Source organism: Teleopsis dalmanni, chromosome 2 (assembly GCF_002237135.1).
Source record: "Teleopsis dalmanni isolate 2A chromosome 2, ASM223713v2, whole genome shotgun sequence".
Lineage (NCBI taxonomy): Eukaryota > Metazoa > Arthropoda > Insecta > Diptera > Diopsidae > Teleopsis > Teleopsis dalmanni.
Window position 1 is genome coordinate 163,965,960 of NC_051847.1, and position 72,089 is coordinate 164,038,048.

At 28.1% G+C, this 72,089-nt stretch overlaps 1 protein-coding gene across 1 annotated transcript; it reads right to left on the bottom strand.

The window, feature by feature from the left end:
• Positions 1-16,567: 16,567 nt before the first annotated feature.
• On the bottom strand, positions 16,568-55,247 carry LOC119676081 (neuroendocrine convertase 2). The gene is made up of 13 exons (XM_038087308.1): positions 55,098-55,247; positions 29,827-29,934; positions 24,123-24,396; positions 24,027-24,064; positions 19,529-19,605; positions 19,281-19,369; positions 18,599-18,774; positions 18,475-18,514; positions 18,125-18,398; positions 17,451-17,684; positions 17,221-17,385; positions 17,040-17,157; positions 16,568-16,970 (listed from the first exon to the last, which is right to left on the bottom strand). Exons 1-13 carry the CDS (start codon positions 55,245-55,247, stop codon positions 16,809-16,811), a joined length of 1,905 nt encoding a protein of 634 aa, XP_037943236.1. The 3' UTR covers positions 16,568-16,808.
• Positions 55,248-72,089: the final 16,842 nt, after the last annotated feature.

A 72,089-nucleotide genomic window follows, 5' to 3' on the forward strand; every position in this document is an offset into this window, starting at 1 on the left:
AAAAAATTATGAAAAAAAAATAATTTGCATAAAATAAAATTGTCTGAGCATTAAAATCACGGTTGGATTGACTAATAACCTACATAATATGTATATGAGCAAATTTAAATAAAATAACAAATCAAGCAAAAAACTTCAAACGTATCGGAATTTAATTAATTAGCAAGCAGTAAAATTTTAATAGATACAAAAGCTAACATGCAAATGTTGGCTGTCAGAGCAGCCAAAAATAAAAAAATACAAAAAAAAACAATGAACTCACGTTCATGTTTCAGATACCAAAGCAAAATGATTTCCATTGCCAAGATGAAAAAAAACATGGTTAATTATCGAACAATTGCCAATATCTGGACAAAATTTTAATTAGTTTCGATGTTAAAATGTTTGAATTTTGTAAATGATGAGAAAATGCATACATAGTTCCAGAATTTAACAAACATGTATATATAAGAGCATATACATATTATATGTAACTCTTTTTAAGCTTTAATTTTAAATTAACTATAGAGTACAAAATATTGTAAGACATAACAACGACTTCTATACATTCAATGCCATTTGATAATTAATTATATGTTAATTTATATATGAGACTGTTTTACTGATACTGCCTTCACGCTGAGAAAAACTTTAAGTAAATAAGTTTGGAATTTTTTTATTTTTATCGCAATAGCAAATAAAGTTCATTTAACTAACTTAGTGCTAATTTAGTGCTGTAGTTCTTCATATGAAACAAAGTCTTAGGGATTGCACCTTCTGGTATTTAATTAAACACTTTGTAATTCACATTTTATATCATATTAAACATTATGAACACTATTACTCAATGTTAGATATTAGTGCTTTAAATATTATTCAAACTTATTGCAGCCTCAGCGTAATTTTATGTTCACATATCTAGGTATGTACATTTGGGAAGAGACTATAGTGTTCGCGAGGAGCATTTGATCCATATTTGTGTACAATAACTATAATAACATAATATGTTAAATAATATGAAACTGTTAGAGCAGTTTAAACGACTTCAATCAGCTCAAAATATTCGATGTAGAGAGTATTCAAGCTACTCAAGCAACAAAATGTTTAAACAGTTTGAAGAACAACTCAGATTACAAGTACATAAACATACAAATGATATATATTTATTTATGGTTTGGGTATAAAGTTATTATGAAAATTAATTATTGGATAATGTAAAGATGATTACACTCATAGATGTAAGTAACTGTTAAATAGTCAGGTATTACAGATTATTACCAAGAACCGAATTGATTCCGTCTTCAGTGCTTTAAGTTTATTTTAAATTGTGGTTGAGTTCTGACAACAGTATGTTATATAAAGTTATCGAAATTTGAGAGAACTTATACTCTCCGAGCAAATTCCTCCAGCTTTATTATCGTTATTTTACTTTTTTTTACTACCACATTACTCGCTAGAAACCTTTAGATATAAACAGACATGTAATAAATCTTTCTTTGTTACCGATGAACAGTTTGAGAAACTGTTAAAAAAATAATTCCCAAAACATCGATTTCTTTTGGAGGCTACAGGCGGGTATTCACAGGTAAGATGCTTAATTGTTTATTTTTTCTATAACTTTTTACAACTTTATAGAAATCTTATACCATTTGCGATTGGTAAATCTGGAGCAACTTTTTCAATCGAGGTTCTATTGTAGTGAAATTATCACCTTCGATTGGTAAATGTTAAGTGAAATGTAAAACACTCGAACTTGATTTTTGACATTATAGATATCTAGTCAGATATTTTCACTACTGCAAGATTACCTTGAAATTAATAGCTGTTTTATATGACATATAAAGAGTAATTTGTTTCGCTAATCTTTTTTGTTTAAGCAAAATACAAATTAGATTACTTAATGTTCGATAAGTCAACAAAATTTGATAAATCGAGAGTAAATCTAAATTGAATCCAGATTAAGCAACTAAAGACACCATTAGTTTGAATTATTTTACATAAGTTGCTTAAAATAAATATATAAGTATCTAAGTTTAATTATGTGTCAATAAAACTGTTGTGTTGTTTATTGACACTGACTCTCACACTAAAGGTTTTATAAAATTAACATCTGCTATATAATTTCTATAAATCAAATATAAATTGCTTACTTATTTTCTTTAGACCTTCTCATTGACAGTTCTGAACTTAAACAAAGAACTTTTGCCCCAATGTCGACTTGAAAAAAGTTTCGCTACATTTTATACACATTTTTACTGCCACTTTCGCCGAAAGTACCTTGACCCTCTTCTAACGAAAGTAAACAACAACAAATCATAATACTAATAATGGCCCACATATGTACCTCTGCTGGGTAATACATACCCGTATACCCACATTAACACTTAAAATAAAAAGAAATAACGTTTTTTATGAAGCAACAAATTGTTTTATTGTTGCCGTGTGATATTTGCTGTACGCTTTCATGTTTTACATTTACGGACAATTATGTGTTTGTATTTGTATTTATATTAGTGCAAGTGTCGTGTCAAGACAGCCAGGTGAGGTATGGAAAGGTGAAGTTAACTGCATGTCTCCCATTGTATATCATTCATCAAGCTTAAAAATTGCGAGTTATTCTGACAGAGACCACATTATCCTCCCTCTCCAACCTCACTCACAGTTTAAACAACAAACACAGAGAGACAGCAAGTGTTTCGTTTGTTCATTAGTCAACCTGCCATTTTATCACTGCTAGTATATATGTCTGTCTGTTTGTCTGTTCATCTGGTATTTATCTGTTGGTCTATTTGTCTTTACTTTGTTGGCTTCAAAGAGCAACATACCTATATATACTTTTCGTATGTGTTGAATAAGTTATGAAATAATTAAGCGTTTCCTAGGGAATTTTGTGAATTTGGTTTTTTATTTTTCAATTTTACGAAAAGAAACAGTGCCCAGTGTCTACTGCCTCGCCGTGGGTGGTAAGTAAGCAACGTGAGCCCAATTTTGAGGTGATTTGAATTTATTGTTTCGAAGTGACAATCACAAATTTTGGGCAGCCACAAGCTCATAATTGGACTCTGACATTCAAATCTGGCGTAAATTGATATTTATTTACTTTTCCCTTCACTGTTTTACCACAAACGTGTCAAAAATAATTTCAATATTGTCGACATATGTTTGCTTAGGAAAAGTTCACATGTAATTAAAATCATTTTTAATATCAAAATTATTTGTTGTGCTCATACATAAAAATATTTTCATAAGATATTCAATGAAATGTTGTGATTGTTAGCTGAACTTATGAAATGTTCATGTGGGGAATGAACCACATGAATAAATAATTATATATTCACTTTAATACTTCAACTAAATATTCACCAATTCACAATAATAATGTTTATCATTTATTGTTTTTATTTGATATATAAGTCATATAATATAACAACTAGAGAAATATTATAATTTGCATAGTAAATTAAAATTATTTATTTTGTCCTAAATGACGTATGAATCACGTCGAAGGACTTACAATTAAGTTTTTCCATAAAAAAATATTTTATATTAAATAACTTCTTATTCTAATAACAGTGATCTTTAATATTTATTGTTTTTATCTGATATAATAATCACAAAATATAACAACCAGAGAAATATTATAATTTTTGTAGTTTATAAAAATTGTTTTTTCTTGTCTCACATGGCGTATGAGTCATTTCACAGGACTTGCAATCAGATTTTTGAATATATACAAATTTCGTATAAAATAACTACTTATTCTAGTAATAATAATCATTCTTATTTATTTTGTTATTTAATATAAAAGTCTTAAAATATAACAACTAGCGAAATATTATAAATCTTGAATGTTTTTTACACACCTTTTTATCATTTTTAATTATATTTCACATGGCGTATGAGTTATTTCACGGGCCTCAATTAAATTATTCAAAATAAAAAATTTTTTAAAAAATTACTTTTAATTCTAATAATCATAAAATTGAATTTATTAATGAAATGTGTTTTTGAAATAGTTTTAGATAATATTCATGGTCATTGAAGTGTGAAATTAAATTCCCATCAATATTAATTAGTTGTAAATACGAATTAAATTAATTATAACAATTATATTACTAAACCTATTATAATGTAATAATTTGAATATATCGAAAAATTACATTTAAATTACATTATAATTTTAACTACCTTAGGTAAGAATGACTAGTAATGATAATTATTTCATTATAATTTGTAATCAAATCACACTTCATTAACAGTCAATTGATAACAATCAAAATATATTATAGTAAATCATAAAAAATTGCTTCAAAAATGACAATTAACATTATGTGAATATGGGTTTCCTAATAACTCATTTACATATTCATATATTTAAATACAAACCACTCCATTACATATCCTTAAACCTTACAATACACATATACCATTGGCTGACCAAGCTTATTTCTATCTTCCCATAAACTAAATCATTCTATTAAATGATGGTCAAGCCAATATAAGCCAATCCACAAAAGTTTTAATTGAAAAACTAAATTCATAAATATTAATGACACTAAGACCGCCAAAGCCAATAATGCAACTTTAGTCCGCCAACAAAAAGTCAGCACAACCAAAGCTGTTCATCAAAGTGTCAAAGACTCAGCATGAGCTGGCGGGCAAGACATTAAAACCTGTTGACGTTTTAGAACGCAACGTTGACGTTACAAACCACGTCACTGACTTAGACAAACCCCATTCACAATATATGAAGTAAACATTACAGAAAGGACAAACCCAATTTGAAATTTAGTAATAAATTAAGAACATGTAACATGTTTTATTAGAGAGATTAGTTACCTTCGAAGTTCAAATTTCAATATTAATTTATTCTAGTGCAGAACACAACACGCCAACGTCCCCTGCTTTGTTAAATGAACTTCGAAATTTTTCAAAATAGAGAAATTAATTAAATTTAGTAATTTCTTTTTTTTTTTTGTTTTCTTTCAAACATGCAACAAAGTATTTATTTTCTTTTTTTGTATTGAATCGAATGCAAATATGTAAAATTTTTAGTAGTTAATTTTTTTCTGTTAAAAAGCAGAATATAATCAAACTTAGAATAATGAAAAAGAAGAATGTAGAACAATAAAAGTAACATATAAAGAAAGAAAGAAGTTATCACAATACAATAATTTCAATCTGGTTCTTCCAAATTATTCGGAATAATAAATAAAATACCCTGTGTTTTCCACATTCTCAAGATAAGTTGATATGCCAAATTTGTCCACATTAACATAAACCGCTTGCGTTGTGAGACTCGCGATTTTAGTACCCTAACGTTCTCCTTCTTAACAGCTAAGAAATTTCGTTAGTTTCCTCTCAGGATCTTTTTTTCACAAAACTTAAATTTTCTTTATATATGGTATTATTTATTTATTACTGTATATTTTTATAATTTCTTGAGCTTTTGTAATTTCATTTGCGAACAATACACACAAAGACTTTGAACGAACGAAATTAACTAGCAGATTAAGAAATTGTATGTAGACATCCTTTCAGAGCCTTTATTACCCATTCTTTCACTTAATTGATTCTCTGTTACATCGCAGTGTTCTGGAACTTGCATTAGACGCAGTCTTTACTGTTTAACAATACTGCTTAATCCTCTATATACTTATATCTCGAAACTAATGTAAGCTTTAGTCTTAATTCTTTTGTAATACTGTTTAGCATTATCAAGAATAACCTGATCATTCCTGCAAACTCCAATGTACTTCTCATGCCGTTACATGATGATAATCAATTAAGTCACTTTAAACATGACGGAGACTATTTTTTAAAAGACTATTGCTATACTTTGTATGGAAAAAAAATCTTGGTTATATCGTTGAATTAGCATAGAGATCCAATACCATTGGATATTAAAAATTAGCTTAAGTGGAGTTTAGATAGACCTTGATCTTATAGTTATTAACACTTTCACTTAGAAATATATATTACCAATTGAGATGCCATTAAAATTGCCTGTGAGAAACACTGAATATTTTTTTTCGTTTGTTACTCTTGTTGAACCATTTAGTATCTCAATAAAATTCCATCCATTTTTACATCCATTTTCGTTATATCTGCCAAGCTAGGGAAGAAGCGGTCACCGTAACATGGTAGTCGCTTTGTTTCTCATAAGTACGGCGTTAGACGATTGAAGTGTAACCTATTCAAGGGACCACATCTTTTTTGAGTGAAATTATATTTTATTGATTTAAATTATAAAAATTGAAAGTGAAATAATCAAAATTTCAGAATTCATTTACTCTAGCACGATGTGGCCACTTTTTGCCTTAACTATGGTCTTCAAACAGTTAAAAAATTAGTAACATGCTTCACGAATGGCTTTCTTCGCTGCATCCATACTGACATATTTTTTAGTCTTAACCTTGATCTATTGAGTTCAAGAACTTCAGGTTTGTTGAAACCGAAAAGACTTTTCCTTTTATTTGTGTTGTATCTAAGCGGTAAGAACTTACCGAACTCTAATAATATTTATGTGAATTGCAGATTTGTTGAACCCTAAAAGGTTTTCATCTAATTCCATTCTAATATAAGGTAAAGTCTCAGAGAATTCAAGTCTTCGAGTTAAGTATACAAATCATTTATCGTTGCTAGAGCGAACTCTTCCATGGTGCGAAGTAGATCACATATAGCTGTGTATGTGCCAAGATGTCGGCATTATTTATGTGCACTTAATATTAGTTTCAACTAATAATGCCTGTGTCAGAAAAAAATTAATAATATAATTTTTAACATTGAGGAAACACTTTGAAAAGTGTTAAAAGATTTTATATAAGTGTATGCGTACATATTATGATATGTCCAGTAACATATAGAAGAATAATCGTGATATCTGTTATAAATTTAATTATATTGTCAAAACTAGTTTTTGTTAAGCTTTGAGTCTGTTAAAATTAATTTAAAACACTTGTAAAATAAGGTTTTTAAAATTATGTTGTTGAGGAACATAATAAAGAAATTTGTCTATAAGTATTTAAATGGTTCCTCTAGCACTCTAGTGCTTAAAGTTGAACCCAAAACTAAAAATGCGTCCGAAGTAAAAGTTTATTTTAATATCTACACTAATAACAGTTATCGTTATTTATTAAAAAAAAAATTTCTACAATAACGACTCTAAATACTACAGCTGTTTTAAAAAATTTTAAATGAAGGAGATCCATATTCTTTAAGAAAAATCGTTGCGTGGTATTAATAAAACAATCCAGGCTTTAACACCTATACTGATGTTAATGATTAATGCACAATTTAAGCTGTCCTTGTTTTATTCTACCTGTCCATAATAATATACAATATTAATACAGGCTCATCAGGGAGGTATGCAGATCTGAGGTCAATTATTGCTTAGTCTGATGAAGTGATAAACAATAATCTAGTCAAGGTGTAAAGAGGGATTTTGAAAATACCTCGAGTTAAAAAAGTGTATAAGTGCTTAAGTACACTAGCTCAAAACAGGTATTACACATTTCCGTTATATTTTTACTTTAAGTACTTAATATGAGGAAATGAGATATATTATTAAATTAAAATATTTTAAAGCAAAAATCCAATTAAATAACTTTCCAAAACACTTACATATCAAGCATTAGAAATGTCTTTTCATTTACAATTTTTGTAGAGAATTAAGTAAATTTAATAGAAACAAAGCGATGTTTTGCTAATATTTTCATTTTCTATAGAAATAAATTAGCAAAATGCATAAATATTTTAAATAATTTTCAATTTTCATTTTTCTTGTGTTTAAAATTTTCTCAAAGTTATTTTTTTCGAATTTTTGATAATTTAAGTTTTATTTATGATCAAACGCATATTTAGGCAAACTATATATGCATTATTAAAAAATCCTTTCTACCTCACGATATTCAAAATTTGCTTAAAATATTTTTTGGTTATACTTGTGGTTGTACAACAACAAAAACAAAGTTTTTTGTATTAATTTTTCACTTTAATTATGAATTTCATAATTATATAAATATATATAACTACTGTAAAAATAATCATATTCTATTTACCTGAAAAAATTTAATTAAAATTTAATTCCTTTAATGATTGCATAGACACGAATCAGTATTTTACTTTCGTTAAAATATTATTTTTGCTTTTAAGATAAATTCAACTACAAAATTGCGACAAAAGTGGAAAAATAAAATAAAACGAATTTTAATTAGAATTTAACTTAATTAATATTGTCCCTGTAGTTGGTAAAATTTTGCAACTGAAGCCCTAAACTGCCACGTGTAGCTGAGAAACAACTGTTTAAATATCTACTTTCAGGTCGATCTACATTCAGAGTAGTGTAGTGGTTTCTAAACAATAATACCCTAAGTAAATGAAAAAAATGTATACATTGTCTGCAATTAATATTTTCAGCAGTTTCAAAACTTCACTGATGTCAAATGTAATAATTTTTCCATCCCAAACAAATTATTTTCGGTGTGTTTTGAAATATTTTTAATGAGTTCCCCATCGGTATTCTCTTAAAGGCTGAACAAATTAATTTTCGTGGCATTACTTCTTAATAATTTTATCGATTTCTAAGAGCTCTCGAAACGGCGGCCAAGTAACCGCCTAACAAGAAAACCAATAATGAAAACAAAATAACAACAATAGTTATATTAACAATACCTTAAGGCCTTGTCAACAGTACAGGGAGCCGAGGACGTCCATGAAAATACTGCGTAAAACAATTAGCATGACAATTTATCATCCGCATAAGCATACATAATGATTTATGGACGCTTCGTTTGCTACTTGTTGTTATTCTTTTCAGTATTATTCAGTGCCGTTGTTGTTGTTCTTCATCTTCTCATTGTTGTTGTTGCTTTTGCTTTTGTTGTGGTTGTAGTTGCTGTGCTAGCGTTAGCCTTAGTATTAATGTTAGTGTTAGTAATAGCGTCCTCAGTTGCTTGTTGTTTTGCATTCGCTCCCTTGTTTCCGTTTAGACGTGTTCACGTCCTCTTCCGCACTGTGAACATGAGTGTTTTTCGTGTGTTGCCACTACAAGGAACTCACATTTTGCGTTGTTATCGCTTTTCGTTCTCGTTGCTAGTTAATTGCTGCGTTTTAGTAAGGACTGCTATATTTCATGGAGTCAATATTTAGTTCCTCACACACCAAGGATCCAAATTTAATATTATTAAAATCGTGCGATGCATACAAATTTTATTTTCGCAGTTACTCCAACCAAACTAAGACAACTCAATTTATTTCAATAATTTAATTTAAACCTGAAAAAGGTAGATAACACATATGTACACGTTCGAACTTAAATACATCCTTTAAATGTCGTAGTCACTGGTAATCTTTCAGTCACTTAATAAAAATATTTTAAGACAAAATGTTGATTTTTCATATAATAATTTTTTCCGTATTTTTTTTAAATATCAAGTTTTCCATATGAAAATAGAGCAGGAGATACGATTAAGAAGAAACAGAACTGTTCACTAAAAAAACTGGTCATTCAATTACTCCTTACTTCCATTTTTTCCAACCAAATGTTTATTTTTATAAGCGTTCATCAATCAGGGAATGATAAAAATGAATGGTATATAGTCCTAGATTGAAACTCTATGCATGAGTAATTAAGTCAAAAGTTGCACTAAACCATTGCAATAGATGTTTTTGAATCTATGACATCAAAATATTTTTGTGCTAATTTTTAAAATAATTAGACTCAAATAAAGTAAATAATTGACTTTAGTAAACTAATCTAAACTAACGTGTTAAACTAGACTAGATTATTAAAGTATTAAATTTGGTAAAAGAATCAAGACATTATTGATATTACAAATAATAAAATAAATAAACTAAACCGATCCCCTAATATATACTCCTTTATTCTTTATGTATCCAATTTGATTATTGAAATCTAGTTAGCTAAATAAGAGTTTAACATATTTTCAGTGTTTTGGAATTTCTCCATGTACATAAGTTAGAAACAAGTACAAATAATTCAATAACTTACAAATAATTAAATTTTAATTAGTTAATTCAATTAGTTTATAATTAACCCAAACTACAAAAATAAGGTAAAATACATCTTTTTTTAAATTCATTAATTCATTCATTAAATGATATTAACAACCCATTGGGTTTAAGCTTGAAATCTTATATCCTTCACTGTAAGTTTATCTTACGTGACGAGTTCCAAACACTTCCAAGTTAACATGATCCACATATAATAAAGCTAGAACTCATCAAAAAAATCCACGTGAACACTACAAGGCTAACTGCAGTTCTTTCTGATCATTGATATACAGCAACTCGCGTAGAGAAACTGTGCATTCTTCATAATCCTCCTGTAGAAACCTGCAGGAAAAGGAAACCATAAAACACTTTCTCTATTAATGCCCACCTTTGCCGTCCAAAAGAAACAGGTTTTTGAGAAAATACTTCTTTTACAGTTTATCAGATTGATTGTATCTTCTATCTCAGAGGTTCTTGTGAGGAATGTGGTAGTAAAACGGCAAAAAATCTCTATTTAGGATGCATAAAAGAACACTATGTAGAACACACACTTAAAATTCTAGAACTCGCTGTAGGCACTTTGAGTTGATTTTCCACCGGGAGACAGATAACTATAGAGAGGTGCCACATAAAGACTGTGTGATAATTTGGATTGAAGACGATAAGAATTGCGCTCGCGCTTTTCAAGTTAAATGTAATCACCTTCCTTGCCTTGTAAACTCATTTTTAAGTGCTCAAGGATCTTTTTTTTATTGACTTTGTATATTTTTTTTAAGCAATTGCTCGTAAAAATAATACGCAAACGTAATTTTACATAGTTCCATCGGATTTCTTTAGTTTTATCATAAAATAGTAACATGGGGCCTATATTGATGTACCTCATTTCAGGTAGTGTATTCTTGCCTAATAAAATATATCTATATCTAAATACAATTTTTTGGGTGATTCAAAACTCAAACTTCCCATAATATATAATACTATAAACTACGTTACTTCATGTACGTAAATTTTCCGAAAACTTCGAGAATCTGTATGCAAACTTAGAATCGTTTCTTCTTGATTATAATGATCAAGAATTTATATATATAATTTCTTGATTATAATCATCAAAAATATTCCAGTGACATTATTCTATACTCGCTGCATGTTTCTCCCACATATTTAAAATTTAAAAAATTACAGCAATTAATTTAGCTCTATAAGTCTTTTAATTTAGTCATTTCCAGTCTAACAAATCTGAGTTCAGATTGAGGTTGGTTTCCAACTATTCAACAAACATCTCACTTTTCGCTATATTCACCATCTTCATTTTCAAAAATTACTCTCAAATTGAGAAATCATTTTTACAAAATCATTTTGAGGATAGAATATATTATTTTTTAACCTTTTGTATTTTGATTTAAAAATTTAAAAATTGATTTAAATAGATGCTAATTGAAGTGCTTAAAACTATTTTTTTTACACAAAACTCTTTGTGTATCAAATATATTCATGTCGCTCTTGAAATACATATTACAAACACATTAATCAAACGAGAGGTCGCAGCTGAAAACACAACCAATCTAATCGTTTTAGATGAGATATAGTATTTCTAACTACATATAAACTTACTTCTGTTGGCATTAAGGCCGTTTTGAAGCAATATATGCATTGCTGCAGCCTGCAAGCTTTTTGGGGTAAAATGTTTAGTAGTGTGTAGCGTATAAGATACTTTTTATACTAAAAATGTTTTCTTAGAATAGCCCTAGTAGATACTGTTTTGAAATAAGCAATGCAGTTAATCAATACTTTCAATGTGTTTTGAACATTTTCAAATCTTTTTGTACAATTATTAATATCTAGACTTATAAAAATATTTTACAGAAAACATTTATATTTCCAGAACTTGATTTACAATTTAAAATAATAGCTTAATAGACGATGTTACAGTCATCATCTTTCAATTTTAGTTTATACTTGTTATATCCCTGCCTATTCCCATTAATGCTTCCGATTGTGGAACAATACATATTACAATAAAAAATACCGATAATTTCGTTATTTAGACCTTATGTAGACATTATTTAGTCATTAAGCTACTAAAATGTTATAGCATTATAATTTCAGTTATCTAAGGTTGCCATTGCCAATTTGAAAATGCTTTAAGTTACTCAGTTTCTTGTCTATATATCAGTAAAATATTAACATATCGGTATCGTAAACACATAGTAGGCCCCAAAGCTTTGTTGTTTATTCACATCTCAAAGAAAAGCGCTATTAAGATTGCTTCGAATTAATTTTAAACTTGATTAAAGTTTTAAGCTTTAACAAAGTAATGCTGTTAAAGCTTTTAAAGCTATAAAAGCTTTTTAAGTTAAGGATGTTATAGGATGTTTCCAAATTTCGTTATATCCTTTACAATTTAGCAAGGACAAATGCAACAATTTGGTATCCACAAATTTTAAATTTTAGCTTAATAAGCTAAAGCTCTCAGCACAGAAAATGTAAACTGACAGCTGAAAGCTTTTGTGTTCTTATTGGAAGATAATGTTAAGAAATTTTTAATTTTATTATTATTTAATACTTCTAAATATGAATGCTTAAAAGATATGTTCAGTTAAAAACAGAAATTGCTAAATATTTAATATACACACCACAAAGAACTTTGAAAAATATTTTAAATACTTAGTCCTATCCAGAACGTAGATGAAACCTACAACAGTATCCTTAGATATAAACTTCTTGACATCACAGTACCAGATATTAACTATTTATTCCAACCGTTTATTTAAAAAGGATCTAAACACATCCAAATATAGATCTCTTAATTTTAATTTCAAGATAATATAGTGCTACAAATATTCTCATATATCATTTAAAATGTCTATTGTTACAATCTGCAGGATATGAATAAATGGAAGACTTACTTGAAATAGAAATGCCGAACGATTATGAAAAAGATTTTGTTTCAAAAACAATTTAAAATTAAACATTAAAGTGGGGTTTCAAAAAAATTACTATTATTTGTTTTCTGCCACAGAATGGATGTGAAGTCAGTTTCTTAGCTATGACAGTTCTTCATTTGTTTTTCAACTATGTCACTCTGTATTATATCAAGCATTTGATTTCGCTTATTTTCAATCTAGAATATTCTGTATTAACTTAAGAGAGATCTAGTTCCCATCTTCCTTTAATATAAATTTATTGAAGTTTATGGTACAAGTAACTTTGGTGAAGACCCATAGAAGTGTAAACTTTTAATGTTTTAACTATTCAAATTCTTTAAGGTTAAGGTAATAATGAGAACACCAGTATTATGCTTTATGCAGATAACAACTACATTCAGTAATTGAATGTGCTTTTATAATTATTACAAAATAAATCTGTTTTGAAACCTTCAATTTTTCTTCTATATCTAATTTATCGCCTTCAAAGTTTTTCCCACTCAATGATATATACTTAGGTTAATGACTTTTTCTATAATGAAAGCATTTTCTTCATCGATTTCTAACAGTTTTGCGCGGCGGAAATTGCTAATGACTGTACATTAAATACTCAAAAAAATTATGGTATAGTTAATATTTAGAAATAATATTTATTCGAATATAAAAGAATTTTTAAAAGTTAGAAAGGTTCGAATAGAAATGAAAAGACAACAGCAAAAGTTTTAGTTAATTTATTGAAATTTTGCTGACCATAAAATGCTGTTTCGACCACTCATCAACACTCAGCCAAGTACTAATCATCAGTGGTCTTAGGAAATATTCCAATTTTTTAAGGAGTTCATAGCCTGTATATAATTTAGAAGGGATAATTTATCCTATATCTCCACAAGTACCTAGGGCTGCACAAACTTTCCATGCGCAAATTACAAGCTTTTTGTCACTTTTTTATTTTTTTTTTAAGTGTCACTAACTAAAGCACTTGCCGTGCTTTAAATTAAAAATTGATACTTTATCAGACTGTTTATCGGTGACGACGAAAGACCTATTAAATTACCTAAATTCGGCGGGATAGATTTAATCTTTACTCTTCTATGCTGGGGTTCTTGCGAGGAATGTGGTAGCAAAGCGGTGAAAAAAGTTAATATATTTTTTGTAAAAAACTATTCCTATTACAAACCCAGGCAAAAACTTCTACTGATATTGTTTATTTGCATCACAGACAACTTGAAATATATATGTTCAATAGACATAATTATATTGACATGTGTAAAAAATGTCTGGGTTACATTGTACTGACACTAATTCAAAATCATAACATATGAATATAAACAAAATTCACTAGAATTATAAATCAAATAAAAATTTAAAAATTGGATGATCTGGAAGTAATAGTACTTATCAAAAAAGAACAATCAGAATAGTTCATAAAAAACCAATAATAATAAAGTCGGTCGAAATATAATGAAATAGCGACATACTTTAAGAGTCTTAGCTTCTTCGTGATTTTCAAGATAAATAAAGAGATACTCTTATTTTTTATATAGTATTAATTGAGAAAATATTGATTGTTTTGTTTTTAAAATTTATTTACAAAACTAAATACAGAATTTAACAAAACTTCAATAAAAATGTATAATTATTTTTTGTGATGGAATTAAAAAAAATAAAAGAAAATAATTTCTATGCTTGCAAATATATATTTATGTATCTAATGTATCTACAACACCAAAGATAATATATATGTTTATATAGTTACTTGTATATATTTTATATTTTCACACTTCTTATAGTATATATATATATATATGTATATATATGTATATGCATTTGATTATTATATTATATTCATATTTACTTTTTAATAGTGTCTGTATGTTTATTTTGTGTGACTTTGTTTTATTTTTACAATACCTTTAATTATTCTTTTCTCATAAATATATTTAATTAATTTCATCACCATCCATAAACTTTAACAATAATATATATATATATAAAACAAAGACTAAATAAATATATTTATTTGTGTGTTATATTGAACTTGTACTTTAAATTATATACTTATTTGCTGTACTCATTTATTTGACTATTTATTTTATTGTTATTAAAAATCTTTATTTAGGTGTTTTTTTTTATTATTAATGTTTGGCCCCCGAAAGAAACAAGAATAACTAATTTTTGAAAAAAATTACCAAAATAAATATCTAAATTAGATTTAAAAATTAGTTTAAATTTGAAAGTACACATTTACAACTTATTTAACTTATTTTGTAAAAATAAATTTAATTTTTAACATATAAATATATTTTAAAGTTATTAAAGTTTAATATATTTTCTAACATTTTATGTTGAATTCACACTTATTTTATATTAAATATTTTGTGTATTTTCATATTTTATATGTGATAATCTCTTTTATTAATTTTTTTTTGCTTTTATGTATTTAGGTTACACAATCCCATTTAGTGTACATTTTATAATTAATTTAATTTTCTTAACTTATTTTTTATATAATTATATTTAAGTAGGTATGTATGCTAAGGAATCAGCTTTCTCTACTATATGACTCAGATTATAAATAAACATTAGTTTAATATACTTTTAGTGCTTAATAAAAGTATATTTTAATCTAGTTGATGAAGATAGTTTACAGATAATAATATGCAGCTTAAATAAGAGCTTGTTAACAACATATAATAATAAAATAATTATAGATTCAATCACATATTGCATATCTTTATATGTACATATATGTATGTATATATATATATATGAATGCATCAATATTATTTAAAACATGGTAGGTATATAATTATGAACATATGTAAATATTTTACAGAGCTGGATAAGTTATTCATGATTACGAATTAAAATAATCATTTTTGTATATAACTTTAGTAAATAAAATATTTACATATGTTATGTACTCATCAAAAATAAAATTTTTTTATAATAAAAGTAAATAATAATTGTTATAAAAAAAATTATTTTTAAAAGTTGATCAATTTTCGAATTTGTTTTAAAAACACTTTTAAAACTTTAAATATATTTTGCTTAAAAATGCAAATTTTTTTATTGGTGTAATCTGTTTCCACTATAATTTTTATTAAAACCGGTAAGATTTGAAAAAAAAAACAGCGTTTTGATATAAAAAAATTTCTTCATATAATTTTTTGTTTATAAATTCTTATATACATAAATAAAATAAAATATAATTCAAAAATAATAAAAACTAATTGGTATTTATAGAGAAAATTAAAAAAAAAAATATTTGGTAATAAAAATGTTAATAATTTCTTACCAATTAAAAACTAAAATAATTAAAACTAAATTAAGTTCATTATTAAATAAAAACATTTAATTAACTTAGTTTAGTTTTATACGTAATTTAATTTTAATTATAAAACTCAAAACCACAACTCCTAAATAAGAAAATAAAATTTATTTAATTTAGTTTATTAATTCAATTTAATTTAATTTAATTTAATTTAATTTAATTTAATATAATTTAATTTAATCTGGTTTAATTTAAATTAATTTAGTTGAATTTTATTTAATTTTAAATTAAATTTAATTTTAATTACAAAATTCGAAATCAAATACGTCTAAATAAAAAAATACATTATTTAGTAAACTCAATGAAAAAAAACAATTCTAACTCAATATAATATATTTTTTTAAATAATTTTGTACTTTGAGCTGTAAAGGTAACTCAACTAACCAATATCTTAAAATAATAAATAAAACCAAAAATCTTAAAAATCTCAGTTGAAATTCACTTTCTACTTCGTCCAGTGGCACTTCTTGTTCTCAACGCATATTCCAGTCTCTACAGCCGATGTCAATTTTGATATACATTTTTTTATAGGATGGAGTTGGATTGATTTTTGCATTTTACTTCATTTTTTTGTCCTCATGTGCCTTTTTTACAATCGCCAACTTTGAATGTGGAGAAGAAGGTGAGAGAGTGCGATATGGAGCTTCTTTGGTGCCGTGAAGTACAAGTGACCATTCAATAAGCCAGCCAGAACGAGGTTGCGGTGAATTAAAACGTGCCTGAAAAAAAAAAATATTGAATTAATTTTGAGATATACATAACACGTAACAAAACTATATAATATTTACTTCAAGCTTCCAAGTTCCATGTGGATATTCTCCCCAGGAGTGTGTTGTCATAAACGGCCACTTTGTAAAGCCATCACGATGATCATCATCATTAGCACGACGTGATAGTATCATTGATCTGATTGAAAAAAACAATTAATTTTGTTTGTAAGTATTTGCAACAGAGGAAATGAGTATGTACCTGGTACCCATGGGAGAGGTTAAGAATAATTCTAAATCACCACGTCTAGATGCGTTTGCTGTTATCACTGCTTGTACATGTTCCAAATAGTTGACCTCAGTTTCTGTACCTTTGCACGCATCAGTTTTAATTTCTAAAAATAATGAACGTCCTGACAAAATGGCACTGCAGAAGAGAGCCGGGTATATTAGATATATATATTTTTTTTTTAATTTGAAATATATACATACCGTGGATCAGATATTTCACCAGCTTCACAATGATAACGTGCAGGTACTGTATGCCATTGCTTAGCTAAGGTTACCATAGCACCAGCATCCAATACACCGAAACCAAAAAGATGATTGAACTCTAAGCCAACACCATTCATTGTCCAGTGGAACCGATTTTTGGCATCAAACAATGAATTTCGTTTTGATGTCAGAACTGTCAAGTGTTGAATATCGCGCCATGTTAATTGGGAACTGCACAAAGAAGATATTTCATAAATAATATTATTAGTAAAAATTAATAATAAAAATATTATGGATGTAAAATTTAAAGAACAATAAACAGTATTTATTAAGATATATGAAACTAAGTAGTTGTTTCATATTCAGAAATGCCGACATTTTGTGAAATGTGAGATATATTATATATCGTATAAACTCCAGTAAATATATATTATATATGATCGAATTTTCGCATATATATGTAAAACATTTTAATGGCTTATTTTTACTACATGGTATGTAAGTCTGTAAACAGATCATTGTATACCTAAATTGCTTGATAACTCTAGCTTAGTATAATATCAATTAATTATCATTCAAATTATAAGTTAAATAAATATATAATAAAGTATTAAATACTTAGTAAAATTTATATTTACATTTTAGTAGTAAAATATTTTAGTTTTACTCACTTTGCTTCCAAAGCTAAAGCAAAGACGCCTGCTGCTTCTGGTGCCGCCGCACTCGTACCAGAATGAGTGGTTGTACATTTACCATACAAATCTGTTGTCGCCACACCAGTATTGGGATCCTTTGCACCATTGCTGAACGTACTTGCTAATGTTGAACTACAACTTTCATCATAATGTGCGTTCTGTCCATCATTTATGGCGCTGTTAATAGAAATTGTCCACATGGAAGCTGCATAACCATCACAATTGCAATCATCCTCCTCACCGCCGTCACCTTATGTAGAAAAATTTTCATATGATTTTTCTTATTCAACATCAGAAAGCTTATCTATTTCACACTTTGCACTTACCACTTGCCCATACATAAATGTTGCCTAAACCATTACGTCCCTACGGGTGGTTCGTATTAAAACAAGAAAAGAGAAAAAATTAAGTAAAATAATCAGCATAATCCACAACTAATATTCCACATACCTCATTCACACCCTGAACAATGGCTCGCATTGTAGCATTTCGTGGCCCATCTACAGTTTTACCATCGTCAGTTGGTCCCCAGGAAGCACTGTAAATATGGATTTTATGTGGCTCATGACCCATGGAATTGGCCTCAATTAAATCGGTCATATAAGGTTGGTCCAACATGCGTATACCTAAAATGTGTGTCAATATTAGTTCATAGCAAGAAAGATTGGAGATTAAATTAAATTGAATGAGAAAAAAAATTTTTTATTAAGCGAATTATAAATCGCATTTTATCATTTTTAATTTATGGCAAATCATGAGTGGCTAATAAAAAAATCCTTAATGCAAGGCACTTAACGATAAAGTTTACTAAGCACAAAACTGCATATGCGAGGATTTTCTCTTGGTGACTCATAAATGGATTTTATAAATCTAATTACCATAAAAGACTTCATATTAAAAATATATTCTTTTTTTCATCTCTTCTATTTTCTTCAAAATAAATACTGAATTTTGACTACATGTTCATATAAGTTATACGGCAAAAAATATGTAAGAAATAATTTTGATTTTATTTTTACATTGGACTCTTTTCAAAACAAAACAAAAATATTTCACATCATTTAAATAAATAAAAAAAATTTTTAGCCAATAAATAAAAATATTTGATGTATTTTCATTCAATTCAAATTACCTGCAACTTTGCTGTCATAAGCAACGCCAACGCCACAAATTCCATTATCTCTAGCCGCAGCTACTTCACCCGCACAACGCGTTCCATGACTACAAAGGAGAAAAGAAAGAAAGTTTGAAGTACAGGAATTCTACCAAAATAACTGGCAAGGGATTTGGAATTTCTTTTTAAACACGAAAACCCTTTCAACAGCGAATTATTTCAAGAACGAGAAGGATTAACGCCATTCTTTACAAGTGTTGGCTTACCTATTGAACCAGTCGTCGGTGTATCGTGGGTAAGGGAATGGATCGTTGCTGCTGAAGTCATAGCTGGCCTCGGCATTCTTTAAATAGAAATTACATTGAAAAATTAAATACGCAGAAAATATAAAATTTTTCTTTCATATTAAAATACCATAATAATTTTTAATTTAAAAAAATTGAAAAAATAGACCTAATAAAGAAATTAAAAGAAAAATTGTTTTAAAAAGTCTCCATACTCTAGTTATTAAAAATTCTCTAATAAAAGTATTTCGTATATGAACCATAATCATTTATAGCAGGTAGTGATAACCAAATCGTATCAACAAAATTTTTTTATACGCTATTTTATATCAGTTGCTTGACAGCCCAACTTAAATATATAATAAATACTACCACCAAAAACTAAAAAAACATGGACGTACTAAAAAAAAACATGGACGTAAAATATTTAATATTTTAATTATCATACCTATATGCTATACACAATCAGTTCATTGTGTTTAATTGCCTGCTTTGCTTCCATAGTAATTAATAGATTATTTAGTGCTATTTAACCAGTACTTTGTAGCTATATAAAAGCATTAAAAGTGTCGGCAAGGAGTTATAGAGGAAGTGTGGGAAAAAAGAAGTACGATATTTTTAATTTATCTACAACTTTTAGTTAAGGTTAAAATAAACGTTTAAAAATAGTATAAACAGTTAAGAGAAACATAGAAGGCGTTGAAGACAATTATGCTCTCGACGATCCTCAATATCTAATAGCTTACATCAACAAATGAACAAAACATGAAGGAAATCAAATATTTGGTTTTAAAAAATCATAGATTGATAATATTAAGAGATCTGGTTGATACTGTGTTTATATCATTTGAGCAAAGTCTTGACCATTCTGAAATGGTCTCCGCTCCAACCTAACCTAACCTAACCTTTCTAAACTTCTGATGAAATAGTATAAATAAAGATTTTACGATTTATGAACAATCTTTCTTAACACGATGTTATAATCATGGTAGATGTCTTCGCTAAATTCTAAACATTTGATACCCAAACACGACCAGTAATTTTAAATTATTCCAATATTGTGACATAAGAACCCTATCTAATTACTATCTTCAAACGGGCTATAATCGGACTAGTTCTAAAACAAGCAATCTCACAAAATTTATCAATATGCTTTGATTAGAAAATATAGAGCAACAAAAAAAAGAAGGACCTATTCTTACATTATGTTATCCAATATAAAAAGAGATGAAAGAAACTGCATATTTTTGGAGCATATGTTCCTTAAGTAAGGTAAGGTATATCGGCGATCCGAAGAATATCCTATCGTGTTACCGTATAGTGGAAAAGCTCAGTATTTTAAATCAACTGCGAAGCTTAAAATGCTATTTAGTGAGAAGTCTTGTAGTTGTTCGATATCCTCAAAGAAGGAGGCCCCTTAAGTATTAAGTAGCCGACGTGCATGAGTTGGGCAAAAACAAAAAAGATTAGAGGCACTTTCTTCATCATCTCTACAGCTATGACAAGTACAATTAAGGGGAAAATTCAATATTCTAGCATGGTTTTATGATCTTCAAAGGGTTAAAGGAATTGATCATGTACTTATAGTTTAAGTTAAGTTATATCAAATGCAATGGATCTATTGATTAGAACGAATATTTAAAATTTTAATATTTACATTCAATATGAAGTCTTAGTTGACCACATATTTTACAAACTAAACATTTCCGAATTGAATTAGGTTTTGATTGCATTAATAAATAATAGCATGTAGTTGGTGTTTATAAAAAATCTATAAAATACAAGTGAAAATTTAATTCATCGAAATAATTCAAAATGGAATCACTTGCATATTTTATATGCTTTCAGGTATTTACTTTTCATTCAGACAAACAAACCGAATTGTATTCACCCTGCTAAAAGGATCAATAGGGTATTTGTTATTGAATTTACGTAAATTGTGGCATACTTTTCGGCTCTTGCTGACATTAAAGCTTTTAAGTGTTTTCCAGCTGCAAATACAAACAAACATGAAAATGGAATAAAATAAGAAAAGTTACGACTTCCTGATACAATTTCACTTGTAACCATTTTGGCCGCTCGTTGGCTTATAATGGAAAACTCGTGTTCAACAATTTCGTATTGAACTGATTTGTGGGCTGTGAAACCACGTTGTTGTTGTTTGGCTCTGCGTTTTTATCGGGGCATTGGTTGCGGTAACATTTTTATCTGACACTTTCTACCGACTTTTTTTGGAAAATTTTTCATTTTTTATTAATAATTATTTTTTTTTACAACGTTATTGTTCATCAATTTCAGTTAAAGTTGGTTTTTATTATTTTTATAGCAAAATTGATGGAAAGGCAATTAGAAAGAGAGAGAGAGAGAAAGATACCGACATAATGGAATTTTTATATTTCACCATTTTAGCTAAAATATTTTAATTAATTTTTTATTAAAGGGTTAAAAGTGAAAGGGTATATAACCTAAAAGTTAGCGATACAGATAATAAAATAATTTTAACCTTTTCAAAAACGGATAATAAAAAGAATTCCTTTGGTTTCGTTGTGAAGATGTTAGATATATCAAAAATGAAACAATCTTTTATTTAAATTTTGTGGTAAAAAATAAACATTCTGTGTTTTTACTATAAACAAAAAGTGCATTGTTTATTTTTATAAAAAAATTCTTCAGAAATTTTTAAAATAATTTAAATACCAGCAAGTTCAGATTTTCGTTATGGAATTTCAAATATTTTTTGTAATTGATGTCAATAGCTTTGATGAAATAATATCTGACAACATTGTCAGCAAATTTTAATAAAGTGATTTGGTATTTTCAATGGAATGAAGATAAATGTTTTGAAAATGTGTAAAGAATTTTTAAGTTATTTAATTAATTTGCTGTCATGAACAGTGACAATGTTTATTATACTGCAAATCAAAATTTCTATGTGGGCACGGGTAATAAAGTTTGAATGTCAAACGCAATAGTAAACAAGCTGAAGCTGAAGAACATTTATAATACTCCATTCCAATGTTTCTTATTTTCAACTTTTGAAAGAGATTGTAATTTATCTTGTTGAGGAACTAAATAATGGGCCTATTATGTGAAGTAATTACGAGTAATAGCGTATGCTGCGACAATAATTAATGAATTGTACATTCCAAGAGCTATTAAGAATGAAGAAGAGTACTGCTTTGAAATATCATTTCAACCGAATACCACTTAAATACCAACAAAACCATCAAGAGAATTAATTTATAATAAAGACAGTATTAAGTAAGGACAATATTTTATTTGATAGTAATTTTTTCAGTTTTTGAATTCAACCACAAACTTGAAAAACTTAAAAAAATGAATATCTTAATTAACTACATCAAAACTGTTACTTATAGCAAATCTAAAAAAAAAATTTTTTAATTTGTTAGCATGACATATATATAGCCTTTCTACAGCACTAATTTTTACGATATAATACTAATAAATATATATCGGAAACCAAACGCATCAATTAAAAGTACAAATAAAAATATTTGAATTGAAACACCGGATAGACGACCCAATGCCACCAAGTTCACAGAGGAAAAGGAGTACTGCATTAAGTAGAGATATATAAAAACTGATATGATTGGTGTACTGAAGAAGACGCCAATGTCCAAAAGATTGCAACACGAGAACATCATACCATTCCCTTATGATCCGAAAATAAGAATCCTGATAGAAAAGCAACGCTCACAATGAAAATTAGACGATTAATTTGGTGTTTTCTGAACCACTGAAGATATTGAAATAAAATTATAAGAATATAATCTTTTAGGTGGTTTTTCTTTTGATGTATTTTGAGTTCAATTGGCCTGCCGGAACCCCTCAAAAGCTTTGTCCAAACATGGGCAACTTACACATTTTTTTAAATACCCCAAAAAGGTATATCAATACCCCACTTCAACACCTACCCTTTATATAAATTTTCATGAGAAATATTCTATTATTGTTTAAAAAACTTTTGACTTTAATTTTGTTATGATTATTTATCACGTATAAAACAATACAACATTATACAGACTTTATGCAAATGAGCGTGATCCGCATATTCTTCATATTGTGGCTAGTTGGACATATTAGAACTAGCCGGACGCATTGACAAAGTCAAGTATCTGCCCCATACCAATGTTGGATATATTACCGAGTGTAATTAAGAATTAGGTGACCCAAAACTACTTTCTTTAAATATAAAGCTTAATAATAAACAAACTTCATGTTTTGTTACTTATATTTTCATTATTTAAAAATTTATTAAACAAAAAAAAAATAACAATATAATTGGTAAATGCTCACAAATTTAAATCACTTTAGTTTGCGGATAATTCTAATAGTCGAAACGTTTTTATATCTTAAAAACAAATATTAAAGTATTTTATTTGTAAGAATTCTAATTTGTGAGCATCCACTGTAAAATAATCTATTCAAATGTAATCAAAACTCTTGGTTCCCAACTTACATAATTAAATTTCAAATCCGGATGCATATAATCCACACCTAAAACAACATAGTACAATATACATTTAAGTCAAAGCACTAACAAAATTTAATGTACCATCATCCATTATTGCTGTAGTCACATTCTTCCCAGTTATGCCTTGATCCCATGCCGCCTGTACGTTCAAATCTAAACGAACTTTACCTCCATTTTGACCAGTATTTTTCAAATACCATTGTAATGGAAAGTATGGATCTGTGGGCTCCACACCAACTTCAATAGACTGCTCACCAAAAGTCTTTTCCAAATCTAAACCATGTATGGCTGGCACAGCCGGACGTAATCCACGTTTTACACGCTTAAATCCTGGTTGTTGAACAGCAAAATGTACCTAAAAAATTAATAAAAAAAAATATAATTATTATAATTTATGAGTAGCTTATTATAATAGTAAAAAAATTTTATTTATATAAAATAAATTTTGAAAAATATTTTTAAATATTTTAGAAAGTTAAAGAGTACACAAATATCTTTTCAATAAATGTTTTCATTTCTTTTTTGTTTTTTTTTTATAAAAACATTTTTCTTTATATATTAAATATTTTAATAATAAATGTTTTTATTCGATTTTGTTTCAGACTTCAACTCAAAAAGTTTACCTAGAGAAGTACACTAGAAAAGTTAACGTACTTTTTAAATCAAATTTCTTTCACACACACAAATAAATCAATTTCACAATACTTCTAAACTTTTGTAACATAAAGGACGCATAACAAAAGCAGGGATCAGACAATGGATGATATTAAAAGTTAGCAAACCCACATACGTGGTCACATATATAAACAAATAAATATGTGTATATATTTTCAAAATAAGCGTTACTATTGTATTCCTTTTTAAGGAAAAGAAAATCAATTTTTCTACAGAGTAGCGATTCATATTTTATTATTCGAAGAAATTATTTCACCATTTGTCTGTTTGGCTTTATTTAGTTGTTTTAATTTTAGAATCTATTTTTATGTAAACAATTCATATCTTATTATGTTCTAAATATTTCAGAAAATAATTGTTCAGTTTCAATTAACCATTTATCAATTTTCTATATAAAAATATACAGCACATATAAGAATCCTAAGCTCCAATTAAAAATAAAATTCTATTTATGAAGCAAAAAATATTATTTAGTAATTGCAGTAAAGGATGAAGTAAGACATAATGTTGTCACACGTAATGAAAAGAGTTTTAAGGACCCACATTACCGTACTCTATAAATGTCCAATCCATACACACACCCGTACAAGCAAACAAAAATAATTGCCTTAAGATATAATTTGAGCATAGAAGTCCACATATCTCACAGATACTCGTTTGTTTACATTGCAACGTGCGTACATTCAATCTCAGTTTAAAAATAGCTTATCAAAATTCGAAGTGAAACTGTGGCATGGGAAATTGGCAATCTGTCATTATATTACTGTTTTGCTTCCGCTGGCATTTCAATTTCAAATAAATTTTATTGCTTGCGGTTGTCTACACATTAGCATAAAAATTTTAAATGAAAATATGATTGAAAACCCCACAACAGAGCATATATGACATCCAATAATATCACCCATTGCAACCTCAACGATTTTGATTTAATTGCTTAAACTTTCAATTTTATGTAAAAAACTCAATAAATATTGACATATTGCAAAGCAATTTTCAATTATATTTACTCTTCCAAAGTTCACAACTATTTCATGAATCCATTCCGTACAGTACAAATAACATACAGAGTACTTGTACGAGCATGTACAGTACGTGTACAGTACGAAAACTTAGACAAACACATAAAAACTTGAATTTTATAGGTTTATTTTTCTTCCTGTTTTTTTTTTTCTTGTATTTCCATTTTGTTCATTAAGTTTTTCTATATGCAAGAAATATAAAATAATTTAACAAGTCTTAAGTTCTGTCTAAAAGTAACTCATCGGAATACTCTATCGGTGTTCAAAATATACTTTAAAATTGCATCGTCTTTTGAGGTCTTTTCATAGAATTTTAATATTCCGAAACAACAATTAAGTGCGTAATCCATGTGTGGTTAGATTGGATTAGATATTTGGATGAGCCTCCACCAATACGCAAGACCTGAGAAATCACCGTAATTATAAAAGTTCCATACATCTACTATACGCACAGAGTTCTTTTGAATAAAAGTGACTTCTCCATTCAAGTAGCAGAGAATCAACCACACAAGGTTAACTAGGTGTCACATTCCTAAATATAGAGATATTAGGGTTCGTTTTATATGTTTTTGACACGTAAAATTTTTACATGTAAATAGAGGCTTTATAGATTTATGAATATATTGCAATAGTAAACTAAACTGCATCACTAAATTTAATTGTTCTAAAATTGGTTTCAATATAGAAATAATTTTTTAACTTAATTACAACAATTTCTCAAAATAACAATAACGCATAAGCAAAAGGATTACAAGTGGATACCATATCCAAACTAAAATCGATCTATCGATTTTTAGCACATAGCATAACTATTCCATACATAAGTGCCGATTTTATAAAGAAATCTATCACACATATTATCCAACGGTCAGTTTTTTGAATTGTGGTGTTTAATACGATACATGTAAAGTCTTCCCTAAGAAGTATAGAATTCGAAATTAGAAGAAAAGGCAAATAGTTCCGATTTTCTTTATTTTTGAGGAAGTACTCTTTAGTCCACCAGTTCAAAAACAACAAGAAACAGTGAATGCATCGCACGTTGGTGGATTAGTTTTGGGTATGAGTAACACAGAATGTCATAGTTTTTTATTAAGAAAACATTTATAGATCAAATAATAATAAATTGTTTATTTCAATAAAAATATTCAACTGAATAAAAATTGAAATCATAAATACATAAATTATTTATTAACCCTTCTCGGAAGTAAGCTTTTACACAACGATTCAACAGAAAACTAATTATTAATATTACTGTTGAAGAGATACTATATACCGCTATTCAGTTGCTATATAGGATAGTATAACTGAATCAACCCCATTTATTACAACCGATTATTAGGATTTTAATGAACTTGAGCACCTTTGACGGTTTTATGTCGGTTTATATGTTATCAAAACCAATGAATGAGCCTACCAGATGAATAAGTCTGCTGCTGTATTCACAATGTTTAGACGCTTTACCATTTATTTCACAAAAACGCCACCACAAAAACATGGCACCTCAATCTTCACCGCACTGTCAAAAATACAGTCAAAGTTTTTATATCCCCTATGCTCAAAGTAAAGAGTCTATTATAGTATGTCTTATATGGGTTAATAAATCCTTTGACCTGTCTTTGACCTTTACGGTTGGGAAAGTTCAATAAGAGATAAACAACTTAATGAAAATATAATATTATATCATCATATACAATACATCTGTATCTACGTTATTTAGGATTATAATATTTATAACTTGTATTACCTATATTTACACGCACTTATATACACGCAACATCTCTTATCTGACCTCATCTTCGTTTTGAATGGATTTGCTATGTGACATGTTATAGGTATATATCCACAATTTTGTGGTACTGGATGTTTTTAGCAACAACAATCTGAGCAAATCGTCGAAACAATATTTTATTCAATACAAGTTTTTATAAAATTAAAACTAAAAAATGTTTCTTTCTTATAAATAAACAATTCAAACAATTCAAAACTATATTTAATTTTTGTGGGATTTCCCACAAAACCAATTATGACGCTTATAAATGTCCTAAAGAAATAATGGCTGAATTAAATATCTTATCATGAACTATAAACTGGGTAAGAAAGTACAAAGCCCGAAAAACACCCTACGTCGAGGCCCACCTGCCTCAATACGGTATAAAATGTGTCGTTTAAGGAGATGGAAATAGTTGTACGTACCTAAGCCAAATTTGGCAAGCTACTAAAAGAGCGAGAATAAGAAAGATTGTAGAGGATCTACATTTCTCAGAAAGTACAAAACATTAAAAAAATATGTATGAAGCCGAGTACCCGGATTCATTTTATATTTTGCTCTACAGATATATATTATGTTTCCTAAACTGTTTGAATGCCTCTTTGTGTCAGTATTTAAAGTAATCTAATCTTACCGAAATTTATTGAAATGCTAGATATCAGTAGCATGTATCAGTTCACTAAATAGTTTTAAAAATCTTTTGTCAAGTATAGAATGAAATTAATTGAGCTTGAGAAATTCACCGAATATATGTTGTCATTCAGTAATTAATTTTTTGCACTATATTTGTAAACATTATTTAAATAATTGATGAACTTTTTCTAACGGATTCATCACATCGATTATTATCTTAATATAAATGAAGTCACATCATTTCCTAAAAGTAAAACAGAGATTTTAAAAAAATGATGACATTTAATTGGTTTCCGATACATTTATACAAGTGATGACAGTAGCTGCTCAAGTGTAATAATTCGCCTATTTTAGATTAAATTCTTCAAATACTGGATAAATATATATGTCATATGTGCAAAGTAAATATTTTGTGAAAGTGTGAACACATGATTAATCTGACAATCAAATTAGAATGAATCGTCTTGTGAATCGATTTTTTTGCTTTTTAATTTCAGATGTCGGTTTAGAATTTTTGACAGTTAAAATTACAAACAAAACTCTAGTGTGAATGTAATATAAGATAACTGGCGAATCGAAATAAGCAGTAATATATAGTTATATCGGTTCCATGAAGATGTATTTATCATATATCTGCATATAACTTCTTTGAAATCAAATACTTCTATTTTCTGTCTCTATGTATTTATCAAAAACCAGAATATGGATTGCCTATCTAAATCAATGCATTAAACATTTTATGGTAGCGAAAAGTAATAAACAAAATAGTATCACTTATCACTTTTATACTTAATTATATTAAATATTCAATTAAAAATTCTAAAACCAATTTATAAAGAGGTTTTTTCGAACAGTAGTAAACTACAACAACGAAAATTCATTTTATATTATTTTAATTAATTGAATTTTTAGCCCACCATACAGCTGTATTAAGTATTACCAAATCATCAGTGGTCTTGGAAACCACTGTCTTAGTCTTCATAAAACCAATTTGTTTAAATATTAAAGAGTGGTACTAGTGAAGTTGTATTCAACCCCAAATAAATTTAGTTTTCTGCCACATAGTTTAGAAATTATGTATCGACAAATAAGTCAATTGATTTTTCTGAAGGTCACAATTATAAATATTTAGTTTTTTGGTATGATCCAGCATTTCCTTTGTATTACTACCCTTCTATATTCAAAATATATTTCTTACCAAAAAACAACAAATTTATATTTAATTATTAAAAAAATATTTTTCTCTTATTAATTAGTTTATATATCACAGTATTTTTTTCTGTGAAATATCTATTTATTTCAAGTAATTACTATATTATTTTATTTTAATTGAATTATCATTATTTATTATTACTAAATTCGGACTATATATAAGGACTATAAACTAATTAAATAAAAATTCGATTATTCCAAAGACCACTGATGAAGAGTACTTGGCAATACTCAAAACAACGTTGTATGGTCAGCCAAACTTCAATAAAATTAAAATAAATTTTTGTGTTTATCCTTTATTTCTTTCTTTGCTATTCAAAACCCCTCTAAATTCGTTAATAAAATATTAAATAAATTTTTAAAAAAATTGTATTTAATTCATCATCCTCATAATCTCATGATCACCATATAAAATTTTATGAACTTCTGATGATGTTTCTTATATCAATACACATCTTGGCTTCAATTTTCAACTCACCAATGGATGACTTTTCAAAATTCTGGTATGTGCTATACTCCTCCTTGAACGAGCATGTGGCAAAGTCCTGTGCTTGAAGTGATACTCATGTCCGTTACCGCCAACGACCTGGAAAATAGTTAAAAGCGAAATTATAATTAAATCTGTTTTAAAAGCCATTACTAAATATGATTAAAATATTTATGAAAATGAATGTGAAAGAAAAAGTATTCCAAAAATTATTGTAACTACCAATTAGGAATGGTTGAACTGTTTTCGTCGTTCCTACACCAAAACTTTCATATTCAACATTTATTAAATAACTTTTAGAGATTTTTAAAGGACTTCCGGACAACATATTCACTATAATCAATTTGTAACTGTAATTATGTGCATGAAAGCTGAATTCGGGCTTTGATTAGTAACTCTAATTCCCATATCAAATAATATTTTCATCAGCACCATTTGCTCTGGGAAATTGAATCTTATAAATTACGCTTTAAATTACGCCACTGAAAACAGAACTGAAAATTGGTATTTTCCAACTCAGCAGATTCGCATTTCCAAAAACAGCAAAAAGCAGAAAAAACAGAGGGAAAGGAAAAAGCGCATCGAATTACGTCCTGTGAACTTTAAACTTTGCCTGAATTTATTCGTACAATTAAGAATCGCTTGCAGCACTTACTGTCGTCTCCCATCTGCGTGCCTGCCTTCTAGCATTTCCCTCCGAACGCTTGATATGGCTTAACCATTTGATCCCTCACGAATGCCAAATTTCTGCGGTATCTACTGAATGCTGAATGCAGATACCAAGAGCAGCTGTTGGGTTCTAACTCGTGTTCCATTGTTTGCCTTCTTGATTGTTTGTCTGTTTATTTGGGAAAAATAAAATTAAATAATAGGAAAGGCAAGGCATGACAAAAACAACAACAACAGCAAAAATAGAAAATTAACCACAAACCATTCAAATTGCAAATACAGCACGCGTTCCACATTATCGAGTGCGTAACTGAAAAACTGGCTTACATTAATGAGCAAATTACGACGTCTGCCAAATTTGCGTGCGCACGGGGCGCTACTACCGATTTACAAGTAAATTACGATTGCAGCAATTATAAATTTGATTACCAAATTTAATTAACCACAAACGAATACTTCTTACTAAAAGTTTCTAACTGTGGTAATTCAAGCCACACCACATTTTTCACAAATTGTTCCTAAAAATCATGGATTTCATGATTTCCATGAATTTCATTTGAGGATTTGGATTTTTCTCAGAAAAATACTGGAAAATTTGTAGTTCTGTACAATCTAATATCAGCGTAAATTTATGTGCTTTAATCATTTGATTTTCATCTCAGAATATGAAACAATATTTCACATCCTTGGGAAACTATCATCACTTCCTACGGTTCAACTAAAATCAAAATTATGTTTTTTAAATATTTAAACTTAAAGTTCGCAATAAGAAGTAATATTGCGAACTTCAATCATTCAAACAATTGCTGTGTGGTGTGTATTCATCACATTCCTTCAATTGAATCTGCAAAGACTAACAACTAACCACTTCATAAATTGCGAGTCAAACACCTTAGCATCACTCATACATGCAGTCAATGCTCATCTCAAGTCAAATACATTTGTGAACATTATCTCTAGACTCAAGTAAATAGTGGATTTAACTTCACGGGTACTGAGCATCGATAACAAATAGTGGTCGCAGCAAATTTACGAGTTTCAACTATCACAAGCAAAGGAAGCAGATGAAGTAATATTGCGAACTTCAATCATTCAAACAATTGCTGTGTGGTGTGTATTCATCACATTCCTTCAATTGAATCTGCAAAGACTAACAACTAACCACTTCATAAATTGCGAGTCAAACACCTTAGCATCACTCATACATGCAGTCAATGCTCATCTCAAGTCAAATACATTTGTGAACATTACCTCTAGACTCAAGTAAGTACTGGATTTAACTCCACGGGTACTGAGCATCGATAACAAATAGTGGTCTCAGCAAATTTACGAGTTTCAACTATCACAAGCAAAGGAAGCAGATTTCTTTAAAAATTAAAAATTGTCATGTTACGGCTTCTTAAGATATAATTAGTTACATTTATAAGATATAAGTTTCTGTTATTGGTTTTGGAACTTAATCAACTTATTCAAAAATCTGTAGAACCAACAAATATTTCTAAGACGCTGAAAATATCATCAATAATTTTTTGGTCAGCCAAAAAACTAAATTAATTAAAATTTTGTTGTTGTAATTCAATACTGCGTACACTTCTATACTTCTATACTACTACTACTCTACTAACCCCTTCTAATAGTAGTTTTTTTTCGTTATATTTGAACTTAATTATTTAATTTTGAGATAAAAATTATTTTTTATACAATTTTTTGCTCTGTATTTCTTCTGACTTTGATATATCATTCATTCTGTTAAAGAAGAAATTGATTCTTTGATATCAGTGTTAAAATCATTAATCATTACTAAAGATCATTTAAAGGTCAATTAAAACATAAAAAAAGAATTTGATGCATGATGTTCTGTCACAGTTTATCACAGTTTTTACTTATAGTTAGTAAGGTAGTTGTGGTGCAGGGAGGAACAAGTTCTCCTCAATTATCAAAAAAGCCGTTTTGAATCCACAAAACCTTGTAATAGTGGGTAGTAGAAACAAGGTCCAGCTAGAACCAGCCAGAGGCATTTATAAAGGCAAGAATCTGGCCAATACAAATGCTAGAGATATCGCCAAGTGTGTTGAAGAAAGGGGCCCACAGAAACTTAAACCTAGTTCTGGTCAAACCCGGACACAGACACATCAGGTGTTCTGGTGTCCTTTCTTTAAGAGCTGGTAGGCACGCATTGCAGGAGACACCAAGTATAGCTTCATGCCATTCTATTGTCCAGTGCCCTGTAAAGACAGATAATAACCTAGATACCACTGATTTACTTCTATGAATCACTTATATCACTTAAAATGGTAAAACGTTTTTCCTAGAAGTGTATATGCAGTCACTATAGGCACAATACTTGACAGCATGTTTATAGAATTCCAGTCTTTATTCATATGTCCAACTAGTTATATAACACTCAATCATCTCTCAAAAATTACGATGAAAATACTTAGGAATTTAAAAGGTTTCCCAGTTAAATGATGAGTATTCGACTTATTTAAGAGCTCTCAGTTTTTCACAGTTGCGGTCATTGATTAGTAATCACCTTTCTGATAAATGAGATTTTTTTTTTCTAATATTCTATATTCTTAAAACTTTATTAAAATTTCCATAAAAACTTTCTTCAAGTTCACACAAATAACCTAAGTAATACACTACTACCCATACATAACTCTACATAGACACCTAAAGAGCTTATGCTTTCTTTAGATAATAACTTAAGTTTTGAAAAGTTCAAGTAAATTCAAGTAAAGTAGTTTGATTTTAACAGAAAAACATAAGTTCTTGAATTGACAACATAATTTTAATATTTTACTCTTTACAATTGTTGACTTATCTGGTGTGCACTCAATAAAAATAAATTAACAATGACTTCTGACATCGGAAGATTGACATTTCAATTATTTTTCATGATATTTACTGATTTACAATGACGAATTCAAAAAGAAATAAAAAAAATTGTTTTATAACTTTTAATATAAAAAGAAAGACAGATGACAGAAGAGACCTTCAGTTTTTTATTAAACAAATACTCCACGTTGATAAGCAAAACAAACCAATAAAAATGAATATTTAAAGATGTTATATATTAATTTTTTCATAAACAATTTACATTATCATTCACATACATGTTCTTCAAAATCATGAAATAAAAACTTAATATATAAAAGAAAATATATCATTGCTTAATAAAAACAGCGCCACTGATATACCTCTTCATTCAAGGCATTCAATAATTTGTTTTTTTAAATATTTTAAAACATATTGCTTCATTTTGATACATTTATTTGTAACATTGAATATCAAATCGAAAGGCACTCCTCTATTGGAACCCGAATTTTCCAATCAATTCCATTCAACACTCAGCACTCATCATACGTATGTGCCTTCAGCACATTTGCATTCTAGAATAATCCACAGTAAAAGTACTCGGAAATTTGCATAAATACACAAAGTACGTGTAAGCCCGATCAGTTCTGTTGACTTGAATTTCCTTAGGCTCCATTAAATCAATTCTCTTGCCCTTCGTATTATTTTCTTATATTTTTAATATTTTTCAAGCGTTTCGTATTCACAAAGTGTAAGTGGCACTCGTTATTCACTTTAATTTTGCACGTTTTGGAGAAGAAAATATTTTTAACTCTTGTCAAGCTGTTCAGTGAATGTAAATAAAACTTCTTTACATTGTGATATGAGGTTTCACATTGAATTTATTCATCGCCAGAAATTTACATCAAATTTAATATGAAAATTTATTCTTTTAAATATTCGGTCTGCTTAATGTCATTAGATTTATGCATGCGAATCTTGAGAGGTTCTGGTGATTCCTGCAAAGTTAAATTTGTGGCTTGTCACTTTCAATGGAGATTAGAAAGTAATTTCGTAGGCGTCTTATGGAAGATATTATTTTTAACTTCATTATATTTACTTGAGTGGTTACATAACTTTACAACAACAATATTAACGTATGGAATGAAACTGTAGGACAAACCACACAAGAACAATTAAAATGACTTTAATTAATAATAGCATTGTTTGCAGCGCAATATTGTAAAGCTCAAAGCCTTTTTATAAATAAAACTCGAATGCCCTTCTAGCCATCCGGTATCTAACAAAGCAAATAATTCAATTCTGATAATCAATTCGCTACTGATTTACTGACAAAATTTAATTAAAGCACAACAATGAGTCCTTTTCTATCCTTGATACCGTAAAGATAAATTAACGAGAGTATAAAGGGTTTGGGAGTTGATAACTAAATGCAGCATATTTACTTTCCTAAATTTACTTAAGTAAAGTAAATTCAATTACTTTATTTAACTTTACAGAGAGAGAGAGAATTTAAAATTAAGTAATTTTTATTACAACATTTTATGACTTAATATTAGATTTAGAACAAGAAAATTAAACGATGTGAATATTAATTAACATATTGAATTCTATTTTAAATTATAATAAAATATATATTTCTTTTTATACAAATAAAATGTAATTAACAATATAAAGCAAGTGAATTTGTTAATGAACTAAAACATAAAAGTCAAGTACGGTTTTGGATTAGTTGGGTAATGAACGCTGACTCTGAGCTTCCCGTACTCTCGCCTAGTACGAGTTCAACCCTTGGTACTTGTGGTCTCAAAAAATTATTTACGATTAATTAAATATAAGAAATAATTCCACGACCACTGATAATGAGTATCTGATAACACTCAAAACAGCCAAAAATGCATTTAATTAAAAAATATAAAATAATTTTTGTTGTTGTAGTTCACTATTTTTCGAAACCTCGCTACCTTTCTCGATCTGTCTCGTGATTTGGTTGCCCAATCAAACGTTTTTAAAGTAATCTAATGTAGTAGTGTTGGTAGATATTTATACTTTTAAATCATATAAATCAGCTGTTAATTTCCGGGTAATCTTGCTGGTCTGGCAAAATATCGGGAGTATTATAAAATAATGCAGAGTGTTATACATTTCGTAAGAGATTTACTAATTGCAATAAAAGTGAAACTTGTTTGAAAAGTTACCCCAGACTTACCAACTTAAAAAGGCATAAATACAATTTTCTTTGTTGCAATTATTTATTCATATTGTTAGGTCAGGTTATCCAGATGGGATTCACTTACACCTATTGACTTATTATGTTACCCTATAATGAAGAAACTCAAAATTTAAAACCACCTACAATCTTTGACGATGTTTAAAATTATGTTTAGTGGAATGTGTTGTAGTTAATCAATATTAAAGAAGGAATCTGTAAAGTATTGATTCGTCGCCTTGCATGAACTGGACAAAGACGTCCAGCGCATGCGAATGTCAATGTCTTTCCCATAACTGCGACAGGTATAATTAAAGGGGAAATTCAATCTTTTAGGCTGGTTACCTAATCTACAATGACATGTAAGTAAACATACCACTAGACTAATATCTGTACGGGTTATCTCAAAGAGATAATAGGATTTTTTTTTGTGGAAAGTGCCCAAATCACATAGAGATGCTCACATATCGTTGAGTACGCCTATCGTTTATTAAATAGTTTTAGTTTCTGTTCTCGTTTACATAAGGGGTATAATTGAAATTGACATAGAAATAAATATCGCAATTTATATATAATATATATAATGTATATAATATATATAATATATATAATATACATAATATATGTACATTTTATGCAGGGTAAATCAGGGTAAATTTAAAAAAATTTCCACAATAATTTTCCATACGAATGTACTTAGAATTTTCACATTTTTTGAAACTATTTAAATGTAAAAATATATCTAATATCAAATTATATTATATATACTTCACGGTATATATTAAACACCGTGTAATCCAGTGTTTCATAGTTACTGGTCTGCCGCCTGCTGCATTTCCGCTGTATTAACGCCACCGTTCCGTAAACTCTCACTTTTTTTTTGTATTTTTACGATATTACTTTTTGTGAAAAGAAAATAATATTAGTCCTTAGAAAGCACTTTGAATATTTTTTCGGTTCATAGAATATTTTGAATCAAGAAGGTCTGATGTAATCAACTAAGTTTGTTCATTGTTACGCTTCATCTACCTTAATTCACAAAAATTATTTATGAAAAATTTTGAACAAATAGCGAAGTTTGTATGTAAATTGTCAATATATAGAGAGATCATTAAATATAATTTAAGGAAACTAAAATATCTCAATATTTTTCTTAATAAAATATGAATATATATTCTTAATAAAAAAATTCTTAATGTATTCCTATCTTAAAAGATATGATACAATTTATGATACAATTTATTATATTTCTGTCATAACCTAATACCTAATAGAACCTAGACTATTTAGTATGACAAAATAAAATATTCAAATAAAAATACAAGTATTTAAGAGTATGAAGTGCAAAGTTCATAACACTAGAAATTATTTGGTAAAAGAATTAAACTTTATTCTTAAATTTAATTTATTTTCTCGTTATAGAAAATGTCAACACATACGAATATAATAGATTTTATTTTTCAATTTTCCATATTTGACTTCACAGAACTTTTTATAAAAATTTCATACAAATTTATGTACTCAGTACGTGTCAAAAATATTTCATAAAATAAGGTCAGCAAATATCATGAAAACTTTTAGCAAAATTCTCAAAATGTATATTATATATGATAAATATATTTGCTATTCAAGTTTTAAGAACTTTTATGTTGTAAAAGTGAAATATAAAATATTTACCAGAAAACATTGCTTAATAACTTTGCTTAAAAATAGAACTTAATAGAGCTTAATTTTTCCCACAAACATATTATATGATATAAATGGTGTTGAAATGAATAAAATAGTCAAACTTTACATATACCTATGTATCTATATTGGCTTATTGAAATTTTACCATTTAATACAAATATTGTATTATATAATTCTAAATTAAAATAACTAAGATGCATTCAACTCATGTCAAATCCTTAAATTATATAATAAAGTTTTTTATGTATTAACTATTAACATAAATATAAATAGAGAAGCTTCGAACAGTAGCGAATTGGAACAACAAAATTTTTTTTATTTTTTTTTTCATGTTGAAATATTGCCAAATACTCATATTCAGTGGTACTCTGTATGGCCACCTAAAAATTCATTTAATTAAAAATAAAATAAAAATGTTGTTTCAATTCACTACTGTTCGAAGCCACTCTATTAAATACATTAGTTTATATTCAGGAAAATAGTCGCTGCCATCATAACTGACATTTAAATCAAATTAAACGTAAATATAAATACATATGGTAAATGTAAAATGATCAATTTAGATTATTATTATGGATACTAAATTATATATAACTCTAATATACGTAAATCAATTTATTATAAGTTTACTATATAAAAATTAATAAAAAAACTATCATTTTAAAGAACGCTTTCTGCAATGCTATATTTCAATATCATTCAGTTGTCGTGAACTAAATCATAAATATGTATTAATAAGATAAGATATAAGATTGTGAATTTTTAGATATACGAGTAAACCACCATCTAGCATATCTTTTTATAGCTCATCATCATTTGTCATGTCTTGCTGTGTTTTCATCCCCGAGTTAGTGCTTAATACACTTGTACTATCCTATGTTATAAAGATAAGGTTATTCTCTAGTAGATACAGAGAGATCATCATTTGCCTTGTCTTGCTGTGTTTTAATCCCCCAGTTACTGCTTAATACACTTGTACTGTCCTATGTTATAAAGATAAGGTTATTCTCTAGTAGACACAGATATAGTTTTGATAAAGTGAACTAGAAAGAATGCTGTTTTTATGATATTACTCTTTGAAGTCAAATGGCTCTGGTGATAAAATAATTAATGGATATATTAAAAAGTTTGATTCTGCTTTTTAGTGTGTATTCACAGTATCGAAGAACTATCCAATCAACCTAAGTAGATCACTGACATTACAAATTCCAATATAAAATAATCATGAAAAATGATATCAAATACTCATGATCACGTTGAATACCCTGATTGTGAAAAGAACTAAGTGGTATGCTCGGACATCTTATTGAAACTAAAGTTCTTACATGTTATTTGGAGAACAGCTTTCTCTATTAATAATGGAATATTGAGTGCATAAATTGCTCAACGTTATCTGTTACTCTAAACTTCCAGCTGCTATAACCGTCTATCGGCATTAACTCTGCAAATATTTACTTCAAAGTGATCTGATTAAGCCAGTGACTGCATAGAGTGAGATTATACGATCATAGAAATCAATTCACTGGATTTTTACGACTGTATCATACCCTTATCACGCTTAGACATCTTACATCGTATTTGTTAGCAGAACATACTTTTTTATCTTATATTTAACATTTTTAAAATGTTTTGTTTATTTTGTTGATACTGTTATATGTTACTTTAAAACGTACCTAACATAGCCAATGTTGGTTATACTATTGTAACATATATTAAATTATTTTATATTATATCTGTTTGATTACTTTGAAAGTCAGTGCCAAATATTTCAACTGTCTTTATTTATAAATCTTTTTTTATGGCACGTCATTTCTCTCCGATGTCCTTTAACAATTTATAGACTTAATCCCATAAAAAAATAATTCCATCTGTAAGTGCTTTATTGCACATTAAATTAAAATTCAGTACAAAGATATAAAAAAAAATGAAGCAAACAAATTGATGTAGTACATATTTGTCATTTTGAATTAGATTTAACATCAAATCGTTTTGATTAATCATTTTATTTTGCTGACGAAGGCAACATATGGTGTTTAATAAAATTCTCAATCAATGCAAATGTTTTTATTTCCATTTCATGCAAGTCAAATGTCAATTTATATTAAAATGCCACAATTTAATCAGTATTAAATCTTTTAGAACGAACGCAATCGTAAATAAAATATTTGCGATACATAAAGTTTAACGATTTCACAGCAGTGCTGAAAGGTTCTAATACGAGTACCAAGTACCACAGATACAAGCATTCACACCAAATCCTATATTTGCTTCGGAATGGACTTGACGTTCACACTTCGGCTTGTGTCAGCTAAAACGCAAACACATGAACTTTCTGTCATCGTACAGGGACGTGTTACCCGCACCCTTGGTTAAGCCAGCTGTCGATAATGTAATGAACTCATACTTGTGACCTTTTGCACGAGAACAAAAGATACATGTGACATGCAGATTGACTATTACTTTAGTTTAAACAAAATATGTAATCTACAGAAAAATCTATTATAAATTAGATACTGCATAAATTGTGACATTTAAAACTGTGATATGCAAGTAACGTGTGTTAAAGTAATAAAAATCTTGTATGTTATGTCCATGACATGTTAAAATGCAATCTCGCACTTTTTATGAAAAATTAATTATTGAATTTTGTCCATGTATAGTAGTTTAGATTTTAATCAAATTATCAATTTGAAGTTTTTTGTACATATAATATATATCACAACATAAAATTATATAAATGTGGCAGGGCACGAGTTCAACGCTTGGTACTTGCAGTCTCAAAAAATTACTTTTCAACAATTAAATATAAAAAATAACTCTAAGCCCACTGATAATTAATACCGTTCGAAATACCTTTCTATTGAAAAGTATAGTTTATATTAAGAATTTTGGTATTTTCGTGAAAACGGACATTAAAAATCAGTGTACCCCAAGGCAGTGTACTTGGTCCTTTGTTATATTTAATATACACACATGATTTGCCAACGAGCTCAGCGACGTTTACAGCGACGTTCGCTGATGATACAGCTGTTCTAGCGATTGGAGATGATGAACTAACAGCAGCCAGGCGTCTGCAGTCTTCTGTCAATGACATTATCACTTGGGCTGAAAAGTGGGAAATAGAACTTAACCACTATAAATCTGTTCACGTCAACTTTGCAAACCGAAATATCAGATTTATGCCCCTCTACATTGATGGAATACAAATTCCACATTCTAATACGGCTAAGTACCTCGGTATGACATTGGATGCAAAGCTGATTAATCAAATGGCTTATTGGAAAGAAGTCAAAACTGTCACTTTATAACAAAGAGCTTGTTTACAAACAAATATTAAAACCAATTTGGACATATGGTATTCAGCTCTGGGGATGCGCTAGCAGCACACATGTTGAAACCGTACAAAAATTCCAAAACGTTATATTAAGGTGTGTGGCAAATGCACCATGGTACGTAAGGAACTCTGATCTGCATCGTGATCTAGGGATAAATACGGTGGTGGAAGAAATACAGCGAAATGCAAGAATGCACCTGCAGCGACTGTACTCTCATCCGAATGATGAAGCTAACGAACTGGCGTCAATAGAGCCAACACGTCGCCTTAAGCGTCTAAAACCTTGTGATCTTTGGTCGCAACCTGTCCGAAATGCGTGATAATTGAACTTGCGTGATTTTTGATTAAATTCTTTATAATTGTGGATTAAAATTGTTTGTTAGCTTATTATTATTATTGTTAGCTAGTTACTCTTATAAAAATTTATTTAATCAAATAAAATAAATTTATATATATAAAAAAACAAAAATAATTAAAAATCAATTTAATATAAACCTGTGAAAACAATTTTATTTTTATGCATTTCTCAACTAAGATATATCTATCTCAGTGGAAAAAGGAAAGTGAGAAAAACTTCAAAATATTAATCTTATTTATATATAGTTAACAATAAGTTTCTTATCCATGTTCTGATTCAATACCTTCTGCTCAAAAAGTACTCGGATTCTGTAAATAAAACACACAAATTTAAATTTTATTCCAAATTTATTGTATCTTCTTCAAAATATGCTCCTTCTGAAGCGATACACATATGCCAACGGTTAACCCAATCTCCCGTGAAGGTATGGCTTTTAGTTCCTTCAGCGAATTCTCTTTTACCGATTCAATCGACTCAAAACGCTTACAACGAAGAGGCAATTTGAGTTTCGTGAACAGAAAAAAGTCGCACGGATCTATATCTGGCGAATATGGTGCCTGAGCGATGACAGTGGTGCCGTGTTTCGTCAAAAAATCGAGTACAACAAAAATTTTCCATTGTAAATATAGCTAAATGCACTTGAGGTAATCTCACATTAACAGCTGCTGTAAACAAACTAATTGACAGAAGGCGCTCAACTTTGTACCATATGTCAAGAAAGGGTGTACACTCTCTTCAAAAAGGTCTACTACTTAAGAAGTAGTTAACAAACAACAAAATCCGGATAATTTTTGAGCAGAAGGTACTCGTACCAAATACTGCGACCAAACTTGTGGTTGTTGGTGGTATATAAATGTATCTCAATTTCAGCTTATACTTTTAGTTTAACAACTCGCTCAACACTTTGAATTATACAACTTTTAAGAAGGATTCCAAAGTAAATATGACTTCTAGAAAACAACATGTTGCAATGAGTCTACCTATTGATAAGTACATGCGTCGGAAAAATAAATCCTTTATTGACGTATGATTAAAACTTGGCGAAATTTGAACTTTTGAATCAAAACGGTTGTATTTGACATAACTGTCCTTTGTGATAATAGTGCAAACCCTCTGATTGAGTTGCACTTCATAAAATCAAAAAAAATCCTTACTAAGTTCACACCGTGACATGTGCACTTATAGAAACAAAACTGTTGTATTTGAACTGACAGTCCTTCGGGGTGTCAATGCAAGCAAATTTATTGACTTCTACGTCCAAAAATCGTAAAACATTTACACTAACCCTTCATAAACAAATATATTTTTTAATAAAGGTAAAAGTCAAACAGAATCAAATGAAGTGAATATAGGTAGTGGTCGACAGATGAACTTACAATAAATATTTATTTAACTTATAAAAGTAATAATATATATAATATATAGCTATAAATATAATATAAAATATATTTCGTGTATTTTATGTATTAAAGAAGTGAAAAAAAGTTCTTTCACATTATTTTTTATTAACCATTGAAAGTCCGTATAATTTAAAAAGGACACTAAGTAACTACCTAATAATCCCAAATTCTGTACTCCAAGCAAAACGAAAAAAATTACTATATGCACTGTATTGCCAACAGCTGGTAAAATATTATTACTCTAAATACGAGTATAAGAACCCAAAACAATTATTATTATTTGAAAGTTCGAGGCCTTCTTATTGTATTTGTGGCATTTTGATATTGTGAATGACAGGGCAAGTGTGAACTGTTGAGAACAGCAAACAGATTTCAATTTTCGTAAATTGCGCAAATTATTAATGTACAGAGGCGATAAATTGTACTTTTATTAAGTGGCAAACTGTCAATATTTGATTGACATTTTACATTTACTGGTGATTAAGGAGGAGTTAGGCGACAGTCGATTCTTGATGATTTCATGGACTATAAAGCAATAATTTCGTGCTTGAATTCATGTTAGCTGCCTGAAATATCAAACTAAATACGAATATTTCTCGTGAAATACAACTTCAATTAAAAAAGCTGTCCAAGTTTAAGTGTTTCTTTGTTTTGCTCTTCAAAAAAAATTAATGTCATCGTTTGCCAAATGATCGCAATGACATTCCTTTTTAATGTTTTTGTGTATGATACTTTAACATTTAAAAATTGAAACAAAAAAGATGTTAATGTAGAAGAAAAGCTGTTTCCATAAAAACAAACAAAAAACTTTTAAAAAAATACTAAAAAATGTGCTGAAACCACTTCTGAAATGAGATAAACTTAAAATGTGCTTGTTTTTAATAGTCATTAAATATAATATTTAAAGGAAATTCATTTTTACTGACTAACATTTTCATTCTAGCTTAAACAGCTAAGTGACTTAATAATAATAAAACTTAATAATATGACATAAACCTCTCAAAAAATATTTGTAGAATTTGTATAAAATTGTTACTCATACGCTATGAGAGACCATTATTAGTTCTATTATATTCTAATAATTATATTAAATATTTGTTTAAAATTTAAAGCAAAAACGTAATATACAAAATATTTTTGTATGAAAGAATATACAATCAATGAAGCGTCAAGTGAGAAAATTTTCAATGAAATTAGTGTTCTCTATCATATATAGTTTAATATTTTTTAAATAGCTTCAAATTTGGCAGGACACGAGTTCGATACCTGGTACTTGCAGTTTAAAAAAAAATTATTTACGAATAATTAAATACAAGAATTATTTCCAAATACCCACTGATGATGGGTATTGGGCAATACTTGAAACGGCTGTATGGTCATCCAAATATTTAATTAATTAAAATAATATAAAATAAATTTTTGTTTCTGTAGTTCACTATTTTTCGAAACCTCTTTATTAAATATTAAATTTAACAATTACTTAAAAGAAATATGTGTTTTTGCTTCGTTTACTTTCATTACTACCTAACTGCTTACAAGAAAGTTTATATTCGAGCCGAAGTGTACTAACTTGTGTTACCCTGGCTGTTTTTTCGATTACATTTCGATATTTATATTTATTCGATATATGCATTTATTTTATATTTCGATTATATACATATATCCTGGACTAAGAGGCTGCTGTGAGTATTAGAGAATTGGTATGACTGCCATATTTTAGTGACTCTTGGTAAGGTAACTACTTGCTGTGACTTTTAAATCACTTTTTAGAACTTTTTAAAAAAACGTGTAGATAGTAACTCCACAACTAGCAGAGACAAATCTCTTCACCCGGCTTTCAATGGCTATGTCGTGCTAAGATTTCTTGTTTGCTATTTATTTGCTGTATGGTCTATTGATATTTTATGGTGACTACCTATCGCAGTCAGTATATTGAACAATAAAAAAACAAAAAATATATATATTAAATTATGTGTATGGCTTAGTTTAAATTTTAATCCTTAAATTAGTCAAATTAATGCATAATTATAACTGATAGAACATAATTATAGTTTCTTCTTAAGACTCTATTTATTTTTTAATTAATTATTCTCCCCTTTAGTTTATATATCAACGAAAAGTTATATTAATTATTATTAAAAATAATAATTATGGTATACAGAAAAAAACTATAATTCTGTTTTGCAAGTACTTTTTAACATTATTAAATTTTGTTTAAATTAAATTTTAATTAAATAAAATGTTTTTATTTTAAACTTTTTCCCATAAATCAATTTATTTCTGACTTTTCACTAATGTGTCGTTTTAGTTCGAATTTATTAAATCAGGTCTTGAATTACTTATCGAAAGGTCAAATTTACATTTCTTTATATATTGCGAAATATATAATTTTATTTACTTAAAAGTTTATAGATTTGATACCCAACTGAATAAATCACGCAAGAGTAAAACTTTTAGTTACATTTCATATAAACTTTAGATTTCTAGGAAGTAACACAAATTTAGAAAAGAAATTTTCCAAAAGGCATTAAATACAACAAAAAAAATATTGAAGTTTTAACAAAATTGATATATTAAATATATATAAAAAAAAAAAACTAAAAATTATTATGAATGAAGAAAACAAATATATCGACCAAAATATTTCATCACAGCAAAAAAAAATAATTTCATAAAATATTTGAGTTTTAAAAAATATTCAATTGAAATTTAATATAATTTATGCTTAATAAAAACTTGAGCAAGTTTCTATAATAAGTATAATTTAATAAACAAAACATATAATTATTTTGATAACATATTTGAATGCAGTATGAGAAAATTCTAAGATGGATTAACAAAACAAAACAAAATACATTCTTAATCACTTTAATAAAAAAATAAATAAAAGTAAGTGATTCCTATCTATCTGTATATTACAAGTAGTGAAATCTTTAGTTTTGTCCAAGGATTTCATATAGAATCTTTATCAAAATCATAATTATTGGTAAGAGTATCTAGTATAAATTAAGCCCTGCACTTATAAAAATAGAAAATTTAATATAAATTTTTCATATCAAATCTAAACTGATTTCTAGATTTTTAAACATTATATAAAGCAATTATTAATTAGAATAATACCGCCACATATCACAGTCTTTCTAAAACAATAAGTTATACAAATTTAATTTTCAAAATGATGAAATAAAAATTCTTTATTTTGGAAATTATCTGCAATTCAATATAACTTCATACACTCGAGATACAATTAGTAATTAGAGGGATTCTGGTAAGTCTAGCATGTGTACTAGTTACAGACGCTAAGATCTGATAGACCCAACACCAATACAAAAGCAAGCAATTATAAATGCACAAAATAATTATATTAACATTTAAAAGTTCATTTAATATTAAAAAATTCATATCTATTTATAGTAATAATATTGTTCCTAATATAAAATGAAAAGGTGCTAGGAAAGTGCATTTATGTATTTACTTCACACTTTTACCAAATTAAAATTTTAAAAAAATTAAAATAATTATTATCAATACGCAAAAAAGTGCACTTCATACAAGGATATGTCTCAATAAATAATTATAATATTGCGACCGATGAGTATTGCGAAGACACCTATAAAATAATACTATAAACACAGATATAAATTCAAGAAAGTTAAGTAAAGTAAATGTATTTACTCACATATTCGCTTTTAATCTACTTGCAGATACTAGTCTATATATATTAACCAACTTATTGATATTATAAAATGATTTTTTCGACATTTTTTGAATTTAGGGAGATGAAGTTATAATTTTAACACTATACTGTAACCAGGCCATCAGATAACTTTTATATACCTTAAAAAGTGATTTTTCCTCGTTTTGTTACCATTTGCGCGCAAGAGCCTCTAAGAAAAAAGAATTTAGACTAAATCCATATTGCCGAATTTACATATTTTAATAGGTCTCTTGTATTTACCGATGAATAGTCTAATATACTGTCAAAGAAGTATCTTCTTAAAAACCTATTTCTTCTGGACACCAAAGCTGAGCATTCACAGAAAAAGTGTTTTATGGTTTCTTTTACCAGCAATTTTCACAACCTCTGCAGAAGGGATTATAGAGAATACGCAGTTTCTCTATTTGGGTTTCTTTACACCAATGACGAAAAAGAACTGCAGTAAGCTTTTCAGTAATCATACGATATCTTTTGATAAGTTCTCAAAATCTAGTTTTATTATAGGTCAGACATGTTAACCGGGAAGTGGCACATGACATGGAAGTGCCTTTCATTTGTTATAGAAAAATTGAAGAAAACAGAGATAAGTACTTCTGTTAATGGGTAATAAAGGGTAATATAAACTGGTACCGCTAGGGAAGCGTCTGTTTTCTCGTTCCCTTCGGTATTTCTAAGTTCAAAAACGAAAAATAAATTTCTCGACATTTTTAAAATAAATTTTTGTGTTGATAATATTTATCATATTTGATCTATTTGACTGAAGCATTATTTTAATTTTTATTAGCAAATAGAAATTACTGGAGTTCTGTTCTGAATAACACTTTAAGTAAGGGAACAAGTCTTTATATGATTCATATAATTTGACTATTATTATTATTATGACTTATGACTTTATATTGATTAAAAAGGGGCTTCTTCTTTCTATGTACATTATCTACTAAGGAATTTTTTGTTCAATGGAGAAGTAAGCATAAACTTTAATGTAAATATTCAATAAATATTCAACCAATTGCATCCTATAGTACAGATGTGGTTAATTAAGCTTATTGATTGTCAAAGCATGTACTTGACCATTACTTATTTACTTATTTCATGTAAATATCTTTCAAAATCAAATTATTCGTATTTTTAAATAACCAAGCACCATGTTTTAACAGCTTTTACATGAACATATGCTTTTATCAAATTTATTCACACGTTTCTTTGAATATCATAATGATATCAGCTTTCGATTGCAAAGTCAATGTACTGACATTTAAATCAATTTTATGGGTTTTTTTGATACTTTTCGCAATAATGGCTTCATTCTGGTGACCACTTCGGTGAGTCATTGGAGTCAATGCGGTATCGTTTCAGTTCAGGATACAAATAAATGTAAAAGAACTTATGTTAATGATTCAGAGTCATTGTGAAACCCGCGAAGGAATTTGTTCGACCACAATGGAATTTTTTCAACTAAAAGAAGGTGATTATTCCACGAAAAAGTTAAAATTTTTTCACAAAAGTCAATGTAACTAGTCAAAAAAAAGTCAGAGTGTCATTCCAAATTATATGAATATATAGGTTTGTATCTCATAAACATTGGTTTTTGAAAGTTAACAAGAGGCGTAATCTCTTTCTTCCCACTTTGTTTATGTTGAATATTGATTATTCAATTCTAAATACGTATTTATATAAACATATATTCTTTAAACTAGAAATAATTTTTTCATTCATTCGGTACTTAAAATTCTTTACTGCTTCAATTATAGCTATTATAATCTTTGAACTTACTTATACTTCCTAAAATATATCATTAACTTTTTTTTCTTATACAATTTTGGTAAGATATCTACTATAAGAAAACGTAAATACTTTTACTTATATATACTTAAACTTTCCAAAAAAAAGCATAAGTAATGTGTATTAATGGCATTAATTTATTGTAACAAACGGCGTAAAGCCTTCATAAATAAGGCTTTGAAATGTCTTAAAGAAAAAGGTTAACATCTGTATTATATTGGCTATTTTTATAAATAAAGAGAGACATTTCAGGTATAAATGAAACTGAAATCAAATCATTTATAACAATGAAATACAATACATATTTCTTGGATTTTGATATTTTTTTAAATTAACTCTTTATTTATTTACTAAATAATCTTGAAAGAAATACCAAACAAATTTTTAATAAATTATTAAGGACAAAAATTTATAAGGACAAAAACTTTTAGACATTTATATTATAAAACCTTACGTAGAGTACAATTGCAGTAATTTCAAAAAGTTTTCTGCAAAAACAAAAATGACATTTTGATGGATGTCATCTCGTAAGACTTCATAACCACAACTGTTGTGCTTATGGTTTTCTTTTAATATCACTACATTCATATAAGAATGCCTCTGCAACAGGTTTATTTCTGTATTGTGTAAAACAAATATTTCTCTTAAAATTTGATGGTTTTGCTCCTCCAAAACAAAATAATTTCGGTGTTTCGTAAGTGTTTAATTGCCCACGCATTCTTCATTGCTGCTTCGCACCAAATCATAGCAATCCTCTACCAGGCATTTTTAATAGCAGCCACAGCCCAATCACATTGAGGTCCCATAGAGCGGTATGGCTTTGAAACTCATTTCTGCTACAATGTATGTAGTAGTGGAAGAGTGTCGTGGGTGTTACTCATGCGAGCATTTTGTTTCCAATGTTTAACTTAGCAACTTGTCAAACAGTTTCATTTGTGTACAAACTCCCTAATATGAAGTGCATGGGGACGCTATGCATTAAGCCCTCATACACATATGTGCGCTGTTGTATATGCTAGAAATATATGAGTGGGGACTTTCATAAAGTACACTTTCAGTTTGTGTTTGCTTTGACGTTATCTCCTGCCGTGACACATAGCACAACAACATTCAACATGAAATATGTTACATTAGGACTCCAACACAGGAGACACAGCACATTTCGAGCACATAGCGTAAACTCGCATTAACGCTCTGTTGCTTCGTAATTTGGTTCCATATGTTTTTTATAAGGAATAATGCAAAAATTATTCACACAAATATCTAAAAATAATAGAATAATGGTTCTGTTGTCAGTTGTCGCCACTATTGATGAACTTTGGAGCATTAGTGAAGCATTAGTGCAACTTAATTAATTTATTAGTGAGAAAAATATATTTGCTAGCTCAAGAACTAATCGAGTTTTGTTACTAAATTAGTTGGTCTTTTGTGTATTTATTATAACAAATATTATGTTTTTTTCTTTGCATAAGACTTAAGCATATACAACAATATGGAAAACGTAAAGTTACTACAGTTTTAATATAATTTATTACATATTTTATACTTAATATTGGTTTTCTAACTATATTAAAGTTGTTTTAATGTCATAATATAAATACGGAAAATAATAATTTAATGTTTTTAATTTTTAATAAATAAAATAATTTGTTTATAACATATTTGCTAATATATTTGCTAATATATACTGAACTTAATAATTAATAAGCTATAACTAAAATAAAAAAAAACTATAACTTAAAATCATTTCAAATGTGATATAAAGCACTTAAGATATAGAAACAATCCTAAATGAAAAATAGAATGATGATCACAGGTTTTCTGATACCACTGGAACAAAAATTATTTATCTTCTAAAATATCTGCAATTTAATATAACTTAAAACATTCAAATCGCCATTAGTGTTAAGAGGGATTCTGTAAAGTAAAGCGTGTGTACTAATATATTATATTTCACACAATAAATTATATTTCTCTTACTTAATTATCATATCGGATTCCCAACACCAATACAAAAGCATCACAAATACAAAGACCCAAATATTTACATTAATAGCGATCTCATAGTGAATGAACGATCCAGAAAACAGAATCTGCGCGCAGTAGACAATGAGATTAGAAGACTGCATCCTGGTGTTAAAGTTCGATTAGGTGATTTCTCGCTTTTTGTTAACGACAAATCTTTCACTTGATGAGAAAACAAAATTTTTGCTGCTGCAACACGAGATGTGAAAATGATCAATAATTTGCTAGTGATAACAAGGTTTCAGTGCGATGCCAAACAAAATATAAGTAATCGTAGTTGATAGTAATTTATTATCTGATCCCCCATTTATTGCAGTAAGAAGAGTATCAATAGATGTGAAGCTTAACAGCAAGAGAAGAAAACTTCTGAGCTTTCAAAGGACATCGGTGGTGTTATAATTAACAGCAGGGATGAATAAGATGGGGTGTTTATATATGTGGAGTCAAATGGATCAACTGTTGTTGATTTCTGTATCTGTTTATTTCAGCTACTTAGATATATAAGCTCCTTACATGTTCTTTGCAAATCATACTCTGATCACATGCCGCTGGTTATTAAATTTCGTTTCCCATCAAGTGTGGAAGAAACTACTGCAAGTAGATATAAAGAACATCTAGAAATAACAACTTGTTCTGATTATATACGTTCTAATATGCAGATTGATGCTAAATTAGTTGTAATTCTGGAAAAAGTTCACGATGCTTGGGTAAGCAGACCTTAAATATGCGTTTTGAACCCAAAAATTAATGGTTTGACAACCAGTGTCAAGAAATAAGAAATAAATGTTTCATTTCCTTAATTTAGTTCGAAAATAGAACCTGGAAACCCATCGTACTTTTTATTATGTACTTATACCTCGATATACAAACTTTTGCCGTAATAATAAAAACTTCAATGGCAATTAAAAAATATTAAAACGTTAAATACTGTTAAAGAAAAGCTTATGACTGGTAGAATCTAGCAAAAAATTTGAAAAAGTAGCTACCTCAAAGTAGCTACTTCTCTACAATGTGAAAGCTTTCGTATACACTATGAATCCCTATTTACATGCAGTTCCGACCGCCCAGCTATCTCTTGGTGTCTTCCACCTTTTGTCAATTCCTTGCTGACACTAATGCATATTTAAACTACTATATTTAAAAAGAATGCTTGTCAGTTGACCACTGTAAACTAAAATTCTACTGGGCAGCATCAAGTACCCACCTAAAAACCAGGCCAACTTGCCAGTGCTATTTGGTAGTACCAAGTGTCTTCATATTCATATTAGATATTCATATAAAATGAGCATAATAGATAAATACTCAAATCTATCTTTATGAAGTTTTATCGATATTTTACATATAATACATACATATACCAACTTCAGCCATCGTACTTTTTCTTGCAAACAACTACGAATGCTTTAAGAAATGGCATTTATTGCAGTAAATAATACTGCAATAAGATACTTGCTTAGGGATTAAAAAGTCTTTTTTCAGAAGATTGCATTGGGCTTTTGCAACATTTTTCGTATGCAGCAATAAACTCATATGCACTAAAATTTTTTAATTTTTATATTTCAATATATAGGAATAAATATTAATAGTACTTTTGAAACTCTTAAATTTTATTACCTTTTTTGATATTGAGAGGTTAATCTCAAAACAAAAAACACTAAAAACTACCAGCAATATAAATAAATACTTTAATGCAAAAATTTTAGTTTGTTCTTCCAAATTTTTTGCACTTATAAAAATACTTATAAAAAGATAATAAAATCTAAATGAACATTTACGTGTAAGTCACCTATGACCCACATATATTTACAACTAATGCATATGAAAGAACTATGAAAATATTAGAAAAATATATTTTACTAATAATTACACATATAAGAATAAACAAAATCTTTTAGATTTTATTTGAAAAAAAACCGCAAACAACAATGCCATTTTAAAGAACCAATAAAGCCTGTTGCAACTACTAAAGACACATTTTCTAGGTCAGTGCACATAAAGTAAAATGGAAAAATTACTAGAAAAAGAAAAACCCAGTGAAAATGCAGTGTATTTTTCTGAACACTTGGGGCTTTTGACATTTAGAATAGCAGCGCAATTATGTGCCATATGACATTGACACACTGCGCTCCAGAACATGGGAAAATATTTTAATAAGAAATTTATGCGCTCGAAAAAAAATGTCACTCATACGCAATGTAGCGTTTGATAAATTTCATGCGGGATTTATTTTTTTAGTGAATAAAAAATGAAAACAAAAATTCCTTAACAGATTATCTGTTCATAATAAATAAAAATTATTTTGTCATGACAACAGTCTAGTTATATCTTTATATATTTTATTATTTTGATTTTAAAATCTTTATTATTTTCATATTTGATTTATCTCACAAGTCTTGTCCCAAACAGTATACATTTATTTTATATAAATTCTACTTTCAAATAAATGTATTTAATTATTTAATGATTGTACCATAAAATGCCAACTCAAAAATTTACTTTCAATTAGAGTATATTTAAAATATTGTACTTCAAAAATAATATTTCTTTTTTAATTGACAAATTTTCAAAGTTAAAAGATGGAATATTGTTCCTTTTGGCTGTTGTATGCGATTGTAGACAATTAACCGATTAAAGTAATCTTTTAGAGTAAGTGCTACTTCAGCATTTAATTTCACTTCAGCTCTTAAGAACTTTGAAATGATCCAGTCGAGTTATTAACTATTTGAAAATACATTATTTTTAACTATGTATATTTAAATGTCTGCATATAATTGAAGCAAATCTAAAGTTTAAGTCAATTAACAGTTATATGAGAATAAGTATTTTAAACCTAAATTTCTAGAAAAAAAATATAGTTAGACCTAGAATACTAAAGTACATGCTACTCCTATTCGATGTAACTTGAAAAGAGAATAATTTGTTTTTAATTTATGTGACAGAGTTACAGTAAATTGACTTATTGATATATCAGTGTTTCGTCCTAACTAGTAGAAAGTTCTATTCTCTACATTCTGATACGAGTGCTAATTAATAATCTTATAGGTCTAATTATTTTCTGAACTTTAATATATTTAATAGAGACAATAACTATTAGGGCAATCACAAAACATATAGGCGACATATAGAGACTTTTTATTTTCTGAATCCAAAGGCTCAGAGTATTTAATTACTATTATATATTTCAAGTAGTAAAAAAGTATCATTAACATTATTTTCTCTGTATTACTTTCTATGCACAAGAAAGCACAATATAAAAACTTGAAATATATAATGTCGATATAAAAATACAGCATTGAAATTTAAAAATATTTATAGTTAATTAATTCAATTATTCTACAACTCGTTTATGTAACATAGCAAGTGAATTTTTTAAGAAACTTTCACAGCAAATTAATGAAACTCCAAGTTAAAATATGTAAATCAAGTACGACTTTGGGTCAGTTAACTAATGAACACTGACTCTGTGCTTCAAATTTGGCTGGACACGAATTCAACCCTTAGTATTTGCAGTCTCAAAAATTTACTTGCGAATAATTATATAAATATATAAATATAAGAAATAATTCCAAGGTCATGTGGCAATACTTGAAACAGCTGTATGGTCAGCCAAAAATTAAAGTAAAAAAAAATAATAATATTTTTTGTTGCAATTTACTACTATTCGAAAAACCTCTCTATTGAAAACAATATTTTATGTTAAAAAAATAGTTTCTTTCGTTATAATTGATGTTAAAATCAATTTAATACAAAATATATTATGCAAACTTAATGATCAAATTATTAAAAAATATTATATTATATTATTATTCCAATGAAAATTGTCTTCACTTCAAATACTTGTGCCCTACGACAATGCTTACTTTGACGTGAGTCAATAGAATGGGTCACGTTTCAGAAAGTTGACTCACGGTATCATACTTAGAAAGAAAGAAAGGCTTCTTCTTTGCCAACGTGGACAAGTTCTTCCATTATTTTAATAGAATAAACCATTGTTATATTTATAAAATATATTAATGTTAATACTTATCATTAATACGTTTTATTAGCTAATATTAATTTGTGGAGTTATTAATACCATAATAAAATGAAACGAATTTTATTTATTTATATGAAAAAAATTACTATTGGCATAGATTTTTATTTCATTCGTCATGAAAAAATCCCACACAATAAACTTCTGTTATTAAAACCATAAAAAAATGGACTATTTTACGAGTTAAGTACTATTATGCATTAATTCATTTATTCTATTAGTAAATATTATAAACACTGCAATTTGCGTATATAACCTGTTGAGTAAATAAACAGCAGGAAGCTCAGTAGCCGTTAATGGTAATTTTGTAATCAGTCATGTATTCATTTATACTCGTACTTACTGATAACAGCAGTGATAAAACCAGAAATTGTATCGCAAAATGGCGCTAATATCTCCAAATGGCTTTTGCGTCATCATGTCGATTTGGTTCCATAGAATTATGTTAAAACTTAAATATTTATTACTCCTCTAAAATTATATGCATAGAAATGATATAAAGTATTTTTAGCTAATCCAACAGTGAATAGAAATTTAAATTTAATTTTATTCAATTTATGCAAAAAAATATATTTTTGGTGCGGCTTTCTCAGATTTCTATGCAAATCACCATAATTTTTGTTTACGTTTCTAGGGATTTTATGAAATTCATAACAAAATCATGACAGCACTTTTTAGGAAAAGTGACAGAATTTTAAATGATAAAATTATCAAAAAAAAATAATGTCAAATAAAAATATTAGATATTAACTTAAATGATTTACAGTATATGGTTTTATAATAAAAAATATTCAGAAAATATTCGCAAAATATTCGTATTGAAATTTTAATTGAAAAGGCAAAAGATGAAATAATTTATTATTTAAATTTATTATTTATCATGAAAACTTATTGATACAATTAATATGAAACATATTTTAATATCAAGTTGAATAAAATTGAAATATTTATCCTTATTAATCGAATTTCACTATAAAGACAGCTGAACGTTTTCTTCAGCTGTCTTACTACAGAAGGACTTCGAAAATAAGCCAATGAAATAACATGAAAAATGTGAAAATAACAGAATAAAAATAAATGAAATTTCATTTTTTATGTGGGTAATAAGGTTAAGGTGGAAATTTGTAGCGAAGCGTAGCGATAACAAAACCGAAGTAAAAGTGAAATAATGAAAAATGCAAATTAGTAGAGCGACTGTTGAATAATTTAACAGCTCCCTCTACCCTACTTTCACGTGGAAAACAGCACGGCAACAAGCCTCAACACCTGCATGACTGACAAGCCACGCCATATCGATAAATTGCCAGTTTACACGTTGATGCATTCGCCTAGCATTTTCCACTTCAGCCTCAACGGAACGGGCTGACGATGGATTCATCTCTTTAGCCATCACAAATAGTTTTGCTGTCTTTTGCAGCGCTTAATTTGTATTTAGTTTGTATCCAAGTATTCCACTGAATTATTGTATTTTTATTTCTGTAATTTGAATAAGTAGAAATCCACTTAACGATCCAATAAAAATTCTTGTATTAATCGGGTATGCGCTAAGCTGAACTTTATTACCAGTACAAATTGAAAAATGAAACAATTTTATTTATAATTCAATTTTTCGAATTTATGCATAAATAAATTATTTCAGTACTATACGGTATGGCTAGAAGAAGCTCTAAAATGTAAATAAATGGAACTGAAACCTGAGAACCAACTCCGATATGTGAACAAATCATGTGCATAGAAGAACTCGAGGTAAGAAAAGGCCTGTTAACTAATAACGAAGACAATAAAGTCGGTAGAATTTTATGTCCTAGATTAGACAGAAATATAACGAAAAGCCTTTTAGAGTTTAACAAACCTACTTATAACTCGTGTTCGCTTGAACTTTACAGCTTATGGGTAATAAGACCAAGCGACTAATCTGTAGTTCCTATACTTAGAACTGTAAATCTATAAGACTGTATAGCTTAAATTAAGCAGTAAGTTTGATTTTTACCGGGCTTATATCGTTTATTAACACATAGAAATTTATTTTTTTGCTTATGTATACTGAAGATGGTAGACCGAAATATATGTATAGATAAAAACAATAGAAATCAATAAGTGGCTCGACTTCTCTAGAACCTTATGACCTAGATTACCTTAAAATAAAACGAAAAATCTTTTAAACCACTGCAAAACTGAAGTTTATGAACTGAAAAAAAAATCAAAATCATTTGGACTTTATGGCTTTATGAATAATATGAAATAAGTAAATAGAATGTATATGGAAAAATCTTTTGTGTTCATATACTTATAACTGATAGTTGACAGGACTTTATAATTGAGATTAGATAAAAATAAAAAAATATGCGTTTCAATTAACCTACACTTTATGTACTCACTGAAATACTTACGGCACTTTGCTTTTCTACCAATGCTTTAACGATGGTATATTCCTATAAGTAAAGGATTTACCACCATAAAAAGGAGGTAAACATCTTCAATAATTTTCTATGTTTTCTCCAGCACATTATCATGTCATTTATCCCCTTGCAAAATTCTATAATAATTTTTTTATATTTATTAAACTTCAGACTGAACTTTATGAAAACCCTTGTAAATATTTGGCTTCTAATTTCAAAACATCATTTGCATTACTCATTAAGGGCCATTAATATATACAATATATTTTATACACAAAATAAATAATATGAAATTGATAAAGTAAAAAAAGTTTTATCAATTTAAGACTTAGAAAATGTATAGGCCTATAGAATTCCAGGTTTCTTCACTTTTCTGGCAAGGCTAGTAAAAGAAACTTTCTATAGATTATTTTGTGAGTGTTAAAAGTATAGCATTTACGATTTAAGCCACAAAGTCCCATGGCATAAAGACAACAAAAGCGTTGACTTTCTTTCCACATGAAAGGAACAACGTAAATTAATTAAATCTGAGCCATTTTGTATTCCGGCGAGGTGGCATATAGTGGATAAAATCAGATACTTTACAGATGCTTAAGTCAAAAACTCTTGGATGAACTCTAAATGTCAAAATTATTCTAAGATATTCATTAACCAATCCAAGAAACTCTCATGAACTTCTAACATTGAACTAAACGTATAACAAAATACTCACAAAACACTGTTTTAATAGAATGGACAACTTTTAAAAAATAGCTGTTAAAATGTTTGAAACATTTTTTGCGATTGCCTCACAGTGAGCAACAATAAAAATGCCCATTAAGAAAACAGACTTATAATACTTGTACGTTATTTGAAATTATAATTCTCATTGTCTTTATCCCTTATAATATGTAAAAGAACACAAAACTGTTTAAAATACTTATATTCAATAAAAATTTAATAATCAATTAAAATAAGTGAGAAGCGCCTTAATAGGTTGGAAAACAGGAAGCTAAAGGTCCTAATTAAATTCTAGATCTCTAGGTATTAAGCGTCCTAAACACATGTCTCCCACTTAAATACTATAATGAAATTCTCCATTGTGATGGAAATCTTTCACATTCATTTTTGAGTTTAGTGGATTGAAGTCTCACATTCTGCTTTTCACCTGCTGAAAATGAGTAAGAATACCACAATTCTCCACTTAAATTTTTGTTTATATTAATCTTCATTTAATTAGTAATTTTATTCAAGAAATAAGTTGTCACCTGTAGCTATAACTAAACTTAATATCTTTAATTCCTATTTCGATTTCTGCTAAATTTTTAATTAAATTTCATTGCATTTTTCTAAGTGAAATGCAAACTATCTTCATCCACTTTAACTATTCACACAAAAATCCTATTGAAATGGCACTTAAAGTACTCAGCAGGAATCATGCTCTATTGAAATCAGTAAATAGGGCATTATTCTTGGTAATACCTGCGTTTTGAATGCAGCATTGATATAATAATTATTTTTGAACTGGCTTAAGTTCGGATTAAGAGTGACACTAACTACGACCATAAAAAAGGAGTGTGTAAATAAAACCTTTGACCTTTTTTTTAGAACAAATATAAATAAAAGTATCATTAAGTGTTTAAAAAAAAAAGCATATAAGCAAAAATAGCATTAAGTATAGGATATAAATTTTGATGTGCCAATGACTCAAATATCTAGTTCAATATCAGAAATATTTATTTAAATCCACTAAACTGTAGATAACAGCATTACTATTGTTATTTTGCGTAGTATTGAACAAAAATAAAAAATATATATAACTGTATTACTTCCAGTTGATACTTAAAGTATTATTAACATGGCATGTACGCTGTGTTATTTTTAGATTTAGAATTAAATTAAGAAATTATGCACAGCGACTAAAATAGCTTTTGTATCTTCTTCACGGATTCAGAAGGTTTCTTTAAATCCGATGTTCTCGATATATTGTAGTATTGAATCTATTTTAGTAATTCTTATTTCGTATATGATATAATATATCAAACTGGATATTACTTCTGTTCATGTGTCAAAGTATGGACCTCAAGTTCTTAGTAAGACAACTTTTTTTTCAATTGGAGTTAGTTGATTCATTGAAAATTTGGTAAAACTATTTAATGACATTTTACAGCTAAACTATTTTTACTTCATCACAGTTGGCAGCATTAATGCTTAAATTAATATATTTTAAATAGATTTTTGACACCTCATTCTTTTCCATACAAAAGTTGCAAGTTCCATTGACAGTAACAGTGCCCTGTCAAAGATCTAGTAAGATGACTTAAAATAAAAATACCATTTACAGTAATAATGCCCTGCCAAAGATCCAGTACGATAATTTAAAATAAAAATTTGGATTTAAAAGCTTATTTGTTAACCTACTACCACCAAAACTCACTATAATATATTTATTTATGAATGAATGAATGAGTTTTTAGCAATAGGCTTTTATTCACAGTCATATAGGCTTGTGAAGGTCTATATAGATGTGCTACACTGCCTATAAAATGTGGAGAACTCATTTTGAAATGTCATATTGCTTTAGAATATCTTTCCAGCTAATATAAAAAATTGTATGCTTAAAAATTTTTCATTTTAACTTAACAAATCATGTATTCTTAACGGATACTTAAAGCGTTTCACACTCGTGGAATAACAAAACAAAGTCCTTGCTAAATTGTTTATCCTTTAAGCAATTTTTACAAAGCAAAGGTGAATGAATGTAAATTTTTGCACGAATAAAAACAATATTTTAACACAAAAGAGCAGTAAAAGAATGAAATACAATATAGAAAAAAACAACCTATAGTACCTTTAGATGCTTACTACAATAAAAATGATTGCACCTAGGTGTGGTTTAGTACGTCCTTGTATTGTTGACTTGGCAAAAATTATATTTTTAGATATTTGTCAGCATTAAGCAAAACATTGTAGCTTTGCTTGACAATAAATACAAGCTAAATATACAAAATAAATGAGTATATAGTAAATGGACTATATACTTAAGCTCAGGAACAACCATTTGTAAATATTTTATCTATTCCATTATTTTGAATATTTTGCTGACAAGTTAATCATAACATGACGTGCAAAATTTGTCCTTAAACTGTTCTTTCACCTTAGTTTATGCTACTATGCAGCGCTACACTTATGAAAAATAAACTAACAACGCAATTAATGGCTCATTAAGTGTGAACTCGTAGTAAAAATTTGATTACGAACAATTTTACTTAATAAGCAAAAAAAAAAAAATGAAAATGAAAAAAATAGGTGTCATTTTGTACACTAATAATCCGCCCACAAATCCTTACCAAACTCATTACTGTCACGACACAAAGGAAACTCAAGTACATGTATTTCGTCTTCATACTCGCATTTATTATTAAAATACGCTTTAATAAGCACAAGAAATGATGAGTTTTTATTTATATAGAAATATTAATAAAATTCTCTAATGAAAAATATGTCACATTTGTGTAATTTACGTGCCTGGGACTACATTTCTTTTGAATTACACGCACGGGCAGGATTTTTATTCAAATCAAACGCTTTACGCTTTAATGTAAGATAAGATACTCTCATTTCAAACCAAAAAATGTATAAAAATGCATGAGGGAATTCAAAACTTTCACAAAAGCAAGAAAACGCTTTGGTCAGTAAGAAAACCCGTAATATAATAAAATTGGAATTTAAGAGATAAACGAAATCTCTACTGACTTTAGTAGGGTTTGGTAAATCCGAAACATGATAATTTGTAAACTTACATTTCTTTGATGTGTTGGATTTAAAGTTAATCAAATTAATTTTTTTCTTATCTTTATTATTTTATTTCTTTGAAATTTCTAAACTTCTTTTTTAAATGTTTAATAGATATTTTTAAAACCACAAGTCGTAAATCCCCAGTGTCAGAATAATATGGCAATTTTAATATAATTTCCTAAACGTGAAACTTTGAATCAATCAAAAAGAGATACCCACATAAACATGAACAAAAGCATTAAAAGAAAATAACTTTAAAATACCTAATATATACCTAATATATACTATATAAAGTATAAAAATCCGTACACTCAGTTATCAGTTATAGGCTATAATTACTATTATTATATTATTAGAGGTCAAGACACAGTACATCCAAAATAGAGCTTCTATGCGTATCCATATAGGAGATATTTTCACAAATATTTCTATACGTATATCATTTTGAAATGATATTTTTTGTACTGTTAATGCACTTTCGTTTATGCAAAAAACTAGATAAATACTTATTATAAGCCACAATGGGATTTAACACTAGTAATATCATATGATTTTTCTACTAATAGTTACAATATTATGTCTATTAGACAGCAAAAAGTGCTACAAAAAAACACTAAAATAGTCTTTGACATATTAAGCTACTAGTGAATCATTGCATGTATTTTTTATTGTGTGTAAATATATGAGTTTAAAATAAAATACATAGTAATACATATATAACTTGAATATTGAAATTGCCTAAGCTATTTTAACACTCTTGTCTACTCTTCAGCTCCCTGCTTATTTAACTATTTTTACTTATAACTTAATATTGGCGACTAGCTAGGCACAAAGACGCCTTTTAGTATTTTTGGTAGATGAACTTTTGATATCAATAAAATTGATCAAATTTTTTCCGAAATATAAATCGTTTTAACTTATTAAAGGTACTTATAAAACAATATTTCAACTAAATAAGAACTGATGAGGTCAAAAGTCCAGCAGTTTTTAGAAGTCGTATGCAGGCAGATGACAAAACTTTTCAAGAGCAATGAATATTTTTTATTTTACATTTTTTCTATAAAAAATATATTTTTAAGATAACTAAAAACTGAATTGCATCGAATTCTAAATCTTCAATATAACTAAATTTAAAGGGTAATATTTTTAAATCGGTGGATCCATTACTCAATATTAATATCATAAATGTATATTTTATTTTAATTTCATATAAGCACTACAATTATTTTTAATTGAATATAAATATGGAATAAATAATAAAAAAGTATTAAAATAAATAACAGAAACACGCTTTTCAACACGTAATTGAAAAATGAAATTGTGGTTTCAATTCAATTGTGTAAAATTAAATCCATTTTAAGCGCAGAATATAAAGTAATTTCATACAAAATTAAAATAATATTTATTAAATATTTTGAACACATGGATGAAATGCTTTAACAAGCAAAACTGAAGGTCAAAAATGTAACTAAGTTTGAAGTATTTCAGATACATGGAACGAGTTCATAGGCCAATGCAGATGCTCAACTGTGAAGCCGTTTGCATACCTAAAATTGCATTATTTTAACAATTTTTTGTTTGCATTGCAAATTTTGTGCTAAATTACAAAATTTTACATTAGATATTTTCATAACAGACTACGAGGGTCTGTAATTTATGGAAGGGATTATTTGTTTGACAGGAGCTACCAATGTTATTTTACAGTACACATACACACTCTTCTCTGTGCACGTCTGCATTCTATTATTCAATTTCGTAGGAGTGCTTTTCATTCAGAAGGTTATTTTCCAAACTCAACATATTTATACTATGTAGATGGAATATTATTAATCTAAAGCAAATTTAAGACAAATAAATGAAAAATGGCCTACATATGGGTTTTCCATGGTTTTAATTAGTTTTTCACTCAGTTACCGTGCTAAGTGTATGAAATGTTTTATATAAAATGTTCGTATATTCAAGCAGCAAGAATCGAATAAAGCCTATAAAATTGTTTAACTACTCGTTTACCATATAGTATCCCTAAAAAGTCACTACTTAAAATAAGGTTAAGTTTTTATGTAGGTGCGAAACTTGTAAATCACAAAACAATTCATTTAAAAATTTACACAAAAAAAAATTAATGAATATGTAGTAAATAATGGATCTGTAAAATCCCCCAAATAAATAAAATTTTTCCAAAATGCCAAAAAACCTTTTAATTAAAGATACGACACTTAAAAGTTAAGCCTACAGAAAAATGCCGAATATTTTTTATCCAACAAAACACCCATCTACATAAAGCATTTTTTCAGCAAAAAATAGAACTCTTAGCAGGTTGTAAAATTACAATATGTTATAAATTCTTATATTAATATACTTCTGTAAATACATACTCTTAATTAATGTCAAACAATTAATTACTCTCTTATAGAAATATTACAATAGTATTATAGCGTAACCAGATAAATGATCGCATAGACTAACTTAAAAAATGCTTAAACTACCATATTTAGTTGATCATCAAAACGGCTTTCTGATCTATCTTATGTACAATTTTATTTTTTAAATCTTGATATAGTGTGTCGTAAATAACATATCATGTATACCGTGCGCCTAGCAGAAGTTCTCATTGCAAGTTTTATACTATATCTAGGGTTAATTCACCTCCATACTTAAAGAAAATTGACTATACATACAGTCTGTGTGTATTCAACTTTTCTTAAAATTGATTATATGGGGTGAACCCACAGGAAACTTTAACAAGCAAGGTAAGCATGTCAAATAATAGCATGTGTTTGAAATGTTAGTCCCAGGTTAGTTTTACGCAATGATAAACCCCCAAATAATTGAAAAACCACCTCTTTACTGTCAAAAACAAATAGTGTAGTGCGGAATTTGTGCTGATTGAATCATCCGACCATACTTTTGCGGAAATGTCAATGGTAAACATTTGTCAATCAGATACATTATTAGGCTATGAAAACCGATTTTTAATGTTGATTGTTCTTGAAAATAGTATGCAGCACTTCTAGTTTCAACAAAATGACGCTCCACCTGATACATCTTACACTTTTATCGATTTTTTTAAAGGCCTTATTCCATGGTTTGGATATATATTAGTATATGATGATTTTGACTGACTCGTTTTGCTCTTCCCTACTTTTTCTTTTATAACTACTTAAAGTCGAACATTGATTTGTGCCAAGGACGCTGGATAAACTTGAAGCCAACATCTGTCAGGAAATACCCATCATAGCAAGCGAAACAATCTGCCAAAGAAAGGGTAAGTGTGACCAGTTGCGCTATATAATCTTCATAAAGAAATGTAAACGATTTTACCTTGAACAATAAATATTCCATATTTTTTTTTTTTAAATGGATTTATCTAATATTGTCAACTTTGTATGTATAAAAAACGTTCTAAATAGGTAGTGACTTCAATTTGTAACATTGTAGCAATTAGTTTAGAGCCGTTTCTTTTTTTCTTTTATATCATCTCTCCAAACTCAAGCCACAGTAACGTGTTTACCAATAAATTTAATAAGAAAAACAGTGTTGTGACATGACTTATTAAGTCATAGGAGAGCAGTTATAAAATTTATCTAAGTCATCTTGGTTATAAAATAGATAATTGAAGTTATAGGAAAAGAGACTCTCACAACATTGCTAATATTATTTCGCTATATCTGTTTTATTTTTAATTACGTCACAATTTTTCACAGTTTTATTTATTAAAACACAAGTCAGTAAGTAAGAGGTAACATGAAGTATCTAAAAAGTGACATATGATAATGTAATCATGAGGTTGCCATATTCGACAACTTGTTTATTAGAACGTAACAGAATAAATATCCAAACTTTTCAAAAACAACTGAATAGGCATATGATATAACTTCTGTTCAAAAAGTACTCAGATTTTGTAAATAAAACACACAAATTTAAATTTCACTCCAAATTTATTTTATCTCCTTCAAAATATGCTCCTTCTGAAGCGATACACATATGCCAACGCTTAACCCAATCTTCCATACACTTTTCGTAGGCCCGTGAAGGTATTACTTTTAGTTCCTTCAGCGAATTCTCTTTTACCGATTCAATCGACTCAAAACGCTTATCACGAAGGGGCAATTTGAGTTTCGGGAACAGGAAAAAATCGCACGGATCCAGATCTGGCGAATATGTAGCGACGACAGTGGTGCCATGTTTGGTCAAAAAATCGCGTACAACAAGAATTTTCCATAGTAAGAATCGCTAAATGCACTTGTAGTAGTTTCACATTAACAACTGCTGTAAACAAACTAATTGACAGAAGGCGCTCAAATTTGTACCATATGTCAAGAAAGGTTGTACCAACATAACAAAAAAAAAATTTTTAGAAAAAGGTCTATTATTTAAGGAGTAGTTAACAAACAACAAAATCCGGATACTTTTTGAGCAGAAAATATCTATTAGTAACATATATCATACTGTATATATATATATACATTATATTGAAATATATTTAGAAAATCTATCAGTTTTTTAATTTTTTTTATTTACATTTCTGTTACAATATAAACAACAATAAATTGTTTAATCCAACTAAAAATAATGAAACTAAAAAAATTAAATATATTATGAATGCAAATACTTCCCTCCTCTTAAGATACATTTTTGTGTTTCACTTGGTGGATTTTCATGCCTGAGTTGGCAAAAGCAAATTAAAAACAAGACTTTTAAATATTATCATAATAATATTTATCACGAAGTCCAATTAAAAGTTTGTAATATGCTATATCCTTGTAAAGGATATATTCGTATTGTGCTTTTTATTTAATTTACAGATTTCCTTTTGTGCTCTAATAAAAACTTTGTGTTTAAATTTTGCATTATTCCTTTTTTCTCCGTGAATTCAATTTGTGTAAAAACTATGCGACACCTCAGTATAAAGTTACTTAACAGATAATAACAGATAAAATGTAAACAGAAAGAACTCTACTCGCTTTATAGGATTAAAATATGGGATCTCCTTTCACAAAGGATGAATGGAATCAGTGAGATAGAACACTTCCAACCAAACGGTATTAAATAAAAAGTAGCATAATGCAAATGCCTTCAGTGTGATTAAGAGTAAAACTTTCTGAAGGTTCCCCTTCATGGAACTCTGCGCTTATTTCAAATCGTATTTATGCTTTTTAAAAATTTAATTTTCACTAAAAAATTCATGTAAAAATTGTTTACATAAATGTTGCCCTTTTGTTAAGAAAAAACCAAACCGGGCGAAATCATGTAACTTAAGTGCCATTAAAAGTATTGCAAGGGAAGCAGTGCCATTCCATAATATATAACAGAATTAGGTAATTTAAAGCAAAAAAAAAATTTACTTTAGCTTCTAATACAGAATATTCCGGCAGTGCTAATCAAAAGTTTGTAAGTAGTCAGGATTTCATTTGTGAAATTATATATCTGTGCGAATAAGCTTATATCACGCAGACACAGCGCAATACTTCAAGCGCAATAATAATGATAACCACCGTACGAGATTTTTACTATTCTGTTCATTTATACAATGTATCGATTTATTGTCAATTGTATTATTACACAAAATGTAATAAAATTATTTCGTTGAGATACACGCGCGTTAGACATTAAGCCCACAGATGCCGTCCGTCTATGCCTTTCTTATCTGATATTTATTTTTATTATTTTTTATTATTATCGCTTGTTGATTACGTTATAAGCGACAGATTTTTATACACAAAATAAAAACCAAAAGATATCGAACTTTCTATCTCACAGATAGGCGCACATAATGATGTACAGTAAAGTTTATAAATACGACTATATGTTCGTTTCATAATCACAGGAAGTGTGTATACAAAAATTAAATGGTAGTTAAAATATATGAACAATTTGTATCTGTTCATAATAAAATTTGTGTGCGTCATTAAGTATTAAAGTTAAAGTAACTATTTATCATTGAAGTGCTTATGTCGGGAGATTACAATACCTACTGTTTGCGGGAAAGGAAATTACTTAAGGTATGCATTATTGTTAATTAATAATTCAGGACGACAAAGAGTAAATGAATTTTGTTTAAAATATCTTAAACTATCTCGCAAATGGCTCAATTGTACACTTTGAGTATTAATATTTAATATCTAATAGGAATAGGCATATATTATTGAATAGTATATTAATAGTATATTATTGTTATTGTTAGGGGATGTGGTACTGCGACCGTGGAGTATATTGTGTCACCTTCTAAGAGTAGATCTCAAAGCCCTGTTGCGTAAATAAAAAGTAGTATAGAACTATTTTACAGAGTTTTGTGGCCTTTTCCCTAAGAATACACATTCCCAGAGGCCTATTTCTTATGTGAATCAGCGTACATTCTAACATCACATTTAACACAGAATCTACAGTTTACATCCGTAAGTATACCCAGTCTTGTAGGGTGGTATTTTAGTTTAAGTGCCCTGTTAGGGTTCCTATGATGATTCTAAGTTTTTCTTTTGACACGTTCATACAATCCTGGTACCTCTTGTTATTATGGGTACTAATAAGTGATTTGGATTGTTTTAATACTGGTATATCATTCCAGTAGTCCTTTTTATTCTGATTTTTCTTTATTTTTATGAGAGAAAAGAGCGTACTACGACATAGTCTACAAAAAGGTTCCGGCTCCATCATCAGTGTGGTTACTTGCTTCTTTTCTGACTAGTTTGTCTGCATATTCGTTTTCGCGTACGCAATAGGAGTATATAAAACATAAAAAATTTTTCGCAAAAGCATAAAATTTTTGTATTTGTAGTACACAAACATCAAATTAGAACTCATATATAGAGTTTAATACTTGCAATCAAAACTCTATATATGAACCATTTAATCAATAATATTTCCAAAGAATACTGAAGATTGGATATTAGGTCAGAATTGCGCAGAAACTTTAATCTAATAAAAAAAAATCTTTTTTTGTTTTGTCTTCGGCTAAGTGAGTCTTCGGAGGGCTCCAGTAAACTAACCCACCAAATTGATTTCGTAATAAATCAATAGTTAAGCGCACTGTTGTATGTCATCTTGTGGCGTCGTTTTGTTTGAGCCAAATGTCATGAATGTTTAACTGATTAATTTTTGGAAACAAAAATTCAGTTAGCATGGCTCGGTAGCACTAGCCATTAACCGTAACGCAACTCCTTCCTCATTTCGAAAATAATAAGAGCTGATGATGTCGCCAGCATGTAAACCGCACTAAACAGTCAATTTTAATGAATGTAGTGGTTATTCGTTAACGGCTTGAAGATTTTTTTTCGCTCCATTTACGATCATTTCACCAGAAATGAGTTTCATCAGTAAACACAATTCTTCGACAAAGTGCTCTATAAACTTCCCAATAGATTTATTTTATTTTATAAAGAGATTGTTTTTTCGAACAGTAGTAAACTACAACAACAAAAATTAATTTTCTATTATTTTAATTAATTAAATTTTTGGCTGACCATACATCTGTTTCGGGTATTGCCAATAACCAATGACCAGTGGTCTTGAATATAATTTTGAAAATAATTATTTTAATTTATTTTTTAAATTTATTTTTGGAAGCGTTATTTTAGCTTTAAACGATTTATTATGAATTCCCTACTGAACAGTAGCATTTGACATTTCTCAGCTGTCAAACCATAGTTATCGATATCAATGTTCTCATGCAGCCAAAAAAAACCGGATACTTAATCCTTTCATTTTATAGTGGTCGAAAATGTGGACTCTTTAGTCTCGAAATGGTTGCAAATAAAAAATTGCAATAGGAATATATAAATATATATATGTATTATTAAATAAAATAATAGCTTTTATAATAAGCAAAACAAGCTTATCTCCTTAAAATCTAGCAAGAAAGTAAAACTATAATGAAGGTATAACCACACCAAAAATTTAAATGCAAAAATATTTACACAAACTTAATAAGACTGCAATACGAATAAAACTATATACCTTCAAAATAATTTCATTCATTTTTTAGCAAAACTATATGTATTGCTCTACAGACCATGGGTTTCATATTTCAGGCATAAATTATTCATACACAATACATAACTTAAACTTTACTTACATTGAAAGGCAAGACTCAAATGCTCAAATATCTTATATTCAATTCCTTAAAATCAAATAAAGTAGTACGTGCACGGTTTTTGGGAAGAATAAGGATTTTATATAAGTAAAATTGTATTTGTTTGCGAATGCCTGAAGTGCTCGAACAATGGATATGATTAAACGTACTAAGTACACATATGGCAGACCACAAAGAAAACACAAAATTAAATTTTATTTTCGCTTTTATGTTCATATTAAAACTGACGACATGTAACGAAAGCCATATATATATTAAATTATTCTATTATTATAATATCACAAAATGAAATATTTGCTTCAATACAGGAAAATAAATCCATTTTGAGAAAATGACAACGCATCACAAAAGACACAACTTGAAAATGTGAATTCTTAACCTTCGACATTTTACATTAACTCTGAAGATATCCTTCGAAGCGTTCACAGCAACATTTTTAGGCAATTTCACTTCTCTCAGCAATTAATTAAAATTAAATCAGAAAGATTTCCCGAAACACGCCCAGTGGGATTGAATATTGTGAGAAACATAAATTGCTTTCTGGCAAAAATTACGGATATTGCCAGAAAGGATAACAGCAGCAATAGAAGGAAAACCTTTAAAAATTAAATTTTCATCGAAAAACTGACAAAATTACGCTTAACCTTTGCCCTCCTTTAAACGCTTTGTTCTATTCTTTTAGGATTTCCGCAAAATTTATGTGAAAATCCTTTAACCGTATTCAATAGAGGAAAAAACTAAAAATGTGACTTTTTAATGCCTAACCATTTTCAGCAATTATCTTCCTTGTGAGGGTATTTGCACATTTTAACAGTTTTAATATTTCCAAAGTGTAATTTTTGGCTTAAGTTTTTAATAAGCATTACTTAAGCCCGACAAAAAAGCATTATTATTTTTATGAGCGCTGTGCATACATAATAAACGGAACATTCTCAAAGGATATGCTTCGTCCTTACCACAGAACTATGCGACTTTTCAAAATTAAATGCTGTAGTTAGAATAAAAGAGAGATTTAATCTGACATTTAAAAATGTAATAATTTAAAAAAAAATAATTTTTTAATAATACTTTTAATATAACTTAAAAATCATAATATTTTAAACTAATTAAAGCAATTACTTAATTTAAGCAATTTTCATTTATAATTTTACAATATAATTTTATATTATTTTAATTATTTTATTTTAGCTTATTTATTTTTAGCTCTTTTATTTTAGCTTAATATTTTTAAATTTTAATTTTATGGTCAGAATTTCTTCTCACTTTTTTTTGGATTACAATCTAAATTTATATGCATGAAAATTTTTAGAATAATAATATTCCATAGCTAGGTAATTGATTTCGAACATTTATAGCACTAATATTTCATAACCATAATTAGTTTAGAACTTTTAATTTTTTTTAATTTAAGTATAGAATATTATCCATTTACTTTTTATGTTAGTGAAGACCTACATTATAATAGTGATCCTAGCGATCCATTTTGGTTTATTACGTTACCGTTTAAAGCTTTTTGAACTCAAAACCATCAAAAAACTTTAAAGAAGTCGAAGATGGTTTTCAAAAAGACGACTTGTTTTTGATTTTGGTTCAATAGAATGTAAGTCGAGTTATTTTATTTACGTTGCGCTACAAAACGAATCTAAAGTTTTGTTTGATCTTCTTTGAGGCTCTAACAAGGATATTAAAGCAAAGATATAATATATATATAAAAGGGTGGCATCACTGTAGCAGCAGTATGCCAATGAAGTAGAATAACAGGGTAGAAGCGAAGCAGTTGAAGTTGAGCAGTCAGCAGTAAGTCGTCAGTAGTTGCACTCGGTAACCAGCAGTCGGCAGTCAAGAAGTTCGGTCGTGTATATTTAATTATTAACTTTAATAAAGTCTTATAAATTGATAAACAATTTAGACATTCAATATTATCTTTTACAAATATAATATATATTACTTATAATATATATTATATAATATATATCTCATTTATAATATATATTATATATAATATATATCAAATATAATATAGGTCAGTGAGCTATCACCATATCTACTGTGGGGCAAATATCTTTCGGGGACAACTTAATATGTTTTCTAGATTTTTCATTTTCAAATGAACTTCTATGCATATCTATACATAGTTGTGTACACATTCCAATCTTATATTAAATTGCTTAATCCACTCCATTCTTTATGATTTCTTCTTATATATGAGGCTTGATATGGCATGGCTTATCGCTTATTGTTATTTAACCCGCCTAACTTGTCTCATTCTTTATATTTTTCATTCTTTTTATTATAGTAAAAGAAAATATATTTTATTTTTCAAACTTACAAAAGCAGAGAAATTGCACAATAAGACTTCACTTTGCTAATTTATTATTGTTTTTCACCAAATTTTTTTTAAAGAAACTCAAACTATTTATTGTTTGATAGTCACAATTTTAGTTATGTTAACTTCCCGAATTTACAAAAGAAAGAACCTTTTAACCATTATTTAAAACAAAACTAATTAAAAAGATATATTATTTAATCCCAACTCAATTTTTAAAATACTCTTATTTAGTACTTCCATTTCTTTCTTAAGACATGGATCAATAAATATTGATTAACGAATATCTTAACACTTCTCTTAAATTTTCTTCAAAATTAATTTTTAATATCTTTAGATCTAAGAACATGAGGTTTAAAAATTTAAGATCTTAAGGCATGAAAGGCCTGATAAGCTTGATTATTCTTTCTTCTCGATTTGGTATAGAAGAATAAAAGCAAGGCAATAGTCTTTCGTTACAGCTTTTACTGTCTCCGAGTGGCCACATATTAGAAAAACCACAGTTATAAGGGAAATAATATTACGATTTCATTTCTACCAAAATTAATGGCATTTGCGATTGGTGAATCTGGATGCAATCTAAATGGTATAGTCCACCTATTTTATTCAATTATGGACTTGTTCTGTATGGACTTTCAAGCAAATTATTATGTAAAGCTTGATTAGCGTAGAAACTAAAAGACTACTGAAGAGTAATAAAATTACTGGAACAGATAATAATATATCGCTAAGACACTTCCATGTCTTAAAATGATTTGAAATATTTTTGGTGTACATTAACTTTGATGTTTATTTTACTATATTGTTATCATTTAAAGAAACTTAATTTTTACTTTACCCACAGAAGTGTAAATTGGTATTATAATAATAAGCATCTCGAGTACAGAGTACGGTAACAAAGTAACATAGTAACAGTCCAAAGGATAACAACAAAAAACAAAGAAATGTATTTTACTGTTACGGCGTTTCTTGGTTACTCGTTACATAAAATAACTCGTTATGGTACAATTACCATAACGAGAGGAAAGAAAAAAGATAGAAGCCAACTGGTTGGTCTGCGACCTTTCTTTTAGATATTATTTATAGAAAACACAGAATAGCGTACTAAATAAATGGGATAAGCAAATATATTTATTTTTTATATTATGTTTCCATGTACATTTAATAATTATAAAATCAGAAGGGGAACCAAATCCACAGCGTTAATTTAAATTAAACAGAAATTAAATTATTTAAATTGCTTTTGCTTCATTTTTATGGTGGGTGCTCTCAATTAGTTCATCACTTAGTTCTGCTCCTACAACAACTAAGAACAAGAACTCAATTTCATTCTATAAATTATTTCAAATATTTCATTTAAAAGTTAAGGATTTAAAAATAAGGGTGATATACGTATAAATTCACGATGATTCAAGATGATAGATTTCTATAAAATTTCTTTATAGAAATGCAGGTAATACTGTTGTTATATTATATTTTATTAGCTTTTATTGTTATTTTAAAAATTTTTATTCCCAATCATTTTATAGATTACTTCAATAACTTTCCAGTTCACTTAAAGACATTTGTAATAGCAATAAATACTTCTGTACTCTATTAAAAGATTTAAAATTTTTATTGTATTTACTT

Bases quoted from the DNA above. Each gene is read 5' to 3' on its own strand.
- LOC119676081 (XM_038087308.1), bottom strand. From the start codon at position 55,247: ATGAATCCATCGTCAGCCCGTTCCGTTGAGGCTGAAGTGGAAAATGCT. The intron at 18,775-19,280 runs GTAATTTGAATT...CACACATTTTAG, and splicing joins TTATGACAGCAAAGTTGCAG to GTATACGCATGTTGGACCAA. The intron at 17,685-18,124 runs GTGAGTAAAACT...TTCTTTGTGCAG, and splicing joins GCTTTAGCTTTGGAAGCAAA to TTCCCAATTAACATGGCGCG.